The sequence below is a fragment of the Rhamphochromis longiceps genome, linkage group LG9 (assembly GCF_057381845.1).
Source record: "Rhamphochromis longiceps isolate RC_006_pf linkage group LG9, R_longiceps_female_GT1.1, whole genome shotgun sequence".
Lineage (NCBI taxonomy): Eukaryota > Metazoa > Chordata > Actinopteri > Cichliformes > Cichlidae > Rhamphochromis > Rhamphochromis longiceps.
Genome location: NC_140565.1, coordinates 1,888,840 through 1,957,233, shown reverse-complemented (window position 1 = coordinate 1,957,233; position 68,394 = coordinate 1,888,840). Strand labels below are relative to the sequence as shown.

Here is a 68,394-nt window from a genome sequence, read left to right as displayed (position 1 = left end):
CCATCACCCAGGACCTGAAGTGGGAGCCCACCATCACCTCCGTCATCAAGAAAGCCCAGCAGAGGATGTACTTCCTGAGGCAGCTGAAGAAATTCAACCTGCCAACACGGACGATGATGCAATTCTACACTGCAATCATCGAGTCCATCCTCACCTCCTCCATCACCGTGTGGTACGCTGGAGCCACTATCAGGGACAAACAGAGACTGCAGCGTGTTGTGCGCTCTGCTGAGAAGGTGATTGGCTGCAGACTCCCATCTCTGCAGGACCTGTACACCTCCAGGACACTGCGGCGTGCAGCCCGGATCTCAGCTGACCCTTCTCACCCTGGACACAGTCTGTTTGACCTGCTCCCCTCAGGCAGGAGGCTCCGGTCCATTCGCACCAGAACCTCTCGCCACAAGAACAGTTTCTTCCCCTCTGCTGTTGGACACATGAACAATAACCACATGATTGTCCCCGCCACTAACACATGACCCTACGCTGTGTCACTGCATCATTTCATGTTTGGCACTGATCACCACCTGCACTCATGTATATATCTTTCTACGTAGCACTCATAATTCTTATTCTCATGTATATATCTCATGTATATCTCATGCACATATCTTTCTTTCTACATAGCACTTTAATTCTTATTGTCTGCACTGAAGCACCGCAGCAATTTCCTAATGTTGTAAACCTCAACATCTGGCAATAAACCCATTCTGATTCTGATTCTGATTCTGATTCTGATGTACTCACAATTCGAAGTTTTTAACTCCGGATCCGAGCTGGCCGAGTGAGATCTTGAGGGAGAACAAAGGGAAGCGGCGGCGGCCTAGATGGAAGCGAGCCGGCGTCAGGAACAGGCTGAGAGCTCGTGCACACCGCACACCTCTGCCTAGCATCCTGCTCGCCAACGTCCAGTCACTGGAGAACAAGCTTGACGACCTCAGGGCCAGGGTAAAGTTCCAGAGAGACATTCGGGACTGCAATCTCCTCTGCTTCACCGAGACATGGCTGAACCCAGCGGTGCCGGACCATGCCATCCAGCCGGCCGAGTTCTTCTCGGTTCACCGCATGGACAGGACACGGGACTCGGGGAAGTCAAGGGGAGGTGGCGTGTGTTTAATGGTGAACAACAACTGGTGCAACAGTGCGAACGTTGTTCCTCTCACACGCTCCTGCACACCAAATCTGGAACTACTGTCCATCATGTGTCGTCCTTTTTATCTACCTCGGGAATTTACATCGGTCATTATAAGTGCCGTTTATATTCCACCACAAGCGGACACGGTCACCGCCTTATGCGAGCTGCATGAGGCACTCACACAGCACCAGACACAACACCGGGACGCTGCGCTTATTGTGACGGGGGACTTTAATAGCGCCAACCTCAAACGCGCAGCGCCGAACTTTTATCAATACATCTCCTGCCCCACCAGAGGTGAAAGGACACTGGACCACTGCTACACTACGGTCAAGGACGGCTACAAGGCACAATCCCGCCCTCCTTTTGGCAAATCTGATCACGCCGCCATCTTCCTCATCCCAAAATACAAACATAGGCTGAAACAGGAAGTTCCGGTTCAGAGGAAGGTCGCGCGCTGGACGGATCAATCGGTGGCCGCGTTACAGGACGCACTCGATGACGCAGACTGGGGCATGTTCAGAAACAGTTTACCGACGGATGGGTACAGGACCTTGAAATGCACAAGTGTAGAAAGTAAAGACCATCGTACGTATCATAAGTTTACCAGTCTCACAAATCGTCGTCATAAATACACATTCGTTAACCGTTTATTAATAGGACCTTTGAGCTCAATGGTAATTAATTAGCAGTGGAAATAATTTCTGGTAGCATCACAGAAATGTAGCAGTGACAATAATACTGTATACTGTAATCGCACTGGGCAATTAGCCTGATCTCTGATAACAACGAGACGGCCTACCTGAAGGAGATTAGGAATCTGGAGAACTGGTGCCAGAGGAACAACCTCCTTCTAAACGTCAGTAAGACAAAGGAGCTGATAGTGGACTTCAGCACTAAGCAGGAGAGGAACTACCAGACCCCCGTCATCAACGAGTGCCCAGTGGAGAGAGTGGACAGCTTCAAATACCTCGGAGTTCACATCACGCAGGACCTGTCATGGTCCTGTCACATCAACACCGTGGTGAAAAAGGCCCGTCAGCGTCTATACCACCTCAGACGCTTGAGAGACTTCCAACTGCCCTCCAAGGTGCTCAGGAACTTTTACTCCTGCACCATAGAGAGCATCCTGACGGGAAACATCTTAACCTGGTTCGGGAACAGCACCATGCAGGACAGACGAGCTCTACAGAGGGTTGTGCGATCAGCTGAGCGCACCATCCGCTCCGAGCTCCCTGACCTGCACTCAATCTACAGCAGGCGGTGCTGGACCAAGGCCAGGAAGATCGTGAAGGACCTCAGCCATCCCAACAACAGACTGTTCTCTCTGTTGAGGTCAGGAAAGCGATTCCGCTCCCTGAAGACCAACACAGAGAGACTGAGGAGGAGCTTCTTCCCGCAGGCGATACGGTCTCTCAATCACACCACCACACAGTACTGACCCACACATACAGTTCTTACACACACTGGACATTCTGGACATTGTTTTCACTTCATTACTTAAATCACGCTGCTGTTATTGTGTATATGCTGCTGTTATTGTGTATATATTTATTTATATTTCTTCATACATTCTTATATAGTTCTATATTGTGTAGTTTGTTGTACAGTTATTTTATTTTCAACTTTCATTTATATATTTTATCTTATTCTCCCAGTTAAATTTACCCTTCATTCTAATTTGTGTTGTACAGTTATTTCATTTTTAACCTTAATTTATATTTTATTCCTTCCTAGTTAAATTTACCCTTTTTCATTTTTCATATTTATTTCCTATCTTATTCATAGCCTTTTCCTTTTTTGTTTTCTTTAGGTCACGAGCAGTTGTCCAAGCATTTCACTACATATCGTACTGTGTATGACTGTGTACGTGACAAATAAAATTTGAATTTGAATTTGAATTTGAATTTGAGAGGCCGGGGGCATCCCACCTCCGAAGTGGCCCGAGCGAGCCCCAGGCTCCAGGCCCCGATAAGCGGCCGACAATGTAAAATGGCGCCAGTGAGGTCGGCTGCCGTGCTGGATGCTCTGCCCTAACTTCTCCACTTTTTGCAGTTTTTCGTCACTTTTTGCTATATCTGCGATAATCTTGCATGGGCATCATGCAAAACAAACAAATCCGCTACAGTAGAGACACTTTGGTTTCTATTGGTCTGCAATACACGAACATTTCACCATGTTTAACTCCGGACCCAACCTGGCCAAAGGAGATCCTGAGAGAGAACACAGGATGCGACCCTAAGCGATGGCCTCGAGGTAAAAGAGCCGGCATCAGGAACAGGCTACGGGCTCGCGCACACCGTGCACCCATGCCCAGTATCCTGCTAGCCAATGTTCAATCCATCGAGAACAAGCTTGATGACCTCAGAGCCAGAATCAAGTTCCAGAGAGACATTCGGGACTGCAACCTCCTCTGCTTCACTGAGACTTGGCTGAACCCAGCGATACCAGACCACGCCGTGCAGCCGACGGGGTTCTTTTCGGTTTACCGCATGGACAGGACAATGGAGTCGGGGAAGAAAAGAGGTGGTGGAGTATGTTTGATGGTGAACAACAGATGGTGCGACAGCACAAACATCTCCCCACTCACACGCTCTTGCTCGCCCAATCTGGAGCTTTTGATTGTTAAGTGTCGCCCTTTCTATCTCCCTCCGGAATTCACTGCGGTCATTGCCTGCACTGTTTACATTGCGCCTCACGCAGACTCGGACACTGCCTTATGTGAGCTACATGAGGCTCTCACACATCAACAAACACTTCACCAAGATGCCGCACTCATTGTTATGGGAGATTTTAACAGAGTGAATCTCAAACGGACATTTCACAACCTTCACCAGCACATCAACTGCCCCACCCGGGGCACGAGGACATTAGACCACTGCTACACCCCGTTCAAGAACTGTTACAAGGCTCAGCCCCTGCCGGCATTTGGAAAATCGGACCATTCCGCCATCTTCCTCATGCCTGCTTACAAACAAAGGCTAAAGCAGCAACCACCAATCAGGAGGGAGGTCACTCGCTGGACGGACCAATCGGTGGCCGCGCTGCAGGACGCACTGGATGACGCAGACTGGGACATGTTTCGGCGCAGCTCTGATGACATCAACATGTTTACGGAAGCGGTTGTGGGATTTATCGGGAAACTAGCGGACGACACAGCAGAAAGAACTATCATCCGAACGTTTCCCAACCAGAAGCCGTGGGTGGATAAAAACATCCGCGACGCTCTGAGATCACGCACCGCTGCCTACAATGAAGGGCTTGTCTCCGGTAATATGGACCTATACAAGGCTGCGTCCTACAACGTGCGCAGCGCGGTCCGAAAGGCAAAGCGGAGCTACGGGGAAAAACTAGAATCACAGCTACGACAGTGCGACTCAAGGAGCCTGTGGAAAGGACTGCGGACTATAACGGACTATAAACGACCAGCTTCTTCAATGATGAATGCAGATGCTTCACTGGCTGATGAGCTGAACACGTTTTATGCTCGCTTCGACGCCGCAGCAATTAAAACAACAAACGGCTGCGCGCGCTCGGAGTGCACCAGTGAAGAAAATGCATTTGTCATCACAGAGCATGCCGTGAGGAACACCTTCAGGAGGGTGAACACCAGGAAGGCAACAGGACCAGATGCAATCCCTGGCCGGGTCCTTAGAGCCTGCGCTGATCAACTAGCACCGGTGTTCACGGAGATCTTCAACCTCTCCCTGGCCCAAGCTGTGGTTCCCACGTGCTTCAAACAGTCCATTATTGTCCCTGTTCCAAAGAAACAACAGCCCGCTTGCCACAATGACTACCGTCCAGTAGCACTGACTTCAATTGTGATGAAGTGTTTTGAAAGACTGATGAGAGATCACATCACTTCTTCACTTCCTGCCACCATCGACTCACTTCAGTTTGCTTACCGGACTAATCGTTCCACAGACGATGCCATATCTCACCTGCTCCACACATCCCTGAGTCACCTGGACACTGGCAGAGGGAATTATGTTAGGATGCTGTTCGTGGACTACAGTTCAGCATTCAACACAATAATTCCCTCTAAGCTTTTCACCAAGTTGACGGATCTAGGACTCAGCTCATCACTGTGTCAGTGGATCCTCAACTTCCTCACAGACAGACCCCAATCAGTGAGGGTGGGAAAACAAGTCTCCCCCTCCATCTCACTCAGCACTGGAGTGCCTCAGGGCTGTGTTTTAAGCCCCCTGCTGTACTCACTGTACACTTATGACTGTGTAGCCACATCCGACACCACCTCCATTGTCAAGTTTGCTGACGACACTGCTGTTGTGGGCCTGATCTCCGACAACATCGAGACGGCCTACCTGAAGGAGATTAGGAACCTGGAGACCTGGTGCCAGGAGAATAACCTCCTCCTAAACATCAGCAAGACTAAGGAGCTGATCGTGGACTTCACTACAAAGCAGGCGAGGAATTACAAACCCCTCATCATCAGTGGCACGCCAGTGGAGAGAGTGGACAGTTCCCGATACCTGGGTGTCCACATCACTCAGGACATCACTCAGGACCACTGAAGGGGCTCAAGAACTTCTACTCCTGCACCATCGAGAGCGTCCTGACGGCAAACATCTGCACCTGGTTTGGGAACAGCACCAAGCAGGACAGACGAGACCTGCAAAGGGTGGTGCGCTCGGCAGAACGCATCATTCAATCAGAGCTCCCTGACCTGCTGTCCATCTACACCAAGCGGTGCAAGTCCAAAGCTAGGAAGATTATGATGGACCTCTCCCATCCCAACAATGGACTCTTCTCACTGTTGAGGTCTGGGAAGCGCTTCCGCTCCCTTAAGGCCAAAACAGAGAGAATGAGGAGGAGCTTCTTCCCCCAGGCTATTCGGGGCCTGAACCAGGTGTAGGACTGGACTCTCCCAAACACGTCACTATAAGAGTGGACTCTCACACACGTCACCACACGCACCACCACACATTTCCTATAATCCTATAATTCCTATAATTTATAATCCTTATCTTTATAATCTCTTCTGCTATTTGCACATTCTTTACTGTAAATTCCAAAGTTAATTTGTAAATTTTTGTAGTAAACTGTAAATTGTAAATATTGTAAAACTTTTCTTCTGTCATTTAATGGTCGGGCATTGTACAGCTACAAGCATTTCACCCCCATGTCATACTGTGTATGGTTGTGTGTGTGTGTGACAAATAAAATTTGAATTTGAATTTGAATTTGAATTTGACAAGGAGTGAGCCGGTGTGTACCTGGACGCCCATCCCCGGACACAAAGAACCACCAACGCACCGATGTCTGAGGGAGTCCGCCACTGGCAGGGGAAGTGGTGGTAGGGGGAGATAGGCCTCCAAACCTTGGAGGGCCTGAGATATCCCCAGAGAGGTGGCGTCTGACACCCAACCTGACATACAGACACAGACATACAGGCACATACATATACAAACATCCATTCCCACCCTCACGCTCTCATATGCACTTACTCCACACTCAACCAACGTGGAGACAGACATAAAGAGACGCTGTACACACGATCACACTCCCCAAGCGTACTCTACAAACCGGGTCTAGGTACCCTTGCCCCTGGAGGGGTGAACTGCACCCAGACCCAGGTGGTGTTACCCTTTTCCCTGCGGTGGGGGGAGGCAGACCGCCCCGACTCCGCAGCAGCAGGAAGGCCCCACACTCCAGACCGCAGTCGGACGGCCAACTCCTCCTAGCCCCCCCGCTCCAGCAGGCCGCAGCGAACGGGGGTGAGAGAAGACTCCAAACCTCCCTCCACCCGCTCATTGTAGTGTTGATGCATGTGTGTTCTAAGGTGCATTTAAAACCCAGGAGGGCATGGAGCTACCTGCCAGAGAGCAGCAGGTAAGCGCATGGTCCCTCCTGCTAGCCCTCAATGTCTACGTGTATTTAAAATTGAGAGGTGGGCAACGACGCCAGGGTTGAGGTGTACACCCTGATGGTACTTTGGACTCCGTGTATCGTGCCCACCCCCAAGATCCTATATGTATGTGTAATGAGAGTGTGAGTAATGTGAATGTCTAAGTTGTGGGATAAAATTGAGGCAGAGGCAGCCAGAAGGGGACGGGGGGGGGGGGGGGGGTAGCCTCCTCTGCACCCTGGTGACATACCCCTACTCCAAGGTCCTGCATGTGTGGGTGGTTGTGGTGGAGCGGGAAGAGGGAGGCAGCTGGAGATGGGGAGGGAAGGAAGGGAGGGGCAAGTGACCCCTCCCTGGGGCCAGCTCCCCCGCTGACCCCAGTAGGCACCCCCATACTCCGCGACCCGCCAGGGAAAGGGGGCCCAGGCCCATCCAGACCGGGGCCCAGTGCAGCAGCGCCTCCCGGCCCCACAGAGCCCGGGACAGTCCACCCAACCCCACCACAGAGAAAACTGCACCCACCCCACTATCCACTCATCTTCCAGACTACATAAGACAATAGACGCCCAGGCTGAGATCTTCCTCCACCTTTCCTGTATCTCCCCCTCCTGCAGAGAGAGTTCCTGAAGAGTGGAAAGCTCCTGGAAGATGTGACAATCTCCCCCACCAGTTGAAGAGCCCCCCAGGTGGCTCGACGCACCGGCGGCACCCTGCGCCAGGGCTGGGCCCCCATGCACCCACCCGCCCACAACCCCGGCAACACACCAACCAGGACCCAAGCCCCCAAGGCCCGGCCAGGGCCCCAGCCCAGAGACGGAGCGCCCCCAGAACCTCACGCCCATCCCCGGCCCACCCAGTGGCAGCCAGGCTACCTTTTTGGTGTGTTATAACTGTGCTGTCATTTTCATGTATTTTTCTAATTCCATTCAGATCATTCCCTGGTTTCTTTGGAAAAAAAAGTTTTCTTGGAAAACGAAAGATGCATAATCCAAGGATCCCTGTGACACCACCTTTTAAAGCATGGAAGCCTTTCAGTTTCTATGTATACTTGCTGAACTGTAATGCAGAAACAACACCTACCTCCTCTGAGGAATTTCAGCTTGCACAGGCAGGACTGGGTAAAAGACATCTCACAATGTCCAGGGACATGAACCATGAAGAGGTTTAAGGAATAAATATATAGATTTTCAGACTTACATGTCTCTGTAAAGATCATCAAGTCTGCAGGCATCACAATATTGATCTTCTTCTGCAGTTATTTGGACTTCTTCAAAGTGAATATCCTAAAATGCAGGGTCTGACTGGAGGATGGTTGCTCTACAAGGCTACAGGTAGGGGTAACAAATGTTTATTACATGATAGTCCCATAATTTGCACCTATGTGAACTAGATCTGGGCTCTACTTTTTTCAGGCGGTCAGGGTAAAAGGAAACTGACACTGGTCCCTCCTGATTCTGAAGGTTACACAGGGACCCTAATACGCAGTATGACAGGAAATGGGAAAAACTTGCTGTATATAGTACCTTTACAGCAAGAATTTGACCTTACTCCGTTACCTCCTGATGCAGTTGAATTTAAAAATATGCCCAAAGCACAATGCCAAACATGCAAAGTAAGTCTGCCATTGCATATTTTGGCTCTTCATGTGCAGGAGTGCACAGAGTCTGGGTCTTCAGCTGAGGACACAGAGGTACATACATCTTAGAACAATATATGCATTTATTTTAATGAAATTGCATTGCATTGAAATGGCAATAAAAAAATTGTCCCACTTTTTTTAAAATCTTAATCAGCAATGTTATATGTCTATTAATTATGATAGGCATGTCAAACCGAGGTCCAAATAGTGTCCGTGCAGCCTTCTGAAGAGCACACCGACACAGAGGAATTGGATGAAGAAGTAATATCTTAATATAAATGAGTATAGACCATTAACATAACTACAATGGAACTCTATTCAATATTTTAACTCTCATTTCTGTTTTAGAAACTTCAGTGTCCTATCTGTAACTTGAAATTTGCACCTTATTTCCTTGAAATCCATGAAAGCACATGTGGATAAAGGTAGTTGAAAAAGCAAGGCTTTTAAAATTACATATAGGATATAACATCTTGAGAATTTCCCATTGACACACCAACTTTTTCTTTATTTTTATTAGAAGCAAAAATGTAATAGACGTGGATGAAATTGAGGAGAACATAGTAGAAGAGGACCATATGAAAAGGTAAAAAACATCACACACACAGATGACTATTAATACTCTGAACTGAATAAAGAGTGTTTATTCTTTCATTTATGGATTTTTTTAGTGTCGACGATGTGTTGGATGCGATTTGTCAAAGAGTTGATGTGGAGAAGCAGTTCATCCTTATTTCAAGAACAAACATTCTGGAGAGAGACCTTCTGCAGTGGCAACGTCAAAAGAAAAATTCACCCACTGCAATGTTGAAGGTGTCCTTCTTTGGGGAAGCAGGAATAGACACTGGTGCCTTTCGAAAAGAATTTCTCACAGGTGAACTTAAAGAGATCAATTACTTTTCCATTCGTATTATTTATGTTGAAGAAATGACCAATCCCTAAATTTTATACTTCTGTAATATATATTTTATCTTCTAAGTGAACTCTGCTCCAGTTGTGTTGTAAATATGACTATATTTCTCCTTTACTAAACTATACATCAATCATGTTTATAATTTGGGATGGACTGATATGAAAGTTCTTGGCCGAAACCAAAAATGAGAAAACCAAGGTCGAAAACCAAAACACCGGTAACACAGGGAAAATACTCTTTTTTTTTAAACCATAGCATGGCTGTGATGTGACTATGTTGTGTTATGAGCTTACTGGTTTGGTGTTGATAAAAGGTGTCAATATTATTGTCTCAAGTACACCTTTCTGTATACTATGATTTCTTTTTTGAATCATCCATCCATCCATCCATTTTCTTGGCCACTTATAATAATAATGGATACTTTATTGATCCTCATGGGGAAATTACTTGTTTTTCTCTGCATTTGACCCATTCACTCAGTGAAGCAGTGGGCAGCCCACTAAGCAGGCGTCCGGGGAGCAGTGTGTAGGGACGGTACCTTGCTCAGGGGTACCTCAGGGTAGCCGTTAAGTGGATTCGAACCGCCAACCTTCCGATCATGGGGCGACCACTTTACCTACTGAGCTATCCCTGCCCCAAAAATCCCTTGTGGGGTCGCGGGGAGTGCTGGTGCCTATCTCCAGCGGTCACAGGGCGAAAGGCGGGGTACAACCTGGATGGGTCGCCAGTCCATCGCAGGGCATCTTTTTTGAATCAATATTTTCATTTTGAATGGAATTTTTACATATCTGGAACAGATGTATGATGTTCCTTCAGTACATCTGTCATGTTAAGCCTTCAAAATCAGTGAGACACATTATGATATATATATATATATGTGTATATATATATATATATATATCAGTATTGCCTCAAATGAAAAAAATACTGTGATATGAAAAAAATCTTATTTCACCCAGCTCTAAATGAATGTTTTACATCGGATAATTCATAACTTTCTTCTCTCAATAGAAATGGTCGCCGAAATCAAGACTCGTTTCTTTGAAGGACCACCACATCAAAAAAGTCCACACTATTCCCTTACTGACTTTGACAGTGGACTCTTCAGGCATGTTTATTTTAAAGAAAGGGAAAACTGTCATGTTTTATAGTATAAGCAATACACTCATGCTGTTTGTATAAGTAGGACTGTTGGTGAGATTCTGGCCGTTAGTTTGGCACAAGGAGGTCCTGCCCCTACATTTTTCAGCCAGTGGGCTTACAGTTACCTCTGCAATGGGCAGATCAACCCAACACAGCTGGATAAAAATTACAGTGGCAGATTCACAGTTGCGGTTACTGATTGACCAGGTGCTGTATAACTAGTAAAAATATTGCCTTAGTACACATTGCAGCTATATAATTTCATCTCTTAAATTACTTTTAGGTGGAATCTTCAACTGAGCAGTCACTTCAGGGCCTTACTGATGAGATTTTAAACTGTGGATTCACTGGAGCCATCTCGGTTCAAAACAAGGAACCGATTGTCCGGTATGCTGTGACAGGTTTTCGTTTTTCAAGGTTCAAGGTTCTTTATTATTTGTCACATGCATAGTTATACAAGTATAACACACAGTGAAATGTAGCCTGACACGCTCCTCGACATGTGCAAAAATTGGGGGGGGGTGTAGAGGAAGAACATTATATATATGTATATATAGTATATACACTGGGTGAATGTGCAGTAGTAGCAGCAAGCAGGTGAATTCTGTACATTAATATGAATAGATATCTGACTATTTTACAGGATAGACAATATAAACATATTTAAAATTAAAGGAATTGTGTCTGGAAGAGTCCTGTCTCAGTCAATTATAGATGATGTGAGAGGGCGGGTGTGTGTGTTTAGGGCACGGATGGCTTGGGGATAGAAGCTTTTCTATATGAATGTAAGAAAAATAGCATCTGAAGATGTTGTTTAATCTCTTTTTTTGTACCCACAGAGCCATTACACTCCATGCTGTGCTTAGATTGCAGCCAATGTTGGAACAACTCAAGGAGGGTTTGCAGCTGTATGGCCTCCACCTGCTGATTAAGCAATACCCAGAAATCTGCCAGCCTCTCTTCGTCCTTGGGGGAGATGTGAAAGTGAGTACAAACGTATTTTCAGTTTTACATGTATGTATTACATACATTTACACATTTTGTTACATTACAGACACAAATATGAATCTATTTTATTTGAACTCTAAATGAAACACCTACACAAAGTGGTGTACATTAGAGAAGTGGAACAAAAATCATACATGATGCCAAATATTTATTACAAATAAATAACTGAAAAGTGTGGTGTGTGTAATTATTCAGCCCCCTTTGGTCTCAGTGTAGTCAGTTGCCCATAGACATTTCCTGATGATTGCTAAACATACAGTAAAGCCAGGGCAACAATAGAAAAACAAAACATTTCCATGTGTTAGAACGGCCCAGTCAATGTCCAGATCTAAATCCAATCCAGAATCTGTGGCAAGATCTGAAAACTGCTGTTCACAGACGCTGTCTATCTAATCTGACTGAGCTGGAGCAGTTTGGCAAAGAAGAATGAGCAAGAATGTCAGTCTGTAGATGTGCAAAGCTGGTAGAAAAATACCCTAAAAGACTGGGAGCTGTAATTGCAGCAAAAGGTGTTTCTAAAAAGTATTGACTGAGGGGGCTGAATAATTACACACACCACACTTTTCAGTTATTTATTTGTAAAAAAATGTTTTGAATCATGGATGAATTTTGTTACAATTCCCAGTTGTTTACCACTTTTTATTGGTCTTTTATGTTGAATTCCAATAAAATATATTCATGTTTGTGGCTATAATGTGACAAACTGTGGAAAAGTTCTAGGGCCCGAATACTGCATCCCTGAAGTAATCAAGCCGTTGGGTTGCTTTGCTTTCTAATATCATCATAGGTTAGTGCCGAGTTTGTCATGGCGTCCATTCACCCTCAGCTGAGTGAGAAGGGAACCTCCAAGCATCAGGTTGAGCTGGACCTGGTTAACTTCATTCAGGACTTGCTTTATGAGTCAGAAGGTAAATGGTTATTTTTGTCTAGTTTATAGTTGTCACATTCCAAAATTATATCCTAAGGTTTTAGTGACAAAAGTTACACTTGTATCGAATTCAAATATTTAGATATTTTTTTTGTCCAAAAGGCCAGGGTTCTTCAAAACGTCTTAAAATTCACTCTTATCCTAACAGAAGGTCAAGAACATGTAGCTGACGAAAATGGCCCAAGATCTATCACACCTGCCAGGTTTCTGCAATGGATCACCGGTCAAGGCCATGTTCCTCTCCTCCCCTCAGAAAAGAAGGACTTTGCTGTGGTGGTAAAATTTAATCACAATTGTGAAGCTGACTTTGGAAATCACAGCATCTGCTATACTGTTGTGTCATCCTGTGCTAAGACCATTGTCCTGCCTGTGAAACATATGAAGTCCTATAGTCAATTCAGAATGGTTCTGCTGGAGGCTTTTCATCTTGGCCAGGAATTTAACAATGTGTAAAGCATTGTCTATCAATAGTTTTGAGGTGTAACTCAAAATGCTGCTCCTTCCATTTAATGTTCAGGAAGCACATTTCAAAGTTGGAGATTGACAGCCAGAGTTCTTTAATGAGTGGCATGAAGCACACAAAAACATACAGGTTTACTGTTGAAAAATGTGCCAGAGACAAAAAAAATTGTTTGTAATGTGATGTTTGAGTGTTCACATAAACATTTCCTGGCAGGTTCATTTTACATGTATATCACATCAAATAAAGGCCTGAGCTATTCATGAACCTTCTCTGGGTTGAAAATTCAAAATAAAAATGTTGCCGCCTAGGAACGGTGAGCTAGTACAAAGTTAAGTACATCCAAATAAATGTCTCGGCCATGTGACTGAGAGGGCCTTGTTACACTGACAGTGTCTCTTAGTCTTGCCATGTCCTCCTCAGATGTCCTCTATCTGATGGAAGAATTACTCCAGGATTGCTCCCATCCAGCTCACCAATAGAGTTGACATCTAAGTACGCATCCTCGAGTTCCTGTGATGATTTAAAAAAAAAAAAAAAAGATATTTCAAATGACAATTCAAAAACAGTGTTGGGAATTTCAAGACAAACAGTCAGCTCCATAAATATTGGAACATGGGAATTCTACTTTTGGCTCTATATGCCACGCAATGGATTTGAAATGAAACTAACACGATTGGCTATAACTGCAGAGGTATTTGAACTGTTTTCATATGTGCCTTCCACTTAAAGGACCAAAATGTTCTTTGAAATACCCCCAACTTAAAGCTGATAGTCTGCAGTGACAGCACACCGTGTTTTTTTCAACATCTCCAAGTGCACTTTTTGAAACTTGATTAAAGAGGGATTGTATAATTTAGATTTGTTTTAGTATCTCCACTGTGTCTGGAGTATCAACTGGATTCTGGTGGAGTCCCAGTGTCCACAGTTGTTGTGGGGACAGATTCCTCTCTGTCCTTAGAGGGTGGTTATCCCAACCCTGTCTAAAGACATCCAGATCCCTCTGCAGACGTGGAAGAAATGTATGTTGGGCACAAAACATGTGGACACCATCAGTTGGATTCAGAAGGTCTTCATCCTCGAGGTTGTGAAGGGTTTCATAGTGCACGCTTGAAACAGCCATCCACACATCTCGCCACAAGCGCTCTATTCTGTTCAACATCAAAATATGGCAACGTTTTCAGAATTTTACCCAGAAATTCACTGAATTGAAAAATATATAAGAACATTTTTCTTATTTCCATGGGACATTTATACAAATACTACACATACCTTTGGTTGTGAACACTCTTGCCTGACAGAAAGCTTCCTCTTCCACAGCCCCGGATGGTGAACATGCATCTTGCTATTCCAACATTTTCCACCCCTTGATCCCCTCGAACTCTGAAACAAAATTAAACATCGACAGTACAATTTGTTTTAAATCTAAAAAAAACATGTCACTCTTAAAATTTATTGCAGCCTTTGTGTTTTTAATATAATTTTACTTTAGACTGGTTATTAGAAGTTTATTGTTTTGGTCATTCAACAGTGTGCAGCTCTGTATAAGCACACCTTTCAAGAATTCTAAATGTTTGAACCATTTAAACATTTAAACTGATCATATAGGCTACAGTTTACACATTGCATGTCAAAATAATTACACTGCTAATCAAGGGGGGGGGGGGGGGGGGGAATCATATTTACACATTTGCACAAGCATTGTGAAAATTAATTTTGTATAGATTTTACCTCAATGGAAAGCCATACTTTTGTACAGCCTCCAAGAAGAAAGCAAGTGCAGTTGATGCTCTGTTGTTGGCAGCAGCACCCAGGTACATGATCTAGAGATGTAAATATCATTAAGTGGAAACTTGGTCAAGTCAAGTTACTATAATTAAAGATAGAAACATGTTTATCAGGTATTGTAGCTTGGTACATTTATTTTATATTTATAAGTACAAGAAAAAAAGCCGGCTACATAATTCCCAAGGTAGCAAGCTGCCATGAGGTGTAGCAGTACTTGTAATCAACTATTCACCCAAATGCAAAGGGTAAAAAAAAATCCTTTTAGCAACTTGAAGAATTAGTTTACCAAGCATTTATAGTCACCAAATACTGACAAACATAAACAGATTAGGAACATTTTGTTCTACAGAAGGATCTCTATATTACAGTATATGGTAAGTTTTATGGTAGACCAAAACACAAGTATTTCACTTTTCAATTAACATCTCATTCAGCTCAATTTTGAAAGTGAAAAATCACCTTTCTTGAGTACCCATCTATCCCTCCGAATATCACCAGGCCAAATCTGTAAAAAGAACAACAAAAACAACAACTAGGGCATTAACAGGTATAAAACATAATTCAGTATTTAGCAGTATTGTCAGAATTCATCCTACCTTATTAGTTTATGGTTTGTGTCTATATGCATCAAGTATAGAGGACCTTGCACTGAATATGTCCTTCGGACCACAAATCCCAGCCTTGTCATTCTTGAGAAAATACCAGCAGAGTCCACACGGTGCATCGACGAGTACACTCTCTTCCACTGTACATGGTGGCCCATGGCTTGAAGCATCCCTTTCATCATCCTTTATCCAACATGAGGTGTTCTTGTCTTTATAGATCTTACTAAATTGTCCAGCTCTTCATCACTTGTTGTACTGTAGCACTGCTTTATGGAAATGCAATATTCATGCAAACGACGTTTCACTGTCCTCACAGATATTCCAAGAAGTTTTGCAATTTGGGTGATTGATAAGAACATTTCTGTCAGTATCTGGAGCTGTACAGGTGATACATTGTAATTTGGACGTCCCAGCTTTCCTTCTGACACTGACATCTGAGAGGGGGTTTGTTCATTGACGTCCTCCATACTGAGCACAGTTGACAGCTCTATCAGAGCATTTATAATACTTTGAGGGATCTCAACCTGATCGGACAAAGATCTTAAAAGGACCATCTCATGGTCGATAACAAACTGCAAATAGTCCACATCGAGGGGTTGTCTGTGCATGACCTGGGAAACTTTATGCAGTAGTCACTGAAGCATCTCTCTTTTTAGCTGCTCCTAAATTAAATACAAAGAATTTTACGTTACTTCACTAACTTTGTTGTTCTCCAAGCTTACAGATCAAGTAGGACGTAAGTTTCAGCTGAAAATGATAGCGAGGCGTTTCTGTTGAGCTAGCATTTCAGTAAAAAACGTTATAAAATAAAAAAACTGAATAGCCGAAAAATTTACCGTAACAATAGTCACTTCTTAAATTCGTAGTATTCACAGACTGCAGTGTAATTGTTCCAAACTTAAACACTCACCTGATTGTTCGCACCAGCACTGTTGTTGGAAGACGACGCCATCGTTCATTGAGGGACAAGTTAACAGCAGCCCCCACCCGATACAATGCGCGCTACTTTGAGAGCATGGGAAATGACCACTTCTCACGTAGTGGCTGGGAAAACGTCTCATAATTGATCAGTTACGGCGTAATTTGTACACATTACTGCTTGAAAGAGCTTTAGTAACTGAGTTTTAGCAGTTATGCATGACATGTTTTCTAACATGAAAACATGAAAAATGGACCATCTTGAGCCTGCAAATACTTACTGTCATTTTACACTCCACTAATTAAAACAGACACATTTTTCTCCAAAGTTTTCATGGTGGAGAAGCATGCTTGAAAGTACATCACTTGTACTGCCTGACCCTCTTCCTTTGCATATGTGGGAAATGCTCACAAACATGGTACCAAAGTCACTGATAACACTGCTCAAATAAAAAAAAAAATAGATTTCTATAAATGACTGTGCTTGTTATTATGTGACCAGCAATGTTTCCTCTAATTTATCATGTGTCTGAGCGAACACACAAACTCCCTGAGCGTCCCTTGGACCACTGTGAGCAACAGCAGACGTGTGCACTGTGGTCACGCCAGCATCGAATCCATCCAAGTTACATGGTTTATTAAAATAATCAAATTACAGCATAAGATAAGATAAGATAAGATAACCTTTATTAGTCCCACACGTGGGAAATTTGTTTTGTCACAGCAGGAAGTGGACAGTGCAAAAGTTATGACGCAAAAATTAGAATACAATAAGAATAAATACAGTACACAGCTGTACAGAATAGAATAAAATAATATACTATATACAGTAGAATAAAATAGAATAAAAATATACAATAAGATAAAAATAGAATACGAATGCTATATACAACTGAGTAAAAATACAACGATGCCAGAAAAGATTATTGCACTTAGTGTTATTGCACATGTGTGGATGTGTGTGTTTGTTCAGTTAAAGTCTTTGTTGTGGAGTCTGACAGCAGTGGGGAGGAAAGACCTGCGAAATCTCTCCGTCCCACACCGTGGGTGCCGCAGTCTCCCACTGAAGGAGCTGCTCAGTGCTGTCACAGTCTGCTGCATGGGGTGGGAGACGTTGTCCAACAGGGATGACAGCTTAGCCGCCATTCTCCTGTCACTCACCACCTCCACTGGGTCCAGAGGGCATCCTAGAACAGAGCTGGCCCTTCGGATCACCCTGTTCAGTCTCTTCCTGTCCCCAGCAGAGATGCTGCCGCCCCAGCAGACCACACCATAAAAGATAGCAGAAGCCACCACAGAGTCATAGGAGGTCTTCAGGAGTGGGCCCTCCACCCCAAACGACCTGAGTCTCCGCAGCAGGTACAGCCTGCTCTGCCCTTTCCTGTAGAGGGCGTCTGAGTTATGAGTCCAGTCCAGTCTGTTGTTCAGATGAACACCAAGGTACCTGTAGCTGTCCACAGCCTCAATGTCCATACCCTGGATGTTCAGTGGTTGCAGTGGAGAATGCTTGTGCCTGCGGAAGTCTACCACCAGCTCCTTGGTTTTACTGGCATTGATCTGGAGGTAGTTCAGCTGGCACCAGTCCACAAAGTCTTGAGTCAGTCCTCTGTACTCCTTGTCGTCCCCATCAGTGATGAGGCCGACTATTGCAGAGTCATCAGAGAACTTCTGCAGGAAGCACTGGGTGGAATTGTGGGAGAAGTCTGCAGTGTAGATGGTGAAGAGGAACGGAGCCAGAACCGTTCCCTGTGGGGCCCCCGTACTGCAGACGACCCTGTCCGACACACAGCCCTGAGTCCTCACATACTGTGGTCGGTCGGTGAGGTAGTCCAAAATCCAGGTAGTGAGGTGATGGTCCACTCCAGAGTTCTCCAGCTTGTCCTTCAGAACCGAGGGAAGAATAGTGTTGAAGGCACTGGAGAAATCAAAGAACATGATTCTCACAGTGCTTCCAGCGGTCTCCAGGTGAGCGAGGGAACGATGTAGGAGGTGAATGACGGCATCATCCGCGCCAATGCCAGGCTGGTAGGCAAACTGAAGTGGGTCCAGTGATGAGCTTGTTAGGCGCCGAAGCTGAGCCAGGACCAACCGCTCCAGGGTCTTCATCAGGTGGGATGTCAGAGCCACCGGCCTGTAGCTGTTGAGGTCCTTGGGGCGTGAAGTCTTTGGCACTGGTACAACACAGGAGGTTTTCCAGAGCTGTGGGACTCTTCCCAACCTCAGGCTCAGGTTGAAGAGGTGCTCCATCACCCCACACAGTTGGTCCGTGCAGGACCTGACGACCCTCGAGCTGATGCCTTCTTGCCATTAATCCTCCTCAGTTCCCTCCTAACCTGGGTGGTTGAGAGAGACAGGCTGGAGCCTTGTGTTGAGTGTGTATTGGATGCTGTTGTTGGGGGTGGGGAGGAGTGAGCAGGGTGAATAGAGGAGGTGTGAAGTGTCTGAGGTGGAACAGCAGCAGTGGGGGTGGGTGAGTCTGCAGCCGATGTTGTAGACTGTCTCATGGTTGAATCAAATCTGTTGAAGAAATGATTCAGTTCATTTGCCCACCTCACATCCCTCCCAGGCAGAGAGTTCTGCTGTTTGTGGCCTGAGATGGTTCTGAGGCCTCTCCAGACTTCACCAACGTTGTTTTGCTGAAGCTGGTTCTCCATCTTCTGCCTGTAGCTGTCCTTCCCATTCCTTATCAGTCCCCTCAACTCTCTCTGCACCCTTTTCAACTCCTCTTTGTCTTTGGATTTGAAGGCCCTCCTCTTCTGCTTGAGGACAGCTTTAATTTCTGGGGTAATCCAAGGTTTGTTGTTGGAGAAACACCGTACAGTCCTGGTAGGTACGGTGTTATCCACACAGAAATTAATATAGTCAGTAATGCATGTAGTAAGGCTGTCGATGTCCTCTCCATGGTCGTCACAGATCACCTCCCACACAGTCGACTCAAAACAGTCCTTAAGAGCCTCCTCGCTCTCCTCTGACCATCTCTGCACTGTGCGGGTGGCTGGTGGCACCCTGCGCACTAAGGGCTCATACACAGGGACAAGGTGCACCAGGTTGTGGTCAGATTTGCCCAGTGGAGGGAGAGGTGATGAACTGTATGCCTCTTCAGCATTGGCATACAGTAAGTCCAGTGTTTTATTGTCTCTGGTTGAGCAGGTCACATACTGGGTGAAGGTGGGCAGTGTGGAGTCCAAAGAGGCATGATTGAAGTCCCCTGATATTATGAGAAGGGCTCTCGGAGATTGTGTTTGCAGTCTGCTGACCACTGAGTGGAGAGTGTCACAGGCTGCATCCGCGTTGGCCGAGGGGGGGGACATACGCTGTTATTGCGATAACATGCGAGAATTCCCGGGGCAGATAGTACGGACGCATGCTAACGGCTAACAGCTCAATGTCTCTGCTGCAGAGTTGTTCTTTCACAGTGATGTGCCCAGGGTTACACCATCTGTCGTTCACAAAAACTGCCAGTCCCCCTCCTTTCCTCTTACCGCTCTCTCTCGTCCTGTCCGCTCGCAGCATCTGAAATCCCGGTAGTGTCACGCTTGTGTCCGGAGTTAGCGGTGTTAGCCACGACTCCGTTAGCATCATGATGCTACATTGCCGGTACTCCCTCTGTGACCAGGTTAGCGACGTGAGCTCATCCATCTTATTGGGCAAAGATCTTACGTTTCCAATGATTACAGAAGGAAGAGATGGTCGATAACGTCTCCTTCTCGGGCGACGGCGCTCCTTCCCAGCACGACACCCCCGTCTTTTCCTCCTCAGCTCGCTGGGAATGTCGGGTCTGTCCGCCGGCAGTACCGCTGCGGGACGCAGCGCTAACAGCTGATCCTTACTGTAAACAAAGGATCCCTGCTCTGGGTCCCCAGACACGCGTGAAAAAAGTAGAAATAAACTAAGAAAAACGACCAGAACTAGCACAAAACGGTAGAACATGGTTGCAGAGTCTAATTACTGATACGTTAGTTATAAAAAATTACGAGAAGAAAAGATAAGAAAGAAAGAAACTCAGATTGAGCAGAGCTGCTGTAACAGGCTGCCGCACACGGGGGGCGCCGGAAGTGGCCCTAGTCTAGCATTTATGTTAGACTACTTTTAATTAATGCTTTAGCCCACTTATAATGAAAATTAAAAAAAAAAATTCTTGTTCATGACCTGTGTAGCATGTTAACACTATTGGAAGTAAAAATAACTCCAATTTTGAAAACACACCTTTCTTTTTCTTTCTCTCTTTTTTTTTTTTTTAAATAAAGCTCTGGCTTGTACTATGAGTATGAGTCTGTGATCAGGGAGAGAGTCCTGTAACTCTCTGTCTGCAAAATACAGTATATAATGTTGGGCAATTAATTATATAGTTACTTCTTCAGAAAAGTAAAACAAAGTTTTTGCAGCTGTTTACCTAAAAGTGCAGCCAAGGAGTTTTTTAAATAAACATTTCAAACTATTTACAGAACAATCAGCTGTTCTGCCTCAAATCTGATGCCACACAAATTATTTGTGTCACTCCAAAAAATAATTTCTGTCCACTATGAGATGAAGGAGAACAACAACCTGATACCTGCAGGCCTGACAACAGCAGATGTATCACTGCTGTAACACCTGTAACATTCAGCAGTCGCCTCATTGTTCTCACACACACAACAAAACTATTGACTACACTACACACTAACTACACAAGACAACACACCAACTTTATGCCAAACATGCTAAATGTCACAAATCTCTCACATCTCAAAACACCGCTGTCACTCCTAAATCTTCCCCCTTCCTAAACAACTAAATGCCACATTGCCATTTCATTTTTTGATTGGTCGACATGGTAAATTTTTCCACCAATAGGAAAGGGTGGGAGGTGTTTTTTTGTTTTGTTTTTGCTCACAGGCGGAGAGTGCTTTTGAGTGTTTTCCTTATAAAACGCAGTTTTTACCGTTTCTTCCCGCAGTAAATATAAACAACGACAGTATTCAGGAAGAAAAACAAACATTGCAGATATTTTTATCATAACTCTGGTTTTACGTGGCCGATCAACACAATTTAAAAACTGGTATAAAGTCCACATTTTTTCCGTCAGTTGTTCCGTCAATTGTTCCTGCTCACATCTCCAATGGTTGTACACGTTGTCATTAACGTGGCTTCACTCCACATCAGCCACGTTGCTTTGCTAGTTAAAACACCGGTGTTGGCACATAAGGACGCTGTCATAGCCTGTCAACGTTGATTAGCACAGAAAAAACATGAAGGTGATTTTCCTGGCCTGGGATTTTATAAAAATATTCTGCAGTAGATCACAAACGAAAGAAAACCATTAATCAACTTATGAACATTACCTCTGAAGTTACAGCGGTGTTATTAGAGACACAGCTGAGCATTTTGCATTTTGTATAATTTTAAAAAGTTTAAATTTGTTCAGAAGCCTGTTGAACGGCAGAAATTAGGTTTTCTTTTCGGAAGTAAGTAAAAGGGAAAAAAAAACATCGGCCGACAGCGCTGTAAACAACGTTAGTCTTGTGCGTAACAAGCAAGTGAATAATGCAGAAAACAGATTTCGGGGATAGACGGGAAACTGTTCTTGAAGTACAGAGAGAGAGAGAGAGAGAGAGAGAGAGCTGTGTATGAAGTGTGATTTTATCGTGGTGGAAGCAAAACAGCAAAAGTTATAGTGAATTCATGACGATGCTTATGTGAAGCTTAGTTTGGATCTTCTTTTGCTTCTTCTTTTTGAAATTGAACCACACTTGGTGGTGTTTGTAGTTCAACTTGACAAGGTTTGAATTTCTTTTTTACTATGGATTTAATTTGTTGATATTCTAAAAAGTTTTTCTTGTATACATAACACTATTCATTACATATTACTTACGTCTTGTATATTGTACAGTTTATATATATATATTAGGGGTGCAACGATATTCGTATCGATATTGAACCGTTCGATACAGTGCTTTCGGTTCGGTACGCATATGTATCGAACAATACAACATTTGTAATTTATTTTATCAACTTTCCTTCTGACGATGCTGTCTGTGTTGAGCGCTCAGTGAATCTGCGTTCGACTGCTCCGCCTAGGGTCGACAGTGCAGCCTAGGCGGAGTAGTCGAACGCAGATTCACTGAGCGCTCAACACAGACAGCATCGTCAGAAGGAAGAGCGCAGGGCAAGCTAGCGAGACAGAAGTTAAGCTCCCCTTACAACATGGACCTCCCCCACTCTCATTCAGATCTGGCGTTTGGAATTATTTTGGTTTTCATGTGATGTATGACCCTGAAGGTAAGCGAGTCATGGACTAAAGTAAAACAGTATGTTGGATGTGCCATGCAATGCTCAATTACATGGGTGGGAACTAGTGTGTTAGCGCAGTTAGCTCGTTAACGTGTTGGCCGTCTAGCCCCATGCACGGGGCTATCAGGGATAGCTCATTAACGGAGATTTGCCGTGTTGTGGCGTTAAGGTCATTTCAACGAGATTAACCTGAAAGCACTAGTGGGAACACAACGAATATGACTGCACATTTACGCCGACATCATCCTAGTGCAAAGACAAGTGGAAGCAGAAAAAAACAAGCAAGCATGCTACTAACTTTAGCCGAGTCATTTAGACAGCTGTTTAATATGCTGCTGAGAATATAGCCCAGAAGAAGCGGATAGTATAGCTTTTATTTTGGAAAGAGACATTTCTCTGTAATAAACTCTCTTTTCCAAAGATGAGTGATTCCTCAATCAGATACAGGGCTCGCAATATCGCTAGCCCGACGTCCCGGGGCTAGCGATTTTTTCAGTCGGGCTACCAAAATCTATCTCTGCCCTGCCCGTCGGGCTTTTGTAGGAAGGAAAAATATATGTCAATGCTTTTGCATTCTTTCGGAAATGTAGCTGGGTAATTATGTCATTGGCATCGGTGAGCCACTGTCAATATGTGACATATTGAAATCGTGTTTGAATTTGCACTTGTTTTTTTGCTTTCACTTTGCAATCGCGTGAACGGTGTATAGAGACCGACAGCACTGATCTGTGAGTGATGATAATTTGTGCACCAATTCCTCTGACATCGTCTTATTAATTGTTAGCTTACTATGCAAACATGACAAGTGAAATCTCCCGCAGCAAGCTTAAACATGTGAGAGGTTGATCGCGCAGAGAATCGTTGAGCTTATGTGAGTGCATGTGTAAAAGCATTTCAGTTCTGCTGAGCCAAATAAGACAGGTCAGGGTGAAGAAGTGACAGCCAAAGAAAAGCTTACCACAAAACGGAGAAGTTATGACAAATCAGACTATAAGGCAAAAAGAAAGTGCAGCTTTATGGTTTCATGGACAAAAGAATTTCTGTGGCTGCAAAATGAGGAGCTAAATAACCAGGGCTGCACATAAGTGGTCCGCAGGTGCGCATTCGCTGTCAAAATAAAAAACACGCACAAGGGTTAGGGTTAAATTTAAAAACTGTACTTTTGAGTTAAAATATATATTTATAATTTTAATAAATGACAAATTAAAAAGGCATGAACATTTTTTTTGTATCGAAAAAATATCGAACCGTGACACCAAAGTATCGAACCAAACCGAACCGTGAATTTTGTGTATCGTTGCACCCCTAATATATATATATATGTTTTTCCCTATGTTAATACTGTCCATATGTACATAGCGCTGCAGAACTGTACCCCCCCCCCCCCCCCCCCAGCATGTTTACACTGAGTAGGAGAGGCTCTGTATCTCATTGTACAACTGTATAGTGACAATAAAGGCATTCTATTCTATTCTATTGTTGATCCCATATTGTGTAACTAGTCTGTCAAATGAAATAAATTCTGTTCCTTCTAATATATGTTTTAAGCATTTGATTTCTTTACCATTCCAATCTGAAAAGTTTATCATATTATTGGTTTGTAATATGTCAGGGTTGTTCCAGATAGGTGTATGTTTGCATGGGATTAATGAAGACTCCGTCAATTTTAGAAACTCCCACCATGCTGTCAGAGAAGAGCTGATGTTGACGCTTTTGAAGCATTCATGTCGTTGGATGTTTGAGCTGATAAATGGTAGATCTGAAATCTCTAGATTATTGCAAAGTGCCTGTTCTACATCTAGCCAAGGTTCATCTAAGAGGGTATGTTTTAGCCATCCTGAGATAAACTGAAGCCTGTTGGCTAAGAAGTAGTGCTGAAAGTTAGGCAGTTCTAGTCCTCCTCTATCCTTGGTCTTTTGTAGTGTTTTTAAGCTTATACGTGGGGGTTTATTTTTCCAAAAGAATTTGGACATGTATGAATCTAGAGATCTGAACCAATCTTGTGGCGGTTTAGTTGGGATCATTGAGAATAAATAATTTATTTTTGGTAAGACCATCATTTTTATAGCGGCAACCCTTCCCATTAATGATATGGGTAGACATTTCCATCTAGCCAGATCATCTTCTACCTTCTTTAAAAGTGGGATATGGTTTAATTTAGTTAGATCTGCAAGCTTGGGAGAAACATTAATACCTAAATATTTTATATTTCCCGATTGCAGTGGTGTAGAAGAAGCATTATGGAAGGAGCAATTAATCGGAATGACTGTAGATTTTGACCAGTTAATTGAGTAATCTAATATTCTTGCAAAAGAGTTTATCAATTCAATCACCCCAGAGATATTAGTTTGTGAGTTTTGGAGAAAAAGTAACACATCATCCGCATAAAGGCTGATTTTATGTTCCACGTTCTTGCATTTTATGCCCTTAATTACTGAATTCTGTCTAATTGCTGCTGCTAGTGGTTCAATAAAAATTGCAAACAGTTAAGGGGAGAGTGGGCATCCCTGCCTGGTGTCCCTCAGGAGACAGAAGCTGGGGGATGTTTGGTCATTTGTTTTGACACAAGCTGTTGGGGAGTTATATAATATTTTAACTAGTTAATGAAAGAGGATCCAAAACCAAATTTGTGTAAAGTTGCAAATAGAAATTTCCAGTTAACTCTGTCAAATGCTTTTTCTGCGTCTAAAGAGAATATTGTAGTTTCTAGGTTTTTACTGTATGAGTAGTCTATCAAATTAAGTAATCTGCGTGTATTTGTTGATGAGTGCCTACCTTTTATGAAACCAGTTTGGTCAGGATGAAGCGGGTCTCTTTGAGAAAGCTTTGCAGATTATTTTAAGGTCTACATTTATAAGGGATATTGGACGATCGCTTGAGGGATATACAGGGTCGTTGCATGGTTTTAGCAGGAGATTAATGTTTGCAGAATTCATATTTGATGGAAGTCTGCCCTTTTCTTTGATTTCCAACAACGTTCTGTAGAAAACTGGTGCTAGAATCATCCAGAATTCTTTGTAGAATTCTGCAAGAAAGCCATCTGGACCTGGAGCCTTATTATTGGGCATACTTATCAGGGCTTCCTGGAGTTCACCTGATGTCAGTGGCGAATCCAGTGCCATTTCTTGAGTGTCTAATAATTTTGGAAGAGTTACGTGGTCTACAAACTGATCAATGTCCTTTTTAGATGGGTTTATTTGTGGTTAATACAATCTTTTATAGAAATCCCTGAAAATGTTGTTCATTTGTTTCGGGTCATATATTGTGTTCCCAGTTGTTTTTTCTTTATTTATTTTTAGCTGGTTTGCTAGAAATTGACCGGATTTATTACCATGTTCATAATTTTGTAAGCGTAGTCTTTGTACTAAGAATTTTTTTTTTTTTTTAAATCAATTATCTCATTTAATTCTAGTTTTGTTTTGCGTATTTTGTTCAATGTTTCCTGATTTTGGTGGGACGTGTAGGCTTCTTCTAGTGATTTGATGTTTTTTTCTAATTCCATAATATTTTTGTTTTCTTCTCTCTTTTTATGTGATGAGAAAGAAATTATTTTACCTCTCATCACAGCTTTCCCTGCTTCCCATAGAACAGAAGCTGATGTTCCGGGAGTGTCATTAAAGTCTAAATATGAAGTCCACTCTCTTTTAAAATATTTAATAAAGTCTTCATCTTTAAGCAGCGATGTATTAAATCTCCAGTTTTTTCTTGGTGTAGTATTATTCTTGTGCATTAGTGTTAAAGACACAGGAGCATGATCGCTAACAGCTATAGGGTGAATCTCAGTGTCTGAAATGTGAGCAGTGAGCTGCTGACCAAAAAATATTCCAGACGAGAGTAGGAGTGATGAACATGTGAGAAAAAAGTATATTCCTTACTGGTGGGGTGAAGGGAGCGCCATGCATCGCAAAGACCAAAGTCGCTCATATACTGTTTGATTATATTTGTGGATTGCCAGTTGCGCTGAGTTCCTGCTGTGTTGAGCCTATCCATGTCTTCATTTAGTCCAAGGTTGAGGTCGCCTCCAAGAACAAGTGTGCCATCTAAGTGTTCAGAGAGTGCACTGAAAAAAACCGTCAAAGAATGAGGGATCATCAACATTTGGACCATATACACTTACAATACATAGCTTTTATCAAGTATAGATTGTTTAATGATTAAGAATCTGCCCTCTGGATCTATAACTGTATCGAGTACTGTGAAATTAATATTTTTATGTATTAAAATTGCTACTCCCCTTTGTCTAGAATTATAACAAGCTGAGAACACATTAGGAAACTCAGCTGTTTTAAGTTCATTCGAACCTCTAAGAGGTCTGTGGGTCTCTTGTAAAAGGACAACATCTGCCTGTAGCTTTTTGAGTTGGTTAAATATTTTTAACCTCTTTTCTCCAGAGCCAGCTCCATTTATATTCCATGTAATGAACCTCAGTGTACCCATAGATGTCTGTGCATAACTAGGGATGTATGCTGTGTGTGTCGCTTAGACAGGTGGAGAGAATACATCACTTGTTCACAGATAAAGAGAAGGAGAGAGGGAAAAAATGTGTGGCGAGATGCTCCCTGAGTCTGACTATGTGTGTGCATATTTACTAATATGAGTAGGCTTGGCTTAAGTGAGTGTATTGCATAGGTCTGTGTGCGCTGTCTGACTAATATAAATGTGCTGCTGTTGAGCGCATGATTGTGTGTGATCGTGCTGTACGTATGTGTTGAAATAAAGGATGTTGTTTGTGGATGAGTGTGGAAGCAGGTGATCGAAGCAGTGAAAGAAATAAAGAAAGAAACCAAGGACAAGGGTGAGCAGCATAAAAACAAAAGGGGGAAAAGAGAGAAAAAAAAACCTGAAACATTCCAATCAAACCGTTGATGGAGAGTGACGGTGTTAATTCTGCTATGATATCACACTTAAGATGCGATTTGATACTGGTAAGTTAAACAGATGTTAATGTTAAGTTAATGCAAGTTAGTGTGAGTGGATAGGGAAAGGGTGTAGCAGATTCTTATCTGGTAAGAGTCCACGGTAAAGCTGTCCGTCCACGTACAGCCGGTCCACAGTGATGACAGCACGGGAGCCCTTCTGGATGAGGCCGCGTCGGATTGGGAAGAGGACTCTGCGTTGTTCCAGGATCTCTTTGGGGAACTGGTCGTTCACGCTGAAGTCCGTTCCTTTTAATTCCCTGCCGCGGCTTTTCACCTGTTCTTCTTGTTTGAAGTGGCTGAATTTGGCCACAATAGGACGTGGTCTCCCGGCCGGCGACCTCACGGCCCCAAGCGATGCACTCTATCGAAGGCGATTTTCTTTACGGTGTCCTCCGGCAGCTTCAGGTGGATTTTAATGAAGCTTTTCACCGTTGCCTCTGCGTCCTCTCCGGCAGATTCTTGAATACCAGAAAACACAAGGGTGTCTCGCATGCTACGCTTGTAGATCGATAACGGATTCTTTTATTATTCCTTAGCCAATACCCTTAACGACTTCTACTGCCGTTTTGACGAGCCATCAGGCAGCCTTCACACCTCCAACGGCCCCAACAATAGAGACACTTTGGACACTAATTCCCCCACCTCTCCCCCCTCCATAGAGCCATCACCACCTTCAAACCGTTCACCTACAACACCCCCCTCCTCACCCCACACAAAAGAGGATTTCACACCACCTCCTCCCACCACAACTCTTCATATTCATGAAGCAGATGTGAGGAAGCAGTTTAAGAACCTGAATGCTCGGAAAGCTCCCGGCCCAGACGGCGTGTCTCCTGCCACCCTCAGACACTGTGCAAACGAGCTGGCCCCAGTGTTTTCTGGCATTTTCAACTCCTCACTGCAGGCATGTCATGTGCCTGCCTGCTTCAAGTCCTCCACCATAATCCCTGTCCCCAAGAAACCTAGGATCACTGGACTAAATGACTACAGACCCGTGGCTCTGACATCTGTGGTCATGAAGTCTTTTGAGCGCCTAGTTCTCTCCCATCTCAGGACCCTCACGGCCCCCCTCCTGGACCCCCTGCAGTTTGCATATAGAGCCAACAGGTCTGTAGACGACGCCATCAACATGGCCCTACACTTCATCCTGCAGCATCTGGACTCCCCAGGAACCTACGCCAGGATCCTGTTTGTGGACTTCAGCTCTGCCTTCAACACCATCCTTCCAGACCATCTCCGAGACAAGCTTTCCCAGATGAATGTGCCTGATCCCATCTGCCGGTGGATCACTGACTTCCTGACGGACAGGAAGCAGCATGTGAGGCTGGGAAAGAATGTCTCGGACTCCCGGACCATCAGCACCGGCTCCCCTCAGGGCTGTGTTCTTTCTCCTCTGCTCTTCTCCCTGTACACCAACTGCTGCACCTCCACCCACCAGTCTGTCAAGCTAATCAAGTTTGCAGATGACACCACCGTTATTGGACTCATCTCGGACGGGGACGAGTCTGCCTACAGGAGGGAGGTTGAACGTCTGGTGTCCTGGTGCAGCCACAACAACCTGGTGCTGAATGCCCAGAAGACAGTGGAGATTATTGTGGACTTCAGGAAGCACACAGCCCCACTCCCCCCCATCATCCTGACTGACACCCCCATCACCTCTGTGGACTCATTCCGCTTCCTGGGTACCACCATCACCCAGGACCTGAAGTGGGAGCCCACCATCACCTCCGTCATCAAGAAAGCCCAGCAGAGGATGTACTTCCTGAGGCAGCTGAAGAAATTCAACCTGCCAACACGGACGATGATGCAGTTCTACACTGCAATCATCGAGTCCATCCTCACCTCCTCCATCACCGTGTGGTACGCTGGAGCCACTATCAGGGACAAACAGAGACTGCAGCGTGTTGTGCGCTCTGCTGAGAAGGTGATTGGCTGCAGACTCCCATCTTTGCAGGACCTGTACACCTCCAGGACATTGCGGCGTGCAGCTCGGATCTCAGCTGACCCTTCTCACCCTGGACACAGTCTGTTTGACCTGCTCCCCTCAGGCAGGAGGCTCCGGTCCATTCGCACCAGAACCTCTCGCCATAAGAACAGTTTCTTCCCCTCTGCTGTTGGACACATAAACAATAACCGTATGACTGTTCCCACCACTAACACATGACCCTACGCTGTGTCACTGCATCATTCCATGTTTGGCACTGATCACCACCTGCACTCATGTATATATCTTTCAACGTAGCACTCTTAATTCTTATTCTCATGTATATATCTCATGTATATCTCATGCACATATCTTTCCACGTAGCACTTTTAATTCTTATCCCTACTTTTATTTTTTTCCATGTCTATTTAAGTGCTATTTATGACACTATGTTTGCACTGAAGCACCGCATCAATTTCCTAATGTTGTAAACCTGCTCAACATTTGGCAATAAACCCCATTCTGATTCTGATTCTGATTCTGATTTTTTTATTTTCTATGTTTAGCTGGGTCACGTTATCGGTGAGAGATTTGATCGACTCCCGTAGTGTGGCATTTTCAGCGGCATGCATTTCCACCTGCTGCTGGCTGAACCCCAGGGATTCTCGCAGAGATTAAAATTCCCGGTGTAAAATCTCCACCAGGGACAGCCTCGCATCAAAACTGGATCTCTTGTCGATTGACTCCAGGATGTCTGCAATGTCTTGGCAGGCGATGTTGTGCCGGGGGAGTCTGCCGGGCGACATCTCTTTGATTACGGTGTCTCAATTTTGGCCTGGGAAGATGCACTCTAAGCCTTCTTCATGACTAAATCTTTGAAACAGCAGTCGATGTAATCTTGGAGAGCGTCTAAACTCTCCCCGTTGTCCTCCAGGGTGTTAGAGATGATAGGACAGATGTTGTTAGTTATATGACAACTTTGTATATTTGGTAATACTGAAGCTTAAAGAAACTTTGTTCAATTCTAAACTACCATTCGCTTTAATTTTCCGCCAAAATCTCCGGCGTCTGACATCAGTTACAACATGAGTCGCTTACCTTGTCCGTCACTTCCGTCACTTACCTCTCCCTAAGGCTAATGTTATGGAATCTGAGTGTGTTGTTGCATTCTCTGTTTCTGAGCTGGGTATGCTGATCCAACTTCTTGTCTTCATGAGACTGACCACTTGGAGTCTGTTTACTGTGTTGGTCAGAGAGCCAATTCTGAGACTGTTTATTGCGCAAGTACACGGACTGTCTCGGTCTGTGTGGCAGACCGTGGGTGTATGGGGAAGGAGGACCCAAGATGCAGGACTCTGCGGTGCAAACAGTGTGTTTGTTTACAGTGAAGTAAATAGTACACAATAATAAATCCCTTTGAGTTTCCAACTCCCGTGACGTGTCTCCTTCCCAGTGCTCGTGCGCCGTGTCTCCGCTCCCGTGAAACTTGTGCTTGCTGCTCTCCCGTTCCCACACTCCTGCTGGAAAATCCAGAGGCAACCGTTAACACAAAACTACGAAGCGACAGACTAGCACTCACTCATATTTCTGGGAACACTGACGGGTAGTCGCTCAATGATCCAGCGTCAAGGAGCTTTCAGCCACTCTGTTTTGTAGCTCCTCTGACGAGGCTTGATCGGCGCCAGGTGTGTATGGAGATCCTCGGGTGTGACCAGTCAACAGTAAGGGCCACACCCACCAGGCCTGAAGTTGCCTGTCGCGACCGCGCCCACAAGCACACCCACACGCACACACCTTCCAAAACACAAACATGGAGAGCAGGAAAAGCAGCAGACCAGAGCACGCCCATATAATATAATGATAATGTTCATAATAATAATAATAATAATAATCATAGTCCACACTGCTCATGGACCCCGAGTCCCTGGAACCGGGTCCGTGACACTGACCTCCCCAGAGACTGATGATGCTCTGAAGTCAGCACCTCCAGAAGTTAGAGTTAGTGTTAGTTTGTTGTGCTTCAGAGCAGGCTCCTGTTTATGCACCACAGCCTGCACTGTCCACAGTCTCCACAGTTCACCCTAGTCTCCGTACAATCTGGCCTTGACCTGTACGCTGCTCTGTCTGAGCCAGTGGTCTCTACTCCACTTGGTACTGCTTCTCCTGCATATTAAACTCTGTAGATTAAAAATGGAATGTCACTCAAAATCATATGTTGTGAGGACAGAGAAGTGAATACTTAGTAGTAGTTTCAAAACCTATCAATGCAACACTTTTTTCTCATGTCAAGTTTTAGTTGTCAATTGCTTTATCTAACAGTATCTTTTAAGAACGGCACGCTTGTTCATATTAGTGAATATACACACATAGTCAGACTTATGGAGCCTCCCACCACACATTTTTTTTCTCTCTTTCTATTTACAAACAAGTGATGTTTCCACATTCTCTTCACCCGTCTAAACGAAACACCCAGCGTACATCATTAGACATACACACACAATTATGGGCACACTAAGGTTTGTCACATGGAATGTAAATGGAGCTGGCACAAGAGAAAAAAGGTTAAAGATATTTAACCAGCTTAAAAAACTACAGGCAGATGTTATTTTATTACAAGAGACTCACAGGCCTGTCACAGGTATAAACGAACTTAAGCCTGTTATAATTCTAGACAAAGGGGAGTAGCAATTTTAATACATAAAAATGTTAATTTTACAGTACTCGATACAGTTATAGATCCAGAGGGTAGATTCCTTATTATTAATTTATCAGTATTTATCAGTATTTAACAAAAAGCTATGTATTGTAAGTACATGGTGGGCCATTTGGATACATATGGATACACCGTAATAACATGGGAATGGTTGGTGATATTAAAGTCCTGTTTGTGGCACATTAGTATATGTGAGGGGGCAAACACCTCAAGATGGGTGGTAACCATGGTGGCCATTTAGATGTCGGCCATCCTGGATACAACTTTTGTTTTTTCAATAGGAAGAGGGCCAAATGACACATCAAACTTATTGGTAATGTCACAAGAAAAACAATGGTGTGTGTGGTTTCAACGTAACTTTATTCTTTCATGAGTCATTTACAAGTTTCTCTTTGTTCACAGCCATTGACATGTCAAAGCATGACCTTCCTATTGCAAAGTGGGAAGCAGATTTGTCAGTCGGCTTAGACCAAAACTTCTGGTCTCAGGTATGCTTAAAAACCTTTAAATTGATTAGAAATCCCAGTCTGCAATTAATACAATACAAAATACTACATAGAGTGCACTATACAGGTCATCGGATGTTCCAGATAGGCTTTACATCTTCCAACAACTGCTCACACTGTCAAGGCAATACACCAGACAATTACATCCACGCTCTTTTGTTCTGTCCACCAGTGCAGAAGTTTTGGCGCGGGATATGCGAAGACTTATCAAAGTGTCTGAAATGTAAAATTCCAACCTCCCCTTTAGTGTGCTTGTTGGGCAAATTGGATGATGTCACTACAGAAACTAATACAGTCCACATGGTTTTTACTGCTCTATGCATTGCCAAGTCCTTGTTGGTCTGTCGCCGAGGTTGTGGGCGGGTGGGTGCACGGGTGCTCAGCCCTGGCGTAAGGGGTCTCTGGCGCATCGGCCTAACTAGGGGGCTCTTAAACTGGCAGGGAGTTTGTTCCATCCTTGCAGGAGTCCACTCTGCAGGTGGGGGAGAGTCATAGGAGAGGTGGAGAATAAACTTAACCTGGGTGTCTACTGTCTTGTGCAGTCTTGGAGATGATTGAATGTTAGGGTGGGTACAGTTTCCTCTGCGGTGGGGTCGGGTGGGCTTCCCCAGGGTCCTGTGGGGCTGGGCAGTCCTGCTGCCATAGGCCCCGGTCTGGATGGGCCTGGGCTCCCTTGCCTTGGTGGGTGCTGAAGGACGGGGGTGCCTACTGGGGTCAGCGGGGGAGCTGGGCCCAGGGAGGGGCATCTTGCGCCTCCTTTCTTTTCCTCCCCATCCCCAGCTTCCTCCCTCTTCCCGCTCCAACACACCCACCCACACAAGTAGGGCCTTGGGGTGCGGGTGTGTCACAAGGGTGCAGGGGAGGCACCCCCCCCCCCCCCCCCCCCCCTCTGTCCCCTTCTGGCCACCTGTGCCTCAATTTTATTCCACAACTTAGACATCCACATTACTCACACTCTCATAACATATACATATAGGGTCTTGAGGGTGGGCACGTTAACGGCGTCCAGTGGACAGTCTGTGTATTCAACCCCACCTCTGGCGCCGGTGTCCACCTCTCAATTTTAAATCCATGTAGACATTAAGGGTTCTCAGGAGGGGCCGTGCTAACATCTGCTGCTCTCTGGCTGCAGCACTATGCTCTCCCGTGTTTTAAATGCACCTTAGAACAACACGCAGCAACACTACACATGAGTGAGAGGAGGGAGGTTTGGGGTCTTCACACACCCCTGTTCTCTGCTTGCCATCGGGGTGGGGTGGGGGTGGGGGGCTGGAAGGGGGCTGCTGCGGAGCCTGGGCCAGTCTGCTTGCCTCCACCCTGGGGGAAAGGGAAATATCTCCTGGGTCATAGAGTTTGTTTGGGGAGTGTGATTGTGTGTAAAGTGTCCATGTTTGTCTATCCCTATGTTGGGTGAGTGCTGAGTGTTTGTATATGTGTGCATGAGGGTGGGAATGCATGTTTGTGTCTGTGTGTGCCTGTTTGTCTATGTGTACTGTATATGTCAGGTCGGGTCTTACACTCCACCTCTCTGGGAACTCTAGCCCTCCAAAGGCCTATCTCCCTTCACCACACTCCCTGCCGGTAACTGATGCCCTCAGGGGTCAGTGCGTTGGTTGTTCTTGGTGTCCAGGGCTGGGCGCTCAGGTGTGTACCAGCTCACTCTCGGTGACTACTTGGCGGGGCCTGGTGCCTGTTGCTCGGCCCCTCTGGCTTCTGCTCCGTGGCTACTGGGTGACCCCTCATCTGGAGCTCTCCTCAGCTCTTCCCAGGAGGGTGGCACGGATGCCCCCCCCCCCGGTGGTCCTCCTTGGGCTCTCGCACTCTGGAGCCTCTGGATGTCTGGAGCCTGGATCTCCTGCATGCCTGCTTCATGCCCTGGGGGACAGGGCTATGGCTCTCTATATCCTGTAGCAGACCATTACATGGGGAAACCTTTTGAATACAAGCGCACTGATCCACACAGGTGTGCACACGGGTGTTCACTGTTCATAGACTTAAACTACACCTCTATTGGCTGCTTTTAGTATTTACCGCTGTTTACACTTAGCTAGATTAACTTGATGGTGTTGTGCTTAGTATATTGCTCTGTTTTTTGTTTTTTTTTTGCTTGTTTTCTCTTCTTTTTCTCTCAACAGGTGATCCAGGAGATTCTTTTTCCTTCTTTCTCTTTTTAAGTGCCCTTTCTCACTGTCCCTCTTCCCTTCTGTTTTTCTTTTCCTTCGTCTTTCTTTCTCCCTTTCCGATCCCTCAGTCATGTCTGTCCCGTCTGTAACAACTGAAAATAAAATAAAATAAATAATAACAACAAAGTTTGATCAAATGGACCAATACGGCAAGGCCGTGATGATCCATTTGGCAAAGTCAATCCATTGGGTATCCTTGTTGGTCTTCAGACAACAATTCTGACAGCTAAAGAACCAAATGGGACAGGCAAAAAAAAGAAAGAAAAAAGAATGACATTTTATGACTTCTCTGTGAATTTTATTTAATTTGTAAGATGATGTGCATGAATATACACATGCAAAATTGTCATCAGATTCAAGAAATCTGTGCACTGGCTAATTGTATTATTACCATTGTGTTAAACAAATTTGAATCTTTCTGAAATGGCAAATTAATGATTATTATCTGCAATCTGTAAAATCTTATACCCCATTTCATTATCCAAGGCAACACATTTACCTCAAGAAACACTTCAGTTGTAAGAGAAAAGCCTGTAAACTTAAGCAAAAAACATCTCAATAAACTGAAATAATATTTACTGCCCTATTAGGCAGTAAAATATTGTTACCGTGTCACTGGCACCGGACCCTAATCGATGATGTGGAGCATGCCGGCGTTAACTGGGATTCAGGACTCAGCTGTACAGCTCCACATAAAGGTTAAAGATCACTGTGTAAAGACCGGCCCACCACGGTGCACAAATGACATGGTTTCAGTTTTATGGCTTACCACAAGCACCAGAGACCACACCCCTGCCACACTCACTCTTTCACGTTTTGGACCAAGAACACAGATAGTTTGAAGAAGGAGTCATATCTTGTAATGTTTTTCATGAAATTGAATTTCTTATTTAATTTAATTAATCTATGTTCCTGATCTCACATAATATGTTCAGGACATGAGAAATATATGCAATATTGCCAAAAGTTGTCTTTCGCCCACCCACTGATCAAATTCAACTGTTCCCATCACTTCCATGGCCACAGGTGTATACAGTCAAACACTAGGACATTTTGGACAGTTTCATGCTGTCCACTTTGTAGGAAAATTAGGGGGATGGCCCCTTCCTGTTCTAACGTTCGTGAGCACAACTTCAAAAAGCATGAAAGAACTTGACTGACCTGCACAGTCCTGATCTCAACCCACAGCTTTGGGATGAAAAACAGCAGGCCTTCTTGCCCAACATCGGTGTCTGACCTCACTAAAGCACTTCTGTAAGAATGGTCAAAAATTTCAATAAAAACACTCCTAAACCTTCTAAACAGCTTTAGCTCTTTCTTGGGCCCATCCAGGAATATGAAATGCCAAATATATTTTGGCATTTCGCTCAGATTGAATTAAAAAAAAAAGGTTTTAGAGTTTTAGAGCGAATTAAAAAAAAAATAGACACTGGAATACAGTGCACATCTCACAGTGGTTTTTATCTGTGATGTTCTGAAAGCTTCTGGCAACCCTCGTTGGGTCTCAGCCATGCCAGTTAAGAAACACATCACCTCTCACAAGCTGTTATGTCTGCCTGAATCTCGTTATCTCCACACAAAGGGACCTTGGATAACAAGAGCATACTTCCCTTAATGATATATCTCCATGGAGATAACTGGAAATCACCTAGAAAGCATGACTGCAGTGTAGAGCCAGGAGGATAATTTAAGGCCATTTCATGTCCACACAATCACACAACTGCACTGAAGCTCTTGTGACCAAAGTGTCTCAGGGTTTTGCGTTCTTGGAAGGTCACTAAAGTGAGTGACCACACATACATCTGTGTCTCTCCATTCTCTTGTCTTGCAGGTAATAACCATACATTTTACAGTTCAGACAGAAAAAACTGAGACTATTTGTGCAAGCCTCTCTCATCTAATCTGTTGGCTTAAACTAAAATGTAGACTGCAGAAATAAATTGGTGTGTTTACCGTTCACTAGCATTTCCCCTTTTACTGTAACTCCCAATCTCTCTAATGTAAAACATGTTCAGCTGCCCTGAGAGGTTACCAGAAAACTAGGAAGAAAGCCTCAGCTGTGTCAGTGTCCAGAACAAATAAATGTCCTCCTAATCTATGGATATGGGTTTTTGTAACCTCAATACATATACTTTGTTTGCCTACAAAGTGTGAATGTTTCCTTTTTTGTTTAAATTAAACTTACAGCCAAATCATTATGATTGCTGTATACAGAATCCAAAAATGGTTCAGGAGGCTGGCTGCAGGGCCAGCACCAGCAACGGAGCTGATCTGGAGGCCTTCTGAATGGCCACTAATGCTCCACTGGGGACTGACGGAGGTGATGGGACAACTCATTGAGTTTCAGGTGGCTGGCTGTAGCGTGGCTTGGCAGGTAGCTGGTGGCGGTGAAGATCCTATGGTAGCTTGGCAGCTTGGCAGCTGGCCAGCCATGGCGCGGCTTAGCACAGACCACTGGCTTGGGCGGAGCAGGATCAGACGGCGATGCACTGGCTGAACATGAAGAAACCTCTGGCAGAGATGAAGCAGGACCAGATGGTGCGGAAACCTCTGGCAGAAAGGAAGCAGGACCAGGTGGTGTGGAAACCTCTGGTGGAACATGAGCTTACTGGGGCTGCACAGGGCTCACAGCAGACTCTGGATGCTACAGCTGGAGCTCATGTTGAGGGCTGGCCATTCTCTCTCTGGGAACAGGTATGGGTGCTGGGACTGGCCAAACACCACCTATCCACACTTGAGGAATAATTATGGGTGCAGGGACGGTTTGGATCCTGGCCCCACTTACTCTAGGAACAGGGACAGAAGTAGGAACTAGCTGGACAACAGCCACCCCCACTCAAGGAACAGGTAAAGGTGTATGACTGGACTGGGTCTCTGGTGCCCTTGCCCTGGGAACTGGAACTTCCACAATGTAGCCAGCAATCATTTTTTTAAGCTCACCTTCAGATGCTTTCTGTGCTGCTGAAGTACAATCAGGTTTTCATTTCATTTATTTATTCATTTCAGGCCCAACAAAATACATATATTGAACATAAAGTGCACAAAACAAAAAACAAAAATTACCCGAAAAGGAGTGGGACGAAAGAAAACTTATTAAATCCCACCCCTATACTCACTCATCAACAAAAAAAACAATAAACTTCCCACAGCTACGCCCATCGTTACAACCAAACAAACCATCAAACCATCAACAGCCCCAGGCACATGCAAGCATCTCAACGGCAGCTCGCAAACAACAATTAGAACCATTGTAACTAAATACAGAATATATAATAATTATAAATTACCACAGGTAACAGGCAATAATAATTACATAGTGACAAGCACACATACATATACATACATACATATATATCTACACACACATGTACATATATGTACATTGTTGAAATCACCCAATTCTTTGAATCTTTGGGCTGAAGGAAGGACAATACTCGGTGTATTTATGCTCAATCAACAATCATTTATTTCCATACAATTCAACAATCAGAGCATTACAACGTCCGGACGGGAGAGATGCCTGCAGAGGGTCAACAGCATGTCTCAAAATGGTAGCAACTTTCACAGACTTTTATAGCTAGTAACAGCCCCCCTCCTTGTCATAAAAGCTGCATCTTCACATGTTTTTCTAATTCTTAGCGAGCCTGGCTCCTGACCTTGCCTCCCTGTCTTTCTGTGTGAAGTAGGAAGGGGGGTAAGGAATGTGGTTTTATCTCTTCTGCCCAGACACCTAGTCCCCTGCTTACAGCCTTCTTCACATGATTCAGCAATAAAACATTTCAAGAAAACAGTGTAAGACATTCACAGCTGATCAAGGATACAGAGTAATGCACACTTTATCTAATGAACTACAAAATGATTATGTTTCTTTTATTCAAGAGTATAATACAGACTAAACTACATACATAGCACACCATCAGAACTAAAGGATAATATATGGCCTACAGCTGTTAACCTAATTTACTACATTGACTACTGGTCATAAAATGGCATATGTTTAACTACTAGTCTCAACAATCCCCCTTTGATCTCTTTTTTTAAAAAGAGATCACTTACAACACGCATTCCAGGGTCACAAGGTCCATGTCTCTCCACTCCTCAGGCTCATCCTTTAACAGAGGCATCATGACCCCCCGGCCCTCCGGCCCTGAGGCTACGGCCCTGTCAATAAGACGAACTACTAGTGCTCTGAGGCAAGGGACCAAACAACAACCACATGTGGTTAGGATTGCAGTGAGACCATGATTGACATAACAAAACCTTTCCATTGCCCAAAAACAGAAGTCATCCATTCCTCCAGCGGATTTTCAATACCTGAATGTTCATGCATATTATGGGCCAGAGTTCGTAGCCCCTCCAGTGCTCGAGTTACAGAGCCATCCGGAGCCGTATTATTGGGAATAAAAGTACAACACATTTGTCCAAACATTTCGCAAACCCCTCCTTTTTCAGCAAGAACCATATCCAGCGCCATCCGGTTCTGCACTGCCATCAGAGAGGTTGGACCTACTTGTTCCGCTAACCCCTGAATCGCATCACGGGTCAAATTTGACAGTCGGAGAACGTTATAATGCACATAGTTAATTCTATCTACGTTTTTGTTGGGGGTGACGGGAAACAAGGCAGAAAGTACTGGGATGTTCTCAAAACCGGCTGCTATCTGATCTACTAATTTAAACTCATTTGGGACGCCACGCGGAACACCGATAGAATCTATATATGTGGGTGAATTAACAGTTAAATCAAACGACCAAGAAGATCCTTTAGGCCACCCCTGACGTCTGCGCCTAGGTGGTCGTCGCGCATTCCCCTCTACCCCCTTGGATTTACCCTTACCCCCTATTATCAGCAGAGGCGCTCCTAGTCTGACCATGGCACAAACACCAACCGCTTCATTTGGTATCCGCACATGCAGACTCCCACCACCACAATAATAGTACAAACCGGCTCGAGCCCAAGTCCCCACAACCGTGGCGCCCGCACGCGCGCCCTCCCCTCTTCCTGGAAATGTGACCTCACACCAATCAGCCGGGATCTCTCCAGCATCATACTCCTGTGCTCCGGGATCATCTGCAGTAAAATTAAAACAAGTGTAATTAGCTTTCCTAGGTGTGAACGGTCCGGGAATGGTGTTTATATCTATTGGGGGAAATAAAGCAGACAATGGCGCACATTTTCCTGAAGATACTGCTCTCCGAGTAAGTCGGAGCATGCAATCAAAACCCCATGGGTCCTCTGGATGCAGAGGTGCCGGTTCAGTAAATAAACGTGGGCGTGCTGTAGCGCATGCCACACAATCAGACACCTTTTGCTCTTTTGCATTTTCAATCAGCCAGTCCAACCACAGGTTGCTGTCCACATACCCTGTGGCACGAGACATCAGCTGTCGGGGTTTCCACTTTGTGTAGTCCATTTTTGTTACCTTAGACACGGAAGGGGGGGCTTCGCTTGATGCGGTGTTGCTGCTGGATAAATTACAGCTTGATGCGATGTTGCTGCTGGGTAAATTACAGGGAGGGTCTTTAAAGTTTATCTTTATCACGCCCCTCGGGTCGTTCCCAAATACATCTACACCTAACACTAAATAAAACACTTTATCTTCTTTCCTGTACCGCTGCGGTGTAACCTGCCACCCACCAATAGACATTGTAAGTGGATTTTGAGTGTTACTGAAATCACGCTGAATCGCAAACCCTTCCCATCGGCCCCGTGTATCCCATCCTGGGAGGGTGTAACCGGTCACCATTTCCCACTCCTCACACGGGCTGTACCCCATGGTGGTGGGTTTACCTATAAGACAAGCATTCGTGAATCTTATGTCATGACATGTCCACACTTCGTACCCGCGCCAACTAGTCTGATCCTCCCCACACTTTATCACGGAACACAGATCAAAAGTGAAGGCTGTGGTGGATCCTCTAATGTAATCCACCTCTATGCCTCCATAATACTCCAAACAAGGATCTGGTTTCTCACCTACATTGCGCTCAGATCTGGTCGCCTCAGGGTCTGCGAGAGGAAGAGGAGGTGGATGAGTTCTGTAACTGGGCAACTCACACAACAGAAAAACAGTAGTTAGCACACCAATAGTGATCATGGCTAACACTCCCATCAGTTTCCAGTTCTCCAGAAACTTTATTTTTGCATTAGACTTTCCCTCCCCCATTTCAGTGCTCGCTAATAGCTTCTAGACTAGAGCTTAGGCCTAAGGCACTTTTAACTTTAATTTTACTGCAGCTAACAATATCTTTTCGTCGGGTGATTCTCGACTTCTTTCTTCAACCTCCGGGGTGGACTACCCTTTGGTCGTTGCACAGATCAGGGGATTATTCTGCCCCTTCTATACTAAGATCTGTGTTTTTTGGGGTCACAGCCGTGTCCCCCTTTTTCGCCAAGAGCCTCTCCGACCGCCTAGGCTCCTCTGCCGCCGCACACTGGCTCCAGTGGTACCAAGTGTCGCCTTTGCCCCTCAGCTGGACCGCGTGAGAGGTTCGAGTGGTCACCTCGAAAGGTCCCGTCCACCTGGGCTCGTCCCACTTTCGCTTATACACCTTCAGCCACACCCACTTCGCCTCTGGCGTGGTCACCTCCTTTCCGGTTGGGTCTCCCACCTGCGCAGTGAAACTAGAGACAAGAGCTTTTAGTGCTTTAAACTGTTTCACATGTTCAGACACGTTTACCTCCTCTCTTAATTCTTTTACACCTGCTGCAGGGCCTGGAAATTGTCTTCCTGTCAGCAGCTCATATGGAGTGAACCCAGTGCGCTGATTAATGGCGCACCTTACACTCATTAGGGCTATGGGAAGAGCATCAACCCAATTCATATTTGTCTGTGCACAGATTTTTTCCAATTTGTTTTTAAGATTTTGGTTCATTCTCTCCACTTTCCCCTGAGATTGTGGATGGTAAACTGTACCATATCTATGTTGCAACCCCAACATACATTCCACTTCAGCGAGATCTCGATTTTTAAAGTGAGTGCCATTATCTGATCTTACCTTCTCTGGGAATCCATGCCAGGGGACATAATAATTCACCAGACATTTGATCATTTTTTTACTATCCTCTCTGCGCGTTGGCCAGGCCTCTGGCCAGCCAGTCAGCGCATCCACACACACCAACAGATATCTAGACCCTCGAACAGTAGTTATCATGTCAGTGTAATCAATCACAATTTCCTGGCCTGGTCTTTCTGGCAAAGGAAACTTACCCATTTCTGGTTTCACGGTGGGCTTCGGATTGTATTGTCCACAAATCAGGCAGGTTCTCACGTGTTCCCTTACCAGGTTTTTCATGTAGGGATGCCACCAATGACACAAATCCCTTTCCATCTGGGCCACTCCCACAATCCTTCCGATTGTACGGCCCCTCTTTCCTGCCACACCGCCTTTTCCTCGGGTGAGGCTCCTCCTTGCGCCTTTTCGATGTCCTCTCGCTGTTGGGCTGGCAGGTCTCCCCATTCCATACCCATACTTACCATTTGTTTTCCTTCCTTATAGCCTGCCGCCCGTTTTGCTTCCTCGTCGGCTGCTCTGTTTCCTTTTGCCACCCAAGTGTCAGACTCGTCATGCCCTTTACACTTTATGATAGCGACCTCCAGAGGTTCTTTCAGAGCGTCCTCCAGCTGTCTCATCTCCTCCTCATGTTTGATCGGTTTATTTGTGGCTGTTCTGAATCCAGCCCTCCTCCATTGCCCCAGCTCCACATGTGCTGCTCCAAACACATATGCTGAGTCTGTATAAATGTTAACTCTTTTTCCTTTCCCTAATCTCAGAGCTTCTATTACTGCAATAAGCTCTGCTCTCTGCGCTGACTGAGACCCTTCCAATGTTCCTGATTTCTCCACCAGCAGCTGGTCTCCAACTCCTTTCACCACTGCATAACCTGTTTTCAATCCTTCACTCGGATCCCTAAAACAACATCCATCTGTAAAATAATCATCTGCCTCACTCACCGGTTCTGCTCTCAAATCAGACCTTACTTTCTCTTCAACCTCTACTATTTGTGCACAGTCATGAGGTGTCCCCCCCCCCCCCCCCCCCATTTGATCTGCCATGTTAATCCCTTCATGTGTGAAGGTCAAGTTTGGAGACTCCAGAATCTTAGTCAGTCTCTGTTGTCTCAGTGGGGTCATTGTAAATGCCTGTGAGTTCACATAGGCCACCACACTGTGTGTTGTGAGCACTTTCAGTGGGTGCCCTCTCACAATGTGAGCCACTTTCTGAATTATTTTTGCTACCCCTGCTGCATGTTGTGTGCACATGGGGTGTCTTTTTTCTGTGTTATCCAGGCCAATGCTGATATACATCAGCACCTGTCTCCTTCCCCCTTTTTTCTGAAACAACACACCATTTACTGCTCCATTTGTTTCAGAAACATCAACTGAGAAATCAGAGTTATAATCGGGGATTGCCAAATCTGCTGCACGAGACAGGGCCTGTTTTAGTTCAATGAACCGCATTTCAGCTTCAGTGGTCCAGTTCAGATTAGCTGTGAGGTCTCTCATGCCGTGTTCTTTCACCAAATCCCTCAGGGGTTTGGTTTTGCCCACATAGTCAGGAATGTAGTGTCTACTGTAACCTGTGAGCCCAAGAAATGACAACATTTCCTTAACTGTACGTGGCTGGGGGTGTGACATAATTGTTTCCCTCTGGGACGCCAACATGCCCACCGTCTGCATCGCCACCACACGACCTAGAAATGTAACTTCAGTTCTGACAAGTTGGAGTTTTTCTCTACTTACTTTAAAACCTGTTTTAGCCAGCTGACGAAGCACAGTCATTGTCGCTTGAAAACAAGCATCAGCTGTTTTAGCGGCAATCAGCAAATCGTCCACATATTGGATCAGTGTGCATCCTTCAGGTAATACACATGGAGAAAGAGCATTTTTAAGTACCTGATTGAAAATCCCAGGTGAAAGGGCAAAGCCCTGCGGCAGCCGTGTGTAACGCAGCTGCTGGCCCCTGTAAGTAAATGAAAAAATATCTCTTAAAGATGGATGCAGAGGGAGACAAAAGAAAGCATTTGCCAAATCTATGCATGTGAACCACCGCTGATCTGGAGATAAATTAGTCAGAGCTGTGTAGGGGTTTGGTACAGGTACTGTTGGTGTCTTAAGGACAGCGTTTATTGCCCTAAGGTCATGTGCCATGCGATACTTGCCCGTGCCTGATTTTTCAACTGGGAGGATCGGAGTATTCCATGCAGAGGAAGACGACTCCAACACACCCACCTGCAGGAGCCCTGAAATTGTTTCTGCAATCCCATTATCTGCCTCTGGACTGTGTCTGTATTGTGAACGCCAAATAGGGGTGTCATCCTTTAACTCAAATGTGATGGGTGAACAAAATGTTAAACCCACATCAGTGGGACCTTTAGACCACAGAGTGTCTGGGAGTTCTGTTAAGCCTTTAACAGCTTCCTCGTGATCAGATTTCTCCCTGCCATGTGTTCGTTTTAAAAGTTTGTGTTCTAACATACTCTGATCAGTGGCGGTCACAGAAATTCGATATGTTTTACAACTGGGTGAGTATGAGACATCAGTGAGTTGTGTTTGTTGCCAATCTGTGGCCCTTGTGGCTGTTCTCACCATTGGGCCTAAATCTTTTGCTTGATGACCCTCATGTACTGCCAAGGACACATGGGGAACCGCTTCATCCCCCATTCTATACCAACTCATTTTATCTTCAGGGAGTGGAACAAACGCTGCCACTCCAGCTGAACCAACATAAATGTCCTGAGAGTTAAGCTCCCAAGTTGTCTCATCTAAACACTCATTAAATATTTCCTCAAACCACTCAGTGTGCCGACCATTGTCCACGCCCCCTTCTGGCCGAACGTGGCATGTAGGTATTGTACTGCTGAGGCGGGTCAGGGCACTCTCGAACCCAATGTCCAGTCTGACCACAGTTGAAACACGCAGTCCCTGGCACATATGGACCTCCTCTAAGCGCACCCCTTTGTCTGCCCATGCCGCCGCCTCCTCCCCGCTGACCACCACGTGAACCCCAATTTCCTCTACCGACCCCACGGCCACCCCAATTTGTGCCTCGCGCAGGTCCCTGTGTGTCTACTGGCAATACATTAGGATCAACATCTGTCCCCATTTGCTGGTAACCTTGAGCTACCATTACTTTAGCTATTTTTTCATTCTTTTTCTTTTCATTTGCTTTTACCCTCGCTTCACCCAGCTGTAATTTCAACAATTGCTCTTTCATGTTATCTGTATCCTCACTTTTAGCCATAACCTCATCATGAGCTTTCTGCAGGCGATGCACCAGATGTTTCTCCCACACGTGAGACTCCGCCCCCTCCATGTCGGGATTATCAGTCATGGCCACTCTGACCTGTTCGGGCACACCTTTTAACACAGCTTCTCTTTTTTTTTTTTTTTTTTTTTTTGGCCTGTCCCGTTTGGCTCTTTTGCCATCAGAATTGTTGTCTAAAGGCAAAGAAAGATGCCCAACGGATTTACTTTACCAAACTGACCATCCCAGCCTTGCCGTAATGGTCCATTTGATTCACCTTTTATTGTTTATTTTATTTTCACTTACTGAATACGGGACAGACTTGACTGGGGGAAAGAAGGGGAGAAAGAAAGAGGGAAAGAGAAACAGCTGAGAAGAGGGACGGGGGAGAAGGGCAAAAGACAAAAACCAACAGAACGGGCAGAGAAAAAAAATGCATATATCAATCACCTGGATCACCTGCTGAGAAAGAAAAAAGAAAGCAAGCAGAAGAGAACAAGAGTAATAGAATAAACAACATCACAATGATATATGGGAATATGACAGTAAATACTAAATGTTAAACATTATTGTGCAGCACATAAGATCAACAGAACACAGTGTGCTTTGAGGTAGGAGCCAAAAAGGGTGTAGTTTGTGGGTGTGATCACCCGTGTGTACACCTGTGAGCATGGACGCGCTTGTTTTTTGTTTTTTTTTAAAAGGTTCCTTCATGTAATAATCTGCTAGAGGGTGTGGGGGGGGCCACAGCCCCGTCCTCCAGGGCGTGAAGCAGGTGTGGAGGAGATCAAAACTCCAGACATCCAGAGGCCCCCAGAACACAAGAGACCAAGGAAGACCAACAGAGGGGCAGCTGCGCCACTGTCCCGGAAAGAGCTGAGGGGAGTCCCAGATGAGGGCTCACTCAGCAGCCGCGGAGCAGAAGCCAGGGGGAGTTGCAGTGACGCGCCCGTGAGCTCCGCCGGCAGCCAGCTGCGCCTGAGTGACCGAGCCCCAGGCCGAGAGGCCGGGGGCACCCCACCTCCGAAGTGGCCCGAGCGAGCCCCAGGCTCCAGGCCCCGATAAGCGGCCGCCAAGGAGTGAGCCGGTGTGTACCTGGACGCCCATCCCCGGACACAAAGAACCACCAACGCACCGATGTCTGAGGGGGTCCGCCACTGGCAGGGGAAGTGGTGGTAGGGGGAGATAGGCCTCCAAACCTTGGAGGGCCTGAGATGTCCCCAGAGAGGTGGCGCCTGACACCCAACCTGACATATAGACACAGACATACAGGCACACACAGATACAAACATCCATTCCCACCCTCATGCTCTCATATGCACTTACTCCACACTCAACCAACGTGGAGACAGACATAAAGAGACGTTGTACACACGATCACACTCCCCAAGCGTACTCTACAAACCGGGTCTAGGTGCCCCCGCCCCTGGAGGGGGGAACTGCACCCAGACCCAGGTGGTGTTTCCCTTTTCCCTGCGGTGGGGGGAGGCAGACCGCCCCGACTCCGCAGCAGCAGGAAGGCTCCACACTCCAGACCGCAGTCGGACGGCCAACTCCTCCTCCTAGTCCTAGCCCCCCTGCTCCAGCAGGTCACAGAGAAAAAAGAAAAAAAACACAGCTTCTCTAAACCACAATTGTTGCATCTCCTCTCTACCAGGATGCTGGCCAGTGCTAAGGGCCCACGTAGCTTTAACCTGTTCTATGTACTCCCTTGGAGTTTGATCAGGCTTCCACAACAACTTCAAAATCTTAGCAGCATTCGGAGTGGGATATTTTTCACGTAATGCATGTGATATTTCATTCACAACACGGCAAAACGGGTTGCTATCAACCATCAATGCTGTACCTGCTATCTTTTCTATGTCATCCAGTGCTGTGCCTTTGACACATCTGGCAACCACAGCTCTGAAATCACCCAGGGCCAGTTGAACACCTGTTGTTGCTCTGTCAAACTCTCTCAACCACCCCGCACCTCCATCTGTAATAGGAGGTAATAACTCAATCAATGCAGTTACATCTCCCACCCCGTATGGCTTGTATTTCATGTGACCCCCAGCGGTCACCACCAGGGGGAATGTCCCCGGCAGAGCCTATCTTCCTGGCTCCGACGCATCATGGGGTGTGGTTTGTTGGCAGGTTTGGGCTTGACTACTCTGCCTCTTCCTGATTTTTCTCTAGCTGCTCTATTGTGAAAGGCCCCTCCTAGCTCCGGCCCTGCATCTAATTTCTGCTTTTCCCAGACACTTACTGGCGTATTATCATCCAGTGTGCCGGATAGCCAGCCCTCGTATGCGTCCCCATCAGGCCCGCACACCTCACCTTTCTCAACCTGTGGTGCAACAACTACTCCACTTCCTGCCTCATCATCAGAAATTTGATGACGCTGCTCTAGAGTCATTATAGCTGTTTCAAGCAGCCGCACAGCCCGCTCTTCTTCAGTCTCTTCCTGCTGGGGAGACTGTTTCATGGGCGGTGACTGCACTCCGCCACAAGCTCCCTCCTCATTAACAAAAGTGGAGCTTTGCTTTATTCTTTCACTCTTCGGGGCTGGAGTAGGTCGTTTGGGCTAAAGGGTAAAGGGGGGCGGGGGCCTGATAGGGAGGGGGAAAGCCAGTGAGCGATGACTTCACCGGAGAAGCCGGCAGCATCAGCTTCTCAGGCTCCTCCCTTCTCTCCCTCATCCAGTGCTCCACCCCCTGGCATGTCACAGCCCACCTCGTTACACGGGCTTTCTCCTCCTGCACCTCCTTCAACTCCTGTCTGACCCTTCGCTTCCCCCAAAATGAGACCTCCTCTAACTGTTTACTAAGCTCATGTTCTTTTTTCTGGAGCTTCTGTGCTATTCCCAGAAGCACTTTTGCCAACGACCCTCTTGATTCTCCTCTCACTCCTTCATTATCACACAACTCCTTAATTTTTGTTGTCACAGCTGCAACCTTTGATTTTTTCTCTGGCACGTCTGCAGGTCGCATGACCTTCAGCGCCCGCAACAACTCCTTCACCTGCTCTTCAGAAGTTTTCCACTCACCCTGCATTTCTCCTCTTTCTATGTCAGATTTAAGACCCGACATATTCACACCACCACACACCTCCTACACTCTCTCTCCCTTTTTTTTTTTCCTAAAATGCTTACACCACAGAGTAATACACCCAGTTATGCCCGTCTATCTCTATGTGGCTCCAAATTCCCTCTTTATTTAATTTCACACTCGTCAGGGGACAGGCACACAACAATTTCAACCACTGAAACGAGGAATTCAACCTTTTTATTTCTTTACTAATCTAGACTCAACCTTTGTTCGCAAAATGTGTCTTGTTCTAGTCCGGAATAAATGTGAACACTGCGGTTCCAGTGTTATTCCAGTGTTCCAGTGTTATTCCGTAGCTAAGCGGGAGTCCTCAGTTCCCAAGTCACCACCTCGGCATTTAACCTGCCTGCACGTCTACAGACAGGGGGGTTGCCAAACCATGAACAAAATTAGTTTCCACAGGTACACTAGACATCAACCTTTGATCCTAAAATGTGTCTTTGCTCTAATGTCCTCCTATTCAAACACATCAACCGTCACTGTCACTGTGTTCACGTTTCACACTCACAAAAAACACACTCAGAGCGTGCCTCACTTACACTCAAAACAACACCCAGAGCGCGCTTTACACACAAAACAGCACCCAGAGCGCGCTTCGCAGCTTCGCACACCCACAATGAGACACACAGAAAGCGCTTTTCATCAGCAGAAGTTTGCACAGAAACCTCTGAGCTCAACTGTTAAAATTCTTCTGAAGCACAACCAAAGCCCAAATACCCCTGTCTCTGCGTTTATGACCGCCACAACGGGGCAAAATCGCATCATAAAAGTGATGCCTGCGTCCCCAGAAGTTATACCCGACACCATAAACCAGGTTTTGCTCTATGTACTTCTTGGCAAGTAAAATTTTACTTTATTTTATGACCGCAGCCCTCGAGGCAAAAACCGACACCACAAACCACTTCAAACCTCTATTCAATGTGCTGAGACCAGCAACCCCTCAGTGCTGCACTCACGGCCGCACCACCGGAACACGGCCGTATCATAAACCAAACCTACGGACGTGTTGCGCTTTCGCGTTGCCAGCGTTCAACCGCACCGTGAGCCAGCATCTGCTTTTCCTTAAATCAACTTCTATTTCATGGCCGCATCAACGATGACTCACCGACACCATAAACAAACTTCAAAACCTCGACTTCAATGTACTGAACTAATGGCTGCGTCTCCAAAAAAAATTCTAATGTATTATTACTACAGAAGCCAGTTTTAGACAAAATTAAATGTGGAAGGTAAAGTGGGCTGCAACTAGCTCAACGTAGTGTCTTATTAGTTTCTCGGTAGAAGCAGTTTATTTAACACACTGGAATTCAGCCTCAACTTATGTTGTTAGTATCTTGCGCCAAAAACCAGACACCGACAAATTTACTGTGAAAATACATGTGACTCAGCGAACAGATTAATTTGGAAAGCCCAATATGCACATTTGGTATAATACAACAGGCTGTGCTTACCTTTTTGTTGTTAGACCGGTCTTCCGTTCGCCTCGCCCCACGATCTCACCAAAGGCCAAATCTGCACCTCCTCAGCACGCCAAAGATCCGGGTCACACGGCACCAAGTTGTTGAAATCACCCAATTCTTTGAATCTTTGGGCTGAAGGAAGGACAATACTCGGTGTATTTATGCTCAATCAACAATCATTTATTTCCATACAATTCAACAATCAGAGCATTACAACGTCCGGAAGGGAGAGATGCCTGCAGAGGGTCAACAGCATGTCTCAAAATGGTAGCAACTTTCACAGACTTTTATAGCTAGTAACAGCCCCCCTCCTTGTCATAAAAGCTGCATCTTCACATGTTTTTCTAATTCTTAGCGAGCCTGGCTCCTGACCTTGCCTCCCTGTCTTTCTGTGTGAAGTAGGAAGGGGGGTAAGGAATGTGGTTTTATCTCTTCTGCCCAGACACCTAGTCCCCTGCTTACAGCCTTCTTCACATGATTCAGCAATAAAACATTTCAAGAAAACAGTGTAAGACATTCACAGCTGATCAAGGATACAGAGTAATGCACACTTTATCTAATGAACTACAAAATGATTATGTTTCTTTTATTCAAGAGTATAATACAGACTAAACTACATACATAGCACACCATCAGAACTAAAGGATAATATATGGCCTACAGCTGTTAACCTAATTTACTACATTGACTACTGGTCATAAAATGGCATATGTTTAACTACTAGTCTCAACAACATATATACGCACACACTTTTTTTTTTTTTTTGGAATCATACCAGCAATGGTAAGAGAACAGACATTACAGAGCACACTAAAACATCATTGAGTATACTGTGACCAGACCAACTGTTTGTAGAGGAATTTAAATCTATGAATATTTTTGCATTGTTCCAGTTGTAAACTCAGACTGTTCCAGATTTTCACACCACATACAGACACACAAAAACCTTTACGGGTTGTTCGAGTTCTGGGTAATTTGAATTCCCGAAGCCTCTCACATTATAAACCCTTTCTCGAATTTCAAATATAATTTGTAAATTTGTAGGTAGAAGTTCATTAAAGGCTTTGTATAAGATTATAGATGTATTGCAATTAACCAGATCCTGGAATTTAAGTAACTTTGCCTGAAGAAAGAATTTGTGAGTATGATCTAGATAACCAGCCTTGTGAATAATACGCAGTGCTCGTTTCTGTACTGTGACTAATGGATTAGTTGTATTTTTATATGTGTTTCCCCATACTTCCACACAATATGTAAGATATGGAAGAACCAGGGTACAGTACAGAGTACGAAGTGCATCTTTATCAAGGTATGGTTTCACTTTGTTCAAAACTGCGACCATAAGTTCCTGTCATATTGTAAGTCCAAATCACAACAGTATTTGACCCAAGGCGCTCTATGTTGTAAGGTAAACTACAATAATACAATACATACCAAATTTCCTCAGTCTCCTCAGGAAATACAGCCACTGCTGAGCCTTCTTAACCAGCTGTGTGGTGTTCAGTGACCAGGTGAGGTCCTCAGAGATGTAGATGCCCAGGTACCTAAAGCTGATCACCCTCTCCACTTAAAGGCCCCGGACAAACAGTGGCTGGTGAGGCCTCCTCTTCTTCCTCGTATCCACTATCATCTCCTTTGTCTTGTCAGTGTTGAAGGTGAGGTTTTTGTCCTCACACCATGACACCAGACTGGCCACCTCTCCCCTGTAAGCTGTTTCATCCCCTCCAGTGATGTGACCGATCACTGCAGTGTCATCCGCGAACTTCAAAATGATGTTATCTATGTTGGAGGTGACACAGTCGTGGGTGAATAAGGTGTAGAGGATGGGGTTGAGGACACAACCTTGTGGGATGCCAGTGTTAGTAATAATGCACGCTGAAGTCCTGTTGCCGATCTTGACGGACTGGGGCCTGCCAGTCAAAGAGTCCTGTAGCCAGTCACATAGGGTGGGGTGAAGGCCGAGTGTTGCCAGCTTGTGAGTGAGTTTGTGTGGGATGACAGTATTGAAGGCGGTGGTGTAATCAACAAAAAGTACCCTGATGTATGAGTCTTTGTTTTCCAGGTGGGAGAGTGAATAGTGAAGGGGAGCAGCGATGGTGTCTGACGTGGACCCATTGGGCCGGTAGGCGTACTGCAAGGGGTCCAGAGTGTCTGTGATGTTGCTCTGGATGTAGGCCAGCACCACTCTCTCAAAACACTTCGCAATGATTGGAGTGAGTGCAACTGGTCTATAGTCGTTCAGACAGGTGGCTGGACTTCTCTTGGGTAGAGGGATGATGGTTGTGGTCTTAAATCATGTGGGGACAGTGTTCTGGCCGAGGGAGAAGTTGAAGATGGAGGTAAGAACCTCCACCAGCTCATTGGCACATGCTTTAAGGGCCCATCCCGGGATGTTGTCTGGTCCTGCTGCCTTACAGGGCTTGATCCTCCTCAGGGATTTATGCACCTGGTCTATTGAGACTGCTGGCAGGGGTAGGGGTTGGTTGGCCTGGGGGATTCTGGCAGGTCCGGGTGATCTGGGGGGTCTGGAGGGTCTGGGAGGCCTGGAGGGTCTGGGAGGTCTCGTAGCAGGTGTAGAATGCATTGAGATCATCCAGAAGACCTGCAGAGCTGATGATTCTGGTGCTGGTGGTGGCCCTATACTCTGTGATGTCCTGAAGGCCTTGCCACATCCGCCATCCAGCTTCTCTTTGTGCTGCCTCTTAGCCACTGTGATGGCTTTCCTCAGTCCATACTTCGCAGCTTTGTCCGTCTCATTCCCTGATCTAAATGCGAGAGACCGAGTACGCAGCATGTGTCGTATCTGACTGGTGATCTAGGGCTTCTGGTTGGGGAACTTTCTGACTTGTGTGGTGGGCACAATATTGTCAACACAGGTGCTGATGTACCCAGTCACATATTCAGCGTCGTCCTGTATTTTGACAGAGCAGTTCTCCTTAGTGGCTGCAGTTTGAAACACGTCCCAGTCTGTTTGGGCAAAGCAGTCCTGTAGGATGCTCTCAGTCTCTGGGGTCCAGAGTTTAACAGGTTTGAGGACAAGGTTCGATTGTTTCAGTTTCTGAGGTGTCTAGAGGTCTAGAGGTGACTGGGCGTTTGCCCTGGCTGCACCAGAGTTGTGGAATAACCTTCAGATTGCGATCCGGGCGTCCGATTCTATCCAATCTTTTAAATCACGGCTAAAAACCTATTTGTTTAATCTTGCTTTTCCTGCTTGTTAATGCTCGTACCTGACTCTTAGACTTACTCTATTTTTCTTTATACATATTTTTTATGGCTTGTGCTTTTACTATGTTTTTTACTTGATATGCATTTTATACTACCTCTGTGTATTAGTGGCAATGAGCTGTGAGTATATTTGATACTTTGCTGAGGCCTTATAATACTCATGTTACTTTTCCGTCTTTTATGTTAAGCACTTTGGTATACCGCTGGTTTTTAAATGTGCTCTATAGATAAAGTTTGTATTGTATTGCATTGTATTGTCTTATCTTGTCGAGTTTGTTTTTCAGAGACCTCATATTGGCTAACAAGAGGCTGGGTTGCGGTGGTCAGGTGGCCCGAGCTTTAGCCTAGTATGGAGCCCCCCTCTTGCCTCGCTTACGTCGCCATCTCCGAAGTGCTCTCCTGGGGTCAGCTGACTCATATTGAGCCAGGTTCTTTTATTCTTCTGACCGGACAGAGAAGACACAGACTCAGAGTGGTCAAAATATTTATAATCATTTTATTCAATCATTACCTTACGGAAGAGAGATGTGCACGGTGCTAATCATCTGCAGATCTGAAGCATTACAGGCCCGCTGTGTATAATATAGTCTGCTCCCTCCTCCCCTAGAAAACGGTCACTTTATCTATTTTAATTCTATATATCTGCTACATTGCTGCAAAAACATCTGCACCCTAGTTCCTCATGTCTAGTTTTTACGTTCCGAAGGTCATTTCCTGTTGTTCTCTTTTTAGCAGCACAAACGCAGGCGATGCTCTCTGCAACTCTGCACAAAGCTTCCTGTTCTGCACAGTTTTCAGTCTTGCTAAACAATCTAATGACCTATGACACAGTTTATAACTCAAAGGTGGCTTTTAATATACTGGCCTGTCATTGAATAAATAAAACAAAATACACAGCGAATAAGCGCTAGAAAATATACTTTCCTAACACTCACTTGGGCTTGGTGTTTCAGGGCCTTCCTGGTAGTGGTGGTGGCGGTGGCTACTGGGGCAAACAACTTGAAGCTCTGGTGGAAGGGTGAAATGCGGTGGGAAGGTATAGTACAGAGGATTGAGTTACCGATGTCAAGTAGTGCCTGTTATGGGTATGTTAACAGTGCACTGCACTCATCCAGTGCAAGCAGAGCAAAAAGTAAACAATAATAAACAACAAGTCGGAGCCCATCGAGGCGGACATGTTTGCTTGCTCCGCTCTCAGATGCCATGTTTTCAGAAAAACAACAACAAAACAAAACAAAACAGAAAACCTAGTGTTGAAATCTCCCAATTCTTTGAATCTTTGGGCTGAAGGAAGGACAATACTCGGTGTATAAATGCTCAATCAACAATCATTTATTTCCATAGAATTCAACACTTATGAGCATTTAAGCCATCATGATGGGGAGAGCTGCATGCAGAGGGTCACAGCAAGTCTCAAAATGGTGACGGGTTGCTCAGCTTTTTATAGTCTCTAGTGGCCCCCATCTAGTCGTAAAAGCCAAAACATCACATTCTTTCTCTGTTACAGCGCCTAAGTTATGACCTCGGCAGTTGTCTCTCTGCTTTTCTGTAAGGTGGGGGTATGGAATGTGGTCTGTCTATCTCCCCTGTCTTAGACACAGAGTCTCCTGCTTACAATCTTCTCTTCATGATTCAACAATTAAGCATGTAATACATTCACAGCAGATCAAGGATACAGAGTGATGCACATTTATCTAATAAACTAATAAGTGAATATGTTCTGTTAACTCAAAAGTATAACGAGAACTAAACTACATACAGCTCACACACTCTATATTAAAGGGTATAATATGATCTACAGCAGTATTCTAATTCAACTACTTTGATTACATATATAAGGTAACATATAATAACAGAATAATATCACAATTCCCCCTTTGATCTCTTTTCTTCAAAGAGATCACTTACAACATACACTCCAGCATTGCAAGGTCCAGTTCTTCTTGGTCCTGAGGCCCTCTGTCCCCCTTTAACGGGTGGACCATATGTGGGATGACCTCTGTGTTCACGCAGTTCAGATGCAAGCAAGGTTAGATTTACAACCATAACAGCAGTTACAGATGACACTCCCATCACTCCCCAATTCTCCCACAGCTTTATTTTGGTGCTCCAGTTTTCCACCCCCTTTTTAATGCCCCCTTATACCTTTCAAACGTACTTAGACTAGAACCTCTGTCTAAGGAGCTTTTAACCTTTATTTTTATTGCTGCAGCTACCAGTGTCTTCCAGTTGGGTGATTCTCAGCTTCTTTCTTCGACCTCCGGGGTTAGACCACCCTTTAGTCATTGCACAGTTCTGGGGATTATTCTGCCCCGATTTCAAACAAGGATCTGTGTGTTTTGGGGTCACCGGCGTGTCCCCCTTTTTGCCAAGAGCCTCTTGAACCTCGTTGGTCTGGTGTTCCTGGTTTTCGCCAACCCCTTCATGGTTATTGCTGTGTTTGTGGGATCCATGTTCTCCAGGAGCCCAAACGCCATGACACTTGACCCCAGTTGCTGTCTCGGCAGTCCCTACATCTGTCCCTGCTGTGAAGGGTCCTCACATCTCCGTGTCCCCGTCTGGTGTCTGTTCCTTTCTCTGCAAGAGACAGAAAACCAAAACACCTCTCTCCCTAGCCTTGATAATCTAATATTGTTATCCATTGTTGTTCTAATGATTCAAATTTGGTTTAAAATATTATGTTCAGGACTCTCTGACCCAGGGACTTATTCTAATCATGATCTATGTGTGTGTAAAAGAAATCAAAAATTAATGAACCATTTCTAAGTGTAACACCTTATATGCTTAAGTTTTGCCATACCTAAATTATTAAACACAGAAATAACGTCATAAGATGTTCATAAAACCATTGTTTGGTGTTCGGACTCAACTTCCCCCTTTTTGACACACTCCCATGTGTCAATTCATTTCGAGCTAGACAATTAAAATACAAGGTTAGTGACATCATATCTCAGAAAGTATCAGAAATTCTTCTCTCGAGTACCGTTGCTCCAGCCTTGTCATCCCAGAGGATCCTCAATCCCGGAAATTTCCCTTCTCCTCATGTAATAAAGTCTGTCATCCTTCCATGCCCTGGTAACTGGTCCATCCAGAGCTGTAACATTTTGAAATGTACATACAACAAGCCAAACCACACCTTTGTCACACCAACCCTTTTCTGCCCTGAAGATGTCCAACGCCATCTTAGTCTGGACCAGGGTTGTAATAATTTTGCAATTTTCATTAGTTTTTATTTTTATTTAGCTTCGATTTCAGATTTTCAATTTTATATCAGTTTTAATCAGTTTTTACCAATTGTTTGCTAGTTTAGTTTATTTTTTAATTAGTTTCAGTTATAGTTCTAGTTGTGTCTGCAATAATTAAGTGTAGCAAAATCCCAGTCCCATCATATCAGTCATGCTCTTGTGCTTATCCTTGGGTATTGTGACTATCAACTCTTCCAGCACCGGGTGCTCCTAAGTTTGGTTCAAGTGAATTTATAAACTTTGTGAAGTGAATTGACTCCTCTGCACACTGGAATAAACATAATCCACATGATCCACATTTTACTGCGTGTTATTTCACCATCTTATTGATTCAAATGCTCCATCCTTATGTGGTTTGCGACATTATGTTTATCCACTCTGTCTCTAAATGTTTGAATAATTTTCAAATTTTCGGGTCAAATTTTAAGAATTTGACCATAAGTGAAAGTTATGGTGTCATCACCCCCTTCGGGGCTTACCTTTCCCAGTTTTGATGATATTCCTCCCTATTCTTTGCAAATACTTTGGTGGCGAGAAACTGTTGGTGTGGTCAAGTGGGTGCTGTAAAAACAAACGCTCAGGACAGAACAGTTATCAGTCATGTACTTCATACAAAATTAGCATATATTGAATTTCATATTGATCCTCTGAGTGTAATGGTACATTTTAATTTGAATTTATCCAAACTAAACACAATAGGTTTTTCTTTCTCTACTTTGCTCTTGTTCTTTTGCAGTACCACATCCTATCACATGTCCCTGTTGATTATATTCTACTTTTAATAACTTACTATTTCAAGCGAGAACCTAAATCACGTGGCCCAATGTTTATTATTGCATATCTCTATTTCGAATGTGGCAAGTCATTCATAGGTATTGTTAAAGTTTTGGCGATTTTCCTCTATAAAATTTAATTGACTTTTTACAGTGGCCTGCTATGGTTAATAGTAACATATTCCAGTCATGAGTGATATCAATAGTTTTCCTCCGCTGTAGCATTTGGCATTCCCAATAATATAACATGATACCTTAATCAAAACACAGCTAATATAGCACAGTTTTCTTAATGCAAACATCAGTAACTCAGCATTACCAACCCAAGAGTTAAGTCTGCAGTTCCACACTCTCATGTGAAGCCACAGTCTCCTCCTCCAGTCTCTCTTATCCTCCTGCTCCTGAAAAAACAAAACAAAGCGAAGCATCCACCCTTCTCTTGCCGGCTGGGTGAATTGTTTATTGGCATTTACTAATCCTAAAGTGGGTGCAGTCATTGTCTCAGTATCAAGTCAGTCAAAACTTTTAGTCGTCAGTCCATCACAGTCCATTCACATGCATACCTCCATACACATTCATACCAGATGTTGCTGATAATGGAGTCTCCCGCGCAACCTATTCGAGCCTCCATCACCAGCAAGATGACGTCATCATTTTAAAGGAAAACAATTCCTTGTTGTTTTTTGGGCCGGATTGACTCGGTGCAATCCTTTTAGACTCAGAACTTCTCAGTGTTCCCTATAAGTGAATTTCTCCCAAGCCAATTACAATCATGGAGAAGCACACTTTGCAACTGTTTTTGTAAGAATATTTTATAGCGCTTTAAATTTCAATCTTTCAGGCCTGGTTTAAAGAGCTGATTGTTAAATCATGAACTCCCAAAATATCAACATATCACCACCGGTGGATCACACCTCTCAGATTTTCTTATCTCAGTGCACTGTAACAAAAACGAAAACAGACATAACCAACAAAATACTACTAAAATAACACAAACTAGGGCCCATTGCCGACATGTCCAAGCATAAAACTATCCCTCTCTCGCTTACGAGAAAGAACACAAGCCAAAGCTCACTGATAACATCAAGCTAGCGCTAAACAAAACCAAACAATCAACCAGAAATTCACAGGAACATTTTGCTTCCTGCCGGGACAATATTGTGTGGGAATGAGAACCTCAGGTGCCGTAACACCTTTTGTTCCTCCTTGAATTAAAACTCAATCACAGAAAATGCCGTACTCCGACCTAAAACTTACACTATTAATTCATCATTTTCACTCTGTGCCACTGTTCCTCATCAGGGCTGTGTGAAGCACAGCAAAGAATTCAGTCAAGGCCTTGAGCCATAAACAGACATCATGCACAGACATTGTTTTCATAACCAAACCGTTTTAGACCTTATTCCTAAAATCTACATAAATGCCCTCTGAGTGACATATAACACATTCTAAGTAATCAATGGTAATCAATGGCTCCTCATAAAAATTATGCATTGGGATGTTTGTGTGCAGCATTTTGCATATCAGCATAAGCATTTGTTAGCAAAGCATTCTTCATTGCATCAGCGTGTGTGTGTGTGTGTGTGTGTATGTGTGTGCATCACTTCTCAGTGAATCAGCATTCCCGTGTGTGTGTGTGTGTGTGTGTGTGTATGTGTGTCATTTCTCCATCACTCAACGAGTGCACGTGTTCATGTGTGTGTTTCTCTTCATTCTGAGTCAGTGCATGTAGATGTGTGTGTGTGTGTGTGTGTGTGTGTGTGTGTGTGTGTGTGTGTGTGTGTGTGTGTGTGTGTGTGTGTGTGTGTGTGTTCATCACTTTCCTGTTCTGGTGTTCTGGGTAAACCACGGCCTGAAGCATGCCCTGGGGTCCTGCCCCCCTCCTTTTCAGTCTGTTTGCGACCATTGCTGTTGCTGCTGCTCAAAGTTCAGTCCGTCCTGGTTCTGACCCCAATTGGGGCAGTCCTTTCTCCAATGTCCATGCTCACCGCAGGTGACAACCTGCATCTTCTTCTGTGTTTTTTGTCCATTCTGAGGTGCCTTCTGACCTCAGTTACTCCTCCTGTCCCGGTCACTCCCTTTTTGCCGCCCGATCATCCGTGTTGGTCCATCACTGTCCTGCACAGTGTGAATGCAAAGTTATCAAGGTCAGCATTCTTTCGCTCGGCCTTACTTTTCATTCGGGCTTGGCGGGCGTCTCGTCACAGCTGAGCTCTGTCAGCTGACGCAGTCTGGGAATTTTCCCCCGTGTAGTGAAACGGGCCTTAGGTTTAGTGCTCTCCGTCTCGGCTTCATGAGATCGCATTCCTGCAGGTCTGTTGACATTCTCAGGTCGTTGTTGTGGGTCCAGCTGTTGCAGCATTTGGTCAGTGTCACGTATGGGGGAGAGCAGGAGTCCAGTCAGCCTCGGCTTTCAGGGCCGGCAAAGCAGCCTGTAATTAAACATAAAGAGAAAAACAAAAAACAAAAACAGACAAAAAACAAAAGCAAACGAACAGGAAAATGATGTTGTGTTGGCTGTATTTCAACAAGAGGGGAGAAACACCGGGACCAGGCCCTGTGTCAGCCTTCTCTCCCCTTTTTTTTTTGTTTTTTCTCTCCCGATATAATCAACTCCTAACCCACCAAGTTGACAGGACAACATGCACCTGTTAAAATTCTTAAGATCATGTTTAAAAGCCCAAAAAGAAATTTTCTTTCATTCAGTAATCACTTGTATCAATCAATCAGCAGAAAACATGTCACAATTTGAATCTTTTACCACTAAATTTGTCATGTCTTCACTGGTTGGTCAGACCAGTGTCTTTTTCTTTGAAGTTAAATTGTTGTCCTGCAACCCAGAGAGTTTATTTGTCAGTAATGTATTTATCCTTTAACAACAGATGTATGTTAAGTTTCGCTGCTTTAGCCTTGCTGGAAAATCTTCACGTGTTCATGAGTGTAAGCTGTTTCTTCATTGCGTGAGTGTGCATTTGTAGGCAGGCAGGTTAATTTTATCTTTTCTCAAACTAGGCGTTACCTTAAAAGGAGCCTTTCTCTCAGATTTCTCTGCTTGTGATCTCTCCTTTTTATTTTTATTACACCACAGAGTAATACACCCAATTATGCCCGTCTATCTCTATGTGGCTCCAAATTCCCTCTTTATTCTAATTTCACACTCGTCAGGGGACAGGCACACAACAATTTCAACCACTGAAACGAGGAATCCAACCTTTTTCTTTTTACTAATCTAGACTCAACCTTTGTTCGCAAAATGTGTCTTGTTCTAGTCCGGAATAAATGTGAACCCGTGATTACACGGCCGTTCCAGTGTTATTTCCGTAGCTATGCGGGGGCCCTCACCTCCCCAAGTCACCACCTCGGCATCCGGACGCCGCCGGTCCTGGCCGCGCGTCCACGAACAGGAGGGTCGCCACTCCATAGGCAAAATGTTCCACAGGTACACTAGACATCAACCTTTGATCCTAAAATGTGTCTTTGCTCTAGTGTACTCCTAATCAAACACATCAACCGTCACTGTCACTGTGTTCACACTTCACACACTTCACACACTCAGCGCGCGCCTCACACATAGCCAGAGCGCGCCTTACACACACAGCGCGTTACACCATCAGTGAGACACACAGAGAGCGTTCCTCATCAGTGGAAGATTACACAGAAACTTCTGAGCTCAACTGTTAGATCTTCTTAAAGCACACTGCACCATAGACCAAAATACCCCTTTCTCTGCGCTTATGACCGCCACAACGGGGCAAAGTCGCATCATAAAAGTGATGCTTGCATCCCCGAAGTTATACCTGACATCATAAACCTGGTGTTGCTCTATGTACTTAAAATTTTACTTTGTATTATGACCGCAGCCCTTAAAACTCGACTGACGCCACAAACCACCGTCAAACCTCTATCCAGTGTACTAAAATTAGCACCACCCACTACTGCACTCCACGGCCGCACCACCGGAACACGGCCGTATCATAAACCAAACCTACGGACGTGTTTCGCTCTCGTGTTGCCAGCGTTCAACTGCACCGTGAAGCCAGCATCTGCTTTTCCTTAAATCAACTTCTATTTCATAGCCGGCAAAAGCCAGGACGTCACTGACACCATAAACAAAATAAACAAACCTCGACTTCAATGTACTGGACTAATGGCCGCATCTTCAGAAGAAATTCTAACGTATTATTGCTACAGAAGCCAGTATTAGACAAAATTAAATGTGGAAGGTAAAGTGGCTGCAACTAGCTCAACGTAGTATCTTATTAGTTTCTCGGTAGAAGCAGTTTACTGCAACTAGCTCAACGTAGTGTCTTATTAGTTTCTCGGTAGAAGCAGTTTATTTAACACACTGGAATTCAGCCTCAACTTATGTTGTTAGTATCTCGCGCCAAAAACCAGACACCGACAAATTTACTGTGAAAATACATGTAACTCAGTGAACAGATTAATTTGGAAAGCCCAATATGCACATTTGGTATTTATAATACAACAGGCTGTGCTTACCTTTCTGTTTTAGGCCGGCCCTCTGTTCACCTCGCCTCACGATCTCACCAAAAAGCCAAATCTGCACCTCCTCAGCACACCAAAGATCCGGGTCACACGGCACCAAGTTGTTGAAATCTCCCAATTCTTTGAATCTTTGGGCTGAAGGAAGGACAATACTCGGTGTATAAATGCTCAATCAACAATCATTTATTTCCATAGAATTCAACACTTATGAGCATTTAAGCCATCATGATGGGGAGAGCTGCATGCAGAGGGTCACAGCAAGTCTCAAAATGGTGACGGGTTGCTCAGCTTTTTATAGTCTCTAGTGGCCCCCATCTAGTCGTAAAAGCCAAAACATCACATTCTTTCTCTGTTACAGCGCCTAAGTTATGACCTCGGCAGTTGTCTCTCTGCTTTTCTGTAAGGTGGGGGTATGGAATGTGGTCTGTCTATCTCCCCTGTCTTAGACACAGAGTCTCCTGCTTACAATCTTCTCTTCATGATTCAACAATTAAGCATGTAATACATTCACAGCAGATCAAGGATACAGAGTGATGCACATTTATCTAATAAACTAATAAGTGAATATGTTCTGTTAACTCAAAAGTATAACGAGAACTAAACTACATACAGATCACACACTCTATATTAAAGGGTATAATATGATCTACAGCAGTATTCTAATTCAACTACTTTGATTACATATATAAGGTAACATATAATAACAGAATAATATCACACTAGCAAGCAATGCAGAGTTCAGATGGGGCCGAAGTGGGTGACGGGACTCGCCCAATTCTGACTGCCTCAACATCATCCAAATGTCTTCCCTTCCTTCATCTGATAAGAAAACCAGGTCCCTGAGTAGCCTTGCAGGATTGGTCTTATCAACCACTTGTTTATGGCAGCTCCTCCCTTCTCGACTGGTTCACTTATTCTCACTGTAATTTCCCCTCATGAATGAATTTATGCTGCACTAATCTGAATGTTTGCAGGGAAATCAAACGCATTTCACTCGCAGTACTCGAGCTGACTTACCTTTGTTTGAATGACGACTTGTACGCGCTGACTCCACAGACAAGGTACGAAAATATGTCAGGCTACGTCAATAGCGGTTGGTCTTCAGGGTTTCTACTCCACGGCCGTATTTCATACGGGTCCACATTTCCAATGCACGCTATTTTCTGCAAGTACCGCTGCTTCGCCTCTGGACGCAATCGGTCTCTATACAGTCCATTCTCTTTTGAGCTGCTTTTAAGCATCTTTCTTGTAGTCGTTGTTCCAACACAGTATGTTTGTTTTGATTCGTAGACCCCGAAAATGGCGCTGCGCTCCCACAATGCATTGCGGCGTGACGTCAACTCCAAAGTCTGTTTTCTCAGTTGCTGTTAAGTTTGCATGTTTAGAGTTCAGTCAGTGTGTTTCCTGTTTTACTTTGAAGGGCCATGTCTCATGTGAGTGTTTCTAGTTTTGCTTCCCTTGTCTCGTCCAGCCTGATTACTCCCAGCTGTGCTCTCCTTCTGTGTCTCATTCCCTCGTTATCCCTCTGTGTATTTATGCCCTGCGTTTCTCTTTGTCAGTGTCGTAGTCTCCCTCATGGCTGTGTTTCCCTGTGTGTTAGTCATCCATGTTCCAGTTTAGTTTTCCATGCCTTTCTGCAATAAAGCAGCTTTTTGAGTTTAATTTCATTGTCGTGAGCTTTGCGTTTTGGTCCTTCTCCTGCATGTACACAGCCGAAACATGACAGATTCAGCACAGATAGTTATGTTAAACTTTCCTAGCAGTCCTTCACAAACAGGGAACAGTCTGTCTATTCTCTCCATCTGTCAGCTGCTGCTGGCTCTTCCTCCTCCTCTTCCTCACACACTGCTGAGTTTTTCCTGGTGGATCATCAGGGGTGCAAAGCCTCACAGATGATGTGCAGCAGTGGGTCCCTCAGTCTGTCCTCACTCTGGACACTTGCACACGTGGAAATCAAACGTGTGATAAGCAGCAGGATTCAAACACAAGTGTAACTTATAAACACATGTTCATACTTTTATTACACAATCAGAGAGAAAGAAAAAGAGAGAGAGTGCAGGACAGACAGACAGGTGACAGTCTCAGGTGTACACGCTGCTACACAACAGCACAGAGAAGCAGGATTTAGTGTTTGTGTTATTACGAGTGCTCAACAAGAAGAGTTCCCAGATGGTACAGTGGACACATGTGTGACTGCTGTGATTAAAGCATTTTTCTTTCAGCTTAACGAGTGAACCGTCAGCTCGTTCAAACACACGTTAAAGTCCGTTTGGCTCGACACCACCGAACAGAGGCAGCAATATAACATAGCTAACATTAACAGTGCAGTGAATCCTGCTTGTGCCGTGATGTTCAGGACTGCAAACCGAGCAGCATCACTGACTTTCAGCCTGTTGTGTTTGTGGATATATGACTGACTTTAATTATCCATAAATCATCACATTCTCTGTAAGATTAAGGTCGACTATTATATTATTATATTTTAAAGGCTTTAAAAACAAGTAAAAGCTGAACGTACAAACATCGCTAATGGCAAATAACTTTGCCAGCATGTGGCCAACAGTAATGTTTTAATGTTCATCATTATTAAACATTTGCACATAAATAAGTGACATAATATTCAGTACTTACTTTTCACAGTTTACTCTTCGGCCGCTCCGCTTCTGCCGTCTGCGGCAAAATTATCCACACCGACTGTCGCGCTTGTAAGTGTATATGGCCTAAATGTATATGACCCCTCATTCTTCCATTTTTGTATTAGCGCACTATCTGAACACCTAGATTGCTCACTTGTTCTTGGGGGCGAGCTCCACTTTGGACTAAATGAAGAAATGGACAGGCTCAATACAGCAGGAACCCAGCACAACTGGCAGTCCACAAATATAATTAAACAATTACTATCTCAAGTCCCAACATTGTGAATGGGATTGACTCCATGTTTTCAGAATCAGTTATGATTTTAACTTTTAATTTAGGCGTAAGGGACATGTTGTTGTTGGGTTTTTTTTTTTTTTGTATAATAGACTTTGGAGGATGACACATCCTGCAACAGAGACAGATGCAGTTTTATGTCCTGTTTAATACTTTTTAAAATCTGAGGAAATGTGCTACTTATTGTTATATTTTGAGTTTTACTATCACAATTTGCATTGAATTATTATTATTGATATGTTGATCTGATCTGATTTCAGGACTCAAGGTCAGTAAGGAGCATCTGTTGTTGGACCTACCAGACTGACAGCTTTACCAAAATCAGCCCTAAAGTCACACAGAATAAACTCAGCCAAGGGAGCAAATAATGCACTGAGTAACACACTAGCAGTGCATCAGGACAGTGAAATATATAATATATGTTTACAGACAAAAAAAAAAACATGAGTATGTTTGTTTAACTGTAGCTGATAAATAATTTACAGAATGGAAAGTTGATCTTTGGATTTTTCTTTGAATGTGCTGTTTTAGTTTGAATCACGCCATGAGACAGCTGTAGCCATTAGGTTGTAGCAGTATTACTTGGCAACTTCAGCAGAACTGACAAGCACCTAATAAGGCACCCTGCAGTACTTCATGAAAGCCAAGCCTCTGGCTAACTTTCCTTCCCTGTCCTCATGCCCAGTTCTCAGCCTGGTCTGCTGTACATTTCTGTGCCAGTTAAATCCCCCATGCCACCAAACCTGCTGCTAACTGCTAAACGGTGTGTGGCCGCTCCATGCCAGCTACCCTTCCACATGCGCTCCATTGTGTGTCCAGTCATCTCCCTTAGTTCAATATTTTAAGTGGCATTTTCTGCATGTATCCTGCATCAGGTTTTTAGTCCATAAGCAATAGAGCTGCACTGTATTTTGAAACTTCATGTGAAAATCATTTAAACCGTAACCAGGCTATTTTATGCTGATGTCTCTGGACCCTGTTCTATTTGATTATTCTGAATAACGAATTTTTGTTTGTGCCTGAGTTTTTTTTTCAAATCTCTCATATCACTGAAAAAGAAATTGTAACATCTGAACAGGCAGCAGGTTGTCAACAGAAGTAGAATTAGATTCTCATCTACCACTTCATATGGAAGTTTCAACTCTATTACACTATGCAAGGGAAGTCTTATAACAAAACTACTCTAAGGCCAAAAGTTATTTTCTTGTAAAATACTTAATTTGAAAAGCAATGCTAGTTACTGAAGTAATGATTATTTAACATGCGCTAAATTGTAACGTAACTGTAACCTTACCTGTATGTGTTTACTCATAAAATTCAAGTTTATTCATCTTGGCCTTAAATACACTGAATTTAAATAGTATTTCAAAAAAATGGCAGTTGCGGAAGTGGGGAAGCCGTGGTTAGCATGATGGATGTAAGCTGTACCAGCCGGCCTTCCTTGGCACTGTCCCCTGAACCTACTGCTCCACCCCTCTAACCCCCTGCAGCTGAACCACAAATCACACTCTGCCGTATACTCCCATTGCCAAACTAAGGTCGGAGAGGCGTCCGCCTAGCCGGCCCCCATTTGGCGAGTAAGTCTGATCTAGAAGAAGAGGATATACAAAGTCATTGTCTCCCTGTGAAAATTGCCAGAGTCTAGCCCATCTGTTGTACAGGCACTGCTGATGTTACTGGGCCGCGAGAAAATTCTCTCGTGACAACCTCCTCAATGTGTGCAGCTTTGCTTTCAGGTCCACAATGCTCTGAATTTCCTTCTTAGCTGGGCTTGAACCATCCTCCGAGTTCTCCTTTTTTTTTAAAGTGCTTTTTTTAAAGACCGGGGAGACTTGTAACATTTCTGACATTTCTGTCTGTAGCTAGGAGCGCTTTTAAGGTAGTGGATTTGAAATGCAATGCAATATATTTATATTATATTTATATTCTCTGCAATGCAGTTGCTAATCGCATAGCATGGTCTCAAACACAATGAGTGAAATGTTACAACTAACCCCATAGTCTGGGTTAGTTGTAACATACCCTGGGGTGAGATGTAACACAACAAAATAAGGGTACTGACAAAATCTTAACACATAATCCTTTTTTATTCAACACCTGAATGCACTGTTGAGACAACATCAGTCTCTGTGATTCTTTTGGTCCTGGTAGAGATCACGCTGAGATGTTTCCATGTTTTACACAATCCTTTTATTTCCCATTATTCTTACAGATGCATCTGGAGATCAGCACACTGCATTCCTATGCAGTCCTATGCTGATCTAAAGAACTCCACACAACAGTTACAGTTATAACCTCGGGTCTCCTCCCCCCTACAGTAAACACCCCCACAATGGAAATACACTAGTACAGTGGCCAAGGGTGCTGACACCCTGACCCCCACCTCCTTTTAAGGTAGTGTCTGTTTGCCCTTTGTCTGCTCCTCAGCCTCAGTAACTCCTGCTTCATGCCCTGGGGGTGGGGGTTGATTGTCCTTCTGCCCTGCACCTCAGTTCTTTGTTCCCATCCCAGGCCTATTTTCTATTTTGTATCCTTACACCCATTACCACAATATTATAATGTTGCAAGCAATCATAACTATATTCTCTTTAACTTTGATGTACATTAAGGAATCTATTCTCAACAGCACTTATAGACGTTTATATGGCTATTTGTGTGTGAGAGCGTGTGTGTAGGAGTGTGTGACAGAGTGCAGAAATATAGCTTTTGAACATATTCTAATAAAGACAACTTTTCACCAACTGAATATTTCATTAATTTTGGTTGTCCTTCATTGAGTCTGGCCTCATTGGCTCAGTGGGCATTGTAACCTACAACTCTTGCACTAACATTTGAACATAATAATGAAGCTGGAAAAATGTAGTTGTGCACCAGCTTCATCAACTGAACTGTATGTGTTTGTGTCAAGTTTTTAATCACCATCAGAATCACAGTGGTGACAGATGTATGGCTGTCCTGGAGTGCAGGCCTCATGAGCCCACAGAGTACAGGTCAGGACCTTAACCCAAGCTTCTTTTGGCTTTGAGTTATTGAAGTTTTTCATGCACACAATACAGAAATTCTCATCAGCATCTGAGGAATCTGTGTCCTGTTCAGTGTTATTCATTTTCAGATTTTTCGTTCGTGATGCGGAAAGCTAGGATTGTTTTAGGTTTGTGGGAGTGGATTTGCCTTGTTTCTGGCACAGCCTCTTCTTTGGGAAACTTATTTTCAGCCTTCTCTGGTCTGCTTCAAGGGCCATCTTAACTGGTGTATCGGTGAGTATTGCTGTTTGTTTTACTTTTTCTTCCTGTTAAAGGGGTTTTTCTAGGTCCAGCTTTTGGTAAGGTCTGCACATCTTCTGGGTTAAAGCCCAAGTAGGTCAGTGGGTTTTCATCACAGCCTGATAAGGGAGCAGTTTGGTGGTCAGTGAGAAGGCTGGTGATGTGGGCATTTGGAGGAGTGGTCACATCGTCAGCTGTTGGACTAGTGAGATGAGCAGGAAGAGGAGCGGGCCGTTGGTCAGCTGAAGAAATGTCCATATGGACTGTTGGAGAAGGACGATTCGTGACCTGTGATGGAGCAAAGTCACTTTCCACAAATATGTTTGGACTGTATGTCCAAATTCGACAGCAGTGGAATTCAGGCTGTATATTCTTTGGCGTAGCTGCTGCTGGAAGTGCCGTCCTGACAAGACCTGGTATTTCATATATTGTCATGGTCTTTCCTTGATTCTTGTGTGCTGGCAGGTGGTTCTGGAGTAGGTGCTCTCGAAGAAGCCGATGTAGATGCTTGTACTTCAAGTAACTGATGCTCTAGATTGCCATGCTGCATTTGCTGTTGAAGCTGGGCAAACTGATGCCGGATTTGCCTCCATCTATCGTCCTGGCGCTTGTGCTCTTGCTCCAGTTTAGCATCGCGTTCAGCCTGCTGTTGCATCAGAGTTTGCAAAAGTTTGGACAATTCAGCCACATTCTCTTGTCCAGAAATATGGCCACTTATTGCCCCTTGTTGGTCGCTG

At 44.6% G+C, this 68,394-nt stretch overlaps 3 protein-coding genes and 2 long non-coding RNA genes across 7 annotated transcripts; 3 read left to right on the top strand and 2 right to left on the bottom strand.

The window, feature by feature from the left end:
* The first annotated feature begins 7,890 nt into the window (after positions 1–7,890).
* LOC146661513 (uncharacterized) lies at positions 7,891–9,365 on the top strand. The gene is made up of 7 exons (XM_085417974.1): positions 7,891–8,163; positions 8,257–8,332; positions 8,414–8,691; positions 8,824–8,901; positions 8,989–9,065; positions 9,161–9,226; positions 9,312–9,365. The coding sequence occupies exons 1-5, from the start codon at positions 7,981–7,983 to the stop codon at positions 9,061–9,063; spliced, it is 690 nt and encodes a 229-aa protein (XP_085274100.1). The 5' UTR covers positions 7,891–7,980; the 3' UTR covers positions 9,064–9,065; positions 9,161–9,226; positions 9,312–9,365.
* Positions 9,366–9,464: 99 nt separating this feature from the next.
* LOC146661512 (uncharacterized) lies at positions 9,465–13,381 on the top strand. 3 transcript variants are annotated; one of them, XM_085417971.1, is made up of 6 exons: positions 9,465–9,514; positions 10,565–10,903; positions 10,980–11,083; positions 11,536–11,680; positions 12,492–12,612; positions 12,781–13,381. In XM_085417971.1, exons 2-6 carry the CDS (start codon positions 10,829–10,831, stop codon positions 13,083–13,085), a joined length of 750 nt encoding a protein of 249 aa, XP_085274097.1. In that variant the 5' UTR covers positions 9,465–9,514; positions 10,565–10,828; the 3' UTR covers positions 13,086–13,381. The 3 variants fall into 3 exon arrangements, with proteins under 3 accessions (XP_085274097.1, XP_085274098.1, XP_085274095.1); XM_085417972.1 differs by lacking the exon at positions 9,465–9,514 and having other exon boundaries at positions 10,571–10,661; positions 10,740–10,903; XM_085417969.1 differs by lacking the exon at positions 9,465–9,514 and having other exon boundaries at positions 10,850–10,903.
* Positions 13,382–13,901: 520 nt separating this feature from the next.
* LOC146661511 (uncharacterized) lies at positions 13,902–16,168 on the bottom strand. The gene is made up of 5 exons (XM_085417973.1): positions 15,477–16,168; positions 15,340–15,385; positions 14,824–14,915; positions 14,365–14,475; positions 13,902–14,243 (listed from the first exon to the last, which is right to left on the bottom strand). The coding sequence occupies exons 1-5, from the start codon at positions 15,665–15,667 to the stop codon at positions 13,949–13,951; spliced, it is 735 nt and encodes a 244-aa protein (XP_085274099.1). The 5' UTR covers positions 15,668–16,168; the 3' UTR covers positions 13,902–13,948.
* A 23,466-nt stretch (positions 16,169–39,634) lies between these two features.
* Positions 39,635–55,191, bottom strand: LOC146661510 (uncharacterized). Its single transcript, XR_014913222.1, has 2 exons — positions 55,085–55,191; positions 39,635–41,102 (listed from the first exon to the last, which is right to left on the bottom strand). It is a non-coding gene; the product is annotated as an uncharacterized LOC146661510 (long non-coding RNA).
* A 3,228-nt stretch (positions 55,192–58,419) lies between these two features.
* LOC146661509 (uncharacterized) lies at positions 58,420–58,760 on the top strand. The gene is made up of 2 exons (XR_014913223.1): positions 58,420–58,524; positions 58,690–58,760. It is a non-coding gene; the product is annotated as an uncharacterized LOC146661509 (long non-coding RNA).
* The last annotated feature ends 9,634 nt before the right edge of the window (positions 58,761–68,394 follow it).

What these genes read in the sequence shown, in the direction of transcription:
- LOC146661513 (XM_085417974.1), top strand. Translation starts at nt 7,981, where the DNA reads ATGCATAATCCAAGGATCCCTGTGACACCACCTTTTAAAGCATGGAAG. An exon ending in GGGACATGAACCATGAAGAG is followed by an intron (nt 8,164 to 8,256) that starts GTTTAAGGAATA and finishes CTTCTTCTGCAG; the next exon opens with TTATTTGGACTTCTTCAAAG. An exon ending in CAGAGGAATTGGATGAAGAA is followed by an intron (nt 8,902 to 8,988) that starts GTAATATCTTAA and finishes TTTCTGTTTTAG; the next exon opens with AAACTTCAGTGTCCTATCTG.
- LOC146661512 (XM_085417971.1), top strand. Translation starts at nt 10,829, where the DNA reads ATGGGCAGATCAACCCAACACAGCTGGATAAAAATTACAGTGGCAGAT. An exon ending in TCCTTGGGGGAGATGTGAAA is followed by an intron (nt 11,681 to 12,491) that starts GTGAGTACAAAC and finishes ATATCATCATAG; the next exon opens with GTTAGTGCCGAGTTTGTCAT. An exon ending in CTTGCTTTATGAGTCAGAAG is followed by an intron (nt 12,613 to 12,780) that starts GTAAATGGTTAT and finishes TTATCCTAACAG; the next exon opens with AAGGTCAAGAACATGTAGCT.
- LOC146661511 (XM_085417973.1), bottom strand. Translation starts at nt 15,667, where the DNA reads ATGATGAAAGGGATGCTTCAAGCCATGGGCCACCATGTACAGTGGAAG. An exon ending in AAGTATGGCTTTCCATTGAG is followed by an intron (nt 14,476 to 14,823) that starts GTAAAATCTATA and finishes ATTTTGTTTCAG; the next exon opens with AGTTCGAGGGGATCAAGGGG. An exon ending in AAGAGTGTTCACAACCAAAG is followed by an intron (nt 14,244 to 14,364) that starts GTATGTGTAGTA and finishes GATGTTGAACAG; the next exon opens with AATAGAGCGCTTGTGGCGAG.